At 38.2% G+C, this 72,089-nt stretch overlaps 1 protein-coding gene across 1 annotated transcript; it reads right to left on the bottom strand.

Moving 5' to 3' along the window:
* Positions 1–24,747: 24,747 nt before the first annotated feature.
* LOC123530350 (fibrillin-2-like) lies at positions 24,748–67,810 on the bottom strand. The gene is made up of 27 exons (XM_053520875.1): positions 67,616–67,810; positions 65,896–66,022; positions 59,537–59,653; positions 58,362–58,490; positions 56,767–56,889; positions 56,178–56,306; positions 54,517–54,639; positions 53,401–53,529; positions 52,185–52,307; positions 50,870–50,998; positions 48,194–48,322; positions 46,601–46,723; positions 45,557–45,685; positions 43,859–43,981; positions 42,684–42,812; positions 41,468–41,590; positions 37,790–37,918; positions 36,477–36,599; positions 35,431–35,559; positions 33,590–33,712; positions 33,229–33,357; positions 31,732–31,854; positions 30,508–30,636; positions 29,051–29,173; positions 27,112–27,240; positions 25,527–25,649; positions 24,748–24,803 (listed from the first exon to the last, which is right to left on the bottom strand). The coding sequence occupies exons 1-27, from the start codon at positions 67,808–67,810 to the stop codon at positions 24,748–24,750; spliced, it is 3,396 nt and encodes a 1,131-aa protein (XP_053376850.1).
* Between the last annotated feature and the right edge of the window lie 4,279 nt (positions 67,811–72,089).

Genomic DNA, 72,089 nt, shown 5'->3' with positions numbered 1-72,089 from the left:
TCTTTCGAATAGACGAGCGCACCTGTCACAGGCGGGTCGTGGGTTTGCTATGTAAGTTTTTTTGTTTTCAAAAGAAACATTTATGGGATAGTTTGAAACCACTTTATTGTGAACACAATTCAACCCTTTTATCCAGTTCTGCAAAGTACAATCATGGATTGTCTGTTATGCACTTTAACTTTAACTCTGGTAAACAGACAGTCATATTTGACATTTTTATATGGTTAACTTGCATGTTATAATTACTCATCTGTAGGCAAGCGTTATACTCTTCAATACAAATATGGTGACTTTGAATTCAGTAGTTTTACTACGTCCCTAATGTCTATTTATTTCAAATGAGTTGAAACTTTGGAACTGTACCCAAGAGGACTACTCATAACTAGATTTTTTCAAATTATGGCCTTTTGTTTTGAATTTTTCTTTCGAGTGTCCCTTTAAATATATGCCATATTTGGTTTTAAACTTTGGGACGTTTCTTTCATCAATATTAATTGTATAATGAATTTTCTGCAAACATTTTGAACAATGGCCATCACTTTTAAATTTTCTCAACTTGAGCTAGAGGAAATATCATAAATTATACAAAACGGCACGTAAAAGTTGTTTAAAATGCAACACAGTGCAAAACAAGGTCAACTTTAAGGATATACAGAGCGAATGCCATTTTTTAAACATTTCTATTAGGTATCTAATACTTTAATATGACATTTTTGGTAATGATATATTTTTACAACAGCATGATTAACACTAAATAGCTTTATTACACATTGTACTTATCTGCAGGAGTGACTTTATAAATAAATATTGATACTTAATAGAGCTCGCTTTAATATCAATTTACACTTACATTGTAGTAACAAACAAGCGCGAAATTATATTCTATATATCGACAAAGAAATGTCCATTTAGCAATATAATGGCGGTAATTTTAGGAAGACAACTCTAACTAAGTACTGTTGTATATGTTGTTCTCATTATACACTAATTACCTCCCTCTGTAAGGTCACTCGAACAAAGTAAATAAAAAAAAATACATAAAGAAGAAAAAAAATGTATTAAAAAAAACTGGAGCAATTCGAGTACATGTTTAAGTTAAGAGGTATGCGTTTGCTTCAGTGTTAAATTAAAATACATTTATCTCTCAGCGAGTGAACGTCAGATGTAATATTTTAACCTGAAGTGGCGTAGCCACGAGTGGAGAATATCAGACAAGGTGTTTACGAGTGAAACATATTTTCATTCACATGTAAAACAAACACATTTTTGTTATTTCATGTTTTTATCTAAATTTTACCCATTTGTGGTTTCTAGCAACTGCAAAATACGTGTTTATTTGATATTCTTCACTACGGAACCATTAGATATATTACACTCTAATATTCTAATAATTTACTAAAACATGTAATAAAAGACTGTTCTCGCATCGGATCAACAAAGCCGTCAACAAAATGTTCTAGCAATACAGTCATTGACTCTTGAAGCATTTTATACTACATTCAATAGAACAGGACATTTACTCAGGAGTCAAATACTTGTTTTAGAATATCAGAAACTTACGTAAGATTTTTGCAAGGTATTCTTATAAGGTAAAAAACCGTTACAAAACTTTTGAAATAATGCAGAACATTTACATTCTTCTTGAATTGTAGCAATATATAACTTTTATTTCCACCCACTTTATTATTATTCAGTGTGATATATACATTATATGCCAAACTTGGTGGAAATGAAAATGTTGAAAAAAAATCACCTAAACTGTGGACGAGTAGCTTCAAATGCTCCAGTCATAACACAATAAAGAACCCTCAGAAGTAAATAAACCGATAAAACCAAAGCATTCAAACACTCTCGCATAAATTCAACATATAACAATAATAGAAAAATTAAAGAACGATAATCAATCCATCGAGATAACCGTAAGTATAAATTCATCCAAATTCCTTACCATTAAAGTTTTATACATGTATATAGTTTACACACAATGCTCCAAAGCACCTTTAAGGTTAGTCACAAGAAATATGCCGAGGATTGCAAGTTACAATAAACGTCACCCCTAAAAAAGAGGCTGAAAAGTTTCAGAAAATAAAAAAAAAATGTTAGTTTTCATTAAAGATAAATAACTTCTGACTATTCTCAAGGAAAATTTTGAGACATGTTTTTTTTTTTTACTAATACTGATATTGCATAAGTATCAAATATGGATACTTATGTGTTCGAAATGGTCTATAAATTTCATTCCTTAAAGGTCACATTATGCCATTGAATTAAATGTTTATATATACTGTTTAAGAATCAATACTAAGATTTCTGAAAATATTTGGACTCGTAATGACAATCGGCAATTTCCGTGTGATTACGCTTCATCCGTATACGATTTCGGCATCCTTCGGCCATATTCGAAAATGATTTTTTATAAGAACCGAAGAATGCAGGATTCGCATACGCAGAATAATACGTAAACGCAAGGAAATTGTCGATTGTCATTACGGGTCCACTACCTTAAATAATGTTTCTTTTCAAAATGATTGATATATAAAATTCTAAGCATTATAGAAAAAAAACTCTTAAGTAAATATGGAAAAAACAAGTTAAGGTTTCAATCATTCTCGCACATATTCAATATGTTACCAAAAAAAAAAAAACCCAAAAAAACCCCACAAAAATGAAAGAAATACGAGTAAATACTTGAAAAGAAGTAAAAAGAAACCAGTAATAAGTTATTTCATCCGATTCAATTAAAGTTTGATATATATTTACAACACGGTTCTCCCAAGGATCTGAAAGGTTAGTAAAAACATAGGTATGAAGGATTGCTAAGTATAGGTTAGTGTTTATTAGTAAGCATTTATCAAATTAAGTTGGTCTCTGAACAATTGAAGAAGTATTTTCTAAATGACAGATTTTATAATATTCTATGAATCATATACATAAACCGCTTTGCCCTAGGAGAAGTCTTTTTCAGTTTTCAACACATATATATGATCAAACAGTTTTTGTGCACTTTTGCTCGCAGTTGTCAATATCAAGAGTGCATTCATCGATATCTGAAATATAAAAATGAAATTGAATCAAACTCTCATTTGCTGTTGAAATGATCTCTACAAAAAGAAAAAGACATTGCAAAACGCGGAACATACCTTTGTTGTACGACACTGTTATTACTTCTAACTTGGTGTACTTCCACATGTTGTTTGAGATAGCAGTTCATATCCTGAGCCACAGGAACAGTAGAAACTCCCAAGTGTATTTGCACAAGAAGCGTTAAGACCAGTGCAAGGGTTACTTGAACACTCGTCTATATCTGAACATAGCAGTAAAGCAAATGTAATAACAGATGCAAGAGACAATAACGCAAAACGAAGCAAAACATTCCAAATAAAATTAAATCATTAATTTATATATGTATAAACAGATTTCATGCACACACATTTAGTAAGCTACAAGAGCACCAATGGCGTAAGAAACGGCATAACATTTGTCTAAATATTAGTTTATTTCTATATAAGAGACCATACAAATTTCAACAAGAGCTCGTAGAATGTGCCCCCTTGATGCATTCAGTAACTGCACAAGGAAAAGAAATTATTTTGTCACTGTACACTGGACGTTTGACCTCAAATCAATAACTCTTTTCCGGGTCACTGTAACCTTGACCTTTGACATACTGATTGCAAAATCAATATGGGTCATTCACTGGTCATGACCAATTTACCTATCAATTTTCATGATCCTTGGCTTACGCGTTTTCAAGTTATCACCCGGAAACCGATTGGTCTACGGACCAACCGAGCGACAGTCTGACCGACCGAACGAACGACTGACGTTAGCAAAACAATATACCCCTTCGTCAACCTCCCTTTTAAGTTTTGTGATCCTAGGCCCATTCGTTCTCAAGTTGTCGACCTGAAACAGTTTAACTGTTCCGGGTCACTGCGACCTTTACCTTTGATCTTATGATCTCAAAATTAGTAGGGTCATCGGCTAGTCAAGATCAACCTTCTTAAGTTTCATGATCCTGGGCCTAAGCGTTATCAAGTTATCGTCCGGAAACCTTTTAAGTGTTCCGGGTCACTGTGACCTTGACTTTTGACCTTTTGATCTCAAAATCAGTAGAAGTCATTTGATGGTCATGTCTGACCGTCCAATTTATCGTTTATGATCCTAGGCCCAAGCGTTCTTGAGCTATCATCCGGAAACCGATTGGTCTACGGACTGACCGACAGACATCAGCAAAACAATATACCCCTCCTTCGAATGGGGACATAATAATACATATGTAATTTAAATCTTAATTGATAAAGAGCTGATCTGAACAACGACTCCATACATCAACACATTTTTACATGTAGACAAAAAGTACATTCATTGTACAACTGAAAATTAAATGTATGATATGAGGTAGTAAGTCTGATGTAAAAGAGTTGGCGCGAACTACATTCACAAATAACAATGGATGAAACTTCATACATATGATTCTCATTTTGTGTACATATGAGTTATTTATTTTCTATGGTGGGCAAAGTAAGGGGTACCAATTACCTCCCCCCACTTCCTTTAAGATGTCCTCCATTTTTTTTTAAATTTCATACATATGGTCACTAGAGAGGAAGTGTGCGAGAAAAACTCATTCTGGAATAGACAAAGTTGGGAGTGGAGGTACCCATGTGCCCATTAGCCATCAAGTTTGGTTTCAAAATATTTCCACTGTTTTAAAAGCACTCCAGTAAAACCTAACTCATGATTGCAGACCTGCATGACGTCTGTTTGTATTTGTGGGGGGGGGGGGGGGGGGGAAGAGTTGCTGGCGGGCAGAGGTGAGGGAAATATACCCCCGCCCCCAATCTCAGTCAAGTTTGTTGTGAACTCTATTTCTATAGTTTTCAATTAATTCCATCGGAAGGGAACTTTTTGCATATATTCACCGAGAAATGTAAACATTAATGACATAATTTTCTAGGTAGGGCTAATCTTCCGCCAAACAAAAATAATGTCTACTACCTTCACACCATATATTCAGACGAATGAGTGATATATATTGTATACATTGAACCAAGTGATTACTTCAAACTGATTTTCTTAAACAAATATCAGTTTCAAACCAAGTCAAAGTGTTTTAAACTAATGTGTGTTCAACTAAATGCACCATCCTAAGTATTGTTGCAAACCCTGTTAAACAACCAAACAACATGCGTTCTTTATTCACAGGTTTAAATACAACAGTAATCAAAGATCTGTCTTGGTTGGTGAGTTCATTGACAGCATAATTAGCCATATTGGTCGTACGAATATGTTACATGCAATTTGCGTTTTTTTCAGGACAGCTGAGAATAACTGGACGATAATAGTCCTTAGACCTTCAGCAGTTATGAACCTGTATTACATACAGGTTATTACATACAGGTTATTACATGAGTGTCTTTTTATACTGTATTTATTAAACGAGTTGAATAAAATAATAACATGCGAGGCTTTTTATTCAACGAAACATAAAAAAATCTTCTTTCTTTACCTTTTATAGACAGTGTAAAATCGACAAACGTCTTTCTATACTTAAAACAAATTCAACATCAAAGCTTTATTACACGAGTGTATTGTAATGTTTATGTAATGGCTTTATTTCTTTCCCACGACGTCAAACATTTAAACGCACATGTACACAAATTTAGATATCAAAGAGTTACACTAAACATTTATAAACTTTAAAGCTGCCTTTAAATGGAAAATATGTTTTTATGTCTGGGCATCTTACACCATGTGTAAAACATTTATGACGAACTTTCATGCTTTTTATAACACAGCAATGGATAACAATACGCTGGTGTATAACCTACCGACACAATTGTCATTGTCCACCTGCCAGCCAGAGAAACAAGTGCATGAATAAGACCCCTCAGTGTTCACACAACCTGCCGTTGGGCCTGTGCAATTGGACGTTGGACAACATTCATCAATATCTGAAATGTAACAATGAGGCATGAGGAACTGACTATGTTAAATGAGTCAACAGTATTTCAGTCATGTAACGGCGGGCAGTTAACCTAACCGGTGTTCCTGGATTCTGTGCCAGTACAAAACTTTTCTCCGCAAGTAACTGCCAACTTCCCCACATGAATTTTCAAAGGTGGAGGACGAATGATTTCAGACACAATGTCTTTTATCAAATCGGCACGGAGAACCGCGATCCGTAGACCAACGCTCTCCCTATTGAGCTAAGCTGGCGGGCTTTAGAAAAAGCCAATGGAGCACGAGGTGTTGACTAGGTTAAATGAGTCAAGACAAGTTGTCCTCGAGCATATAGGCATGAGACGGCCGCAATAAAAAAATAAATTACTTACAAAATGCTCCCAGAACATCAAAACTAACAACAAAGGCACCGTTAATGCAGATACACTTAAACAGTACTTACAAAGTCTCCACACACTTAAACATATTACCAGCTCAGAAACGGTCGTAATAAAGGAAATATACTTATCTGTGCATCTGTTTCTAAACTGTATAAGACTGGTTGGATAATGGTTAATCCATTTTGTTAACGTTATCATAATATCATCATGAAACTATTATTACTTCTAATTCAGTGTACCTCCACATGTTGTCCAAGTTTTCAGTTCATATCCTAATCCACAGGAACAGACGAAACTCCCAAAGGTATTTGCACACGAAAAGTTAGAAGCGGTAGGACCAGTGCAAGGGTTTCCTGAGCACTCGTCTATATCTGAACATAGAAATAAAGCAAATTCAATAACGCATACGAGAGGTGATAACGCAGAACGAAGCAAAACATTCAAAATGCAATCAAAACATTAATTTATATATGTATACATAGATTTCACACACATTTAGTAAGTCACAAAAGCACTAATGACGTAAGAAACGGCATAACATTTGTCTACACATTTGTTTATGTCTATATAATAAGACCATACCAATTTCAACAAGAGCTCGTAGAACACGAAAGGCACCTCTTGAAGCATTCAGTAAGTGCACAAGGAACAGAAATCATTTGGTCACTGTGCACTGGACGTTTGACGTACTGACCTCAAACCATTTCTGTTCTGGGTCATGGTGACCTTGACCTTTGACCTACTAATCTAAAAAATTATACGGGTTATTTGCTGGTCATGATCAATATCCCTGTCAACATTCATGGTAGAAAGCTCAAGCGTTTCTGAGTTATCATCTAGAAACCGATTGGTCTATGAACCGACCAGCCGACATACCGACCGACCGACCGACATCAGCAAAATTATATAATGTCTTCATCAACCTTCCTTTTCAGTTTCGAAATCCAGGTCAAAGCGTTCTCAAGTTATCGTCCGGCATATCATCTGCCAACCAAAAATAATGTCTTATTGGCTATTGTTTCAAGCTACTAGCTTAAACCATATACGCAGATAAATGCCTGATATAAACTAAATACATTAAACAAAGTGATTATTTCAAACTAATTTTCTTAAACAAATGTCAGTTTAAAACGACGTCATAGTGACTTAAACTTATGTCTGTTCAACTAAATGCATCATCCTATGTGTTGTTGCAAACCCTGACTTTTAGAGTCAGGCAAAAATTTTCAACCTAAAGATTGTTTTGACTTTATAAAACAAAACAAGTTAAAATAATTTTCTTCATGCTTAAAAACAAATAATTTTATAAATCCTTCGAAATGTATGAAATAAATTGATGTTTAATTAATGTCTTGAACTGTATTATTTGTTTTAATCAGATTGATTAGCCTGTAGTTACCTCAATCATATCAAAGTTCGTGTCATACACCTCTCTGCTGCCAAGTGTAAATTGTAATCATTGTAAGCAAGGATACTTCATGTCGCTACCCAGTCTGAGGCAATTAAATACTACCTGGCCTATGTGGGACCAGCGGCCCGCACGACACTTTGGTTTCAGAGAGAGAACCCCTAAACAGCATAGACAGCTTTTCTGGAGGATCTCCTAGTGCTAAATAAATATTCAAAGTCCCGGGTGTTTTCATTAAAACCTATGCTTAAGTAACTTAGTTTATTACTATTCCAGTCTCCCGCAGATGTTGACTAACTGCCGAACATCATGAGGGGTTAAGGCAGAATCAATAGCCCCAAGCAGACTTAATATTAAATGCACCCTGACAAAAAGTTAAAGTGGTAAAATAGGTCCTGGAGAGTTGGCATTTGTCATTGAGATTTTAGAATTCGAGTCTTTTTAAGTTTTTCTTAAGGGTTTTCCCTATCAATGTTCGTTGAGAAAATGATTGATTTCAGTATTTGACGATTACTCTATCCAAACTTCAAAGATGAACTGTGACATATTTCCCAACAAGGCAAACTCATACTAAAACAAATTTACATACACAATAAATCCAGAGTCAATACTCTGTATTACATGTACACACATAAACTAAGTTGTGAAAAAGAAAATTCACTTACCAAATGCTTTAGAACCTCCACGGACTTTTACAATTATCCAACCCAGGAACAGTTGTAATGCAGCAAAATTACTTTTAAAGTGCTTCCAAAACCTCAACGAACCACTACATATTACAAAGTAAGAGTCGGCCGCAATAACACAAATTTTCTAACAAAATGCTTCCAGAACATCAACACTAACAAGACATGTGCAGGCACAGTTAATGCAGATACACTTAAACAGTACTTACAAAGTCTACACACACCACTACATATTACCAAATCGTGTACGGTCGAAACAAAGGAAATATACTTATCTGTGTATCTGTTTCTTTGTATAAGATTGGTTGGATAATGGTACATCCATTTTGTTACTGTTATCATAATATCATCATGAAACTATTATTACTTCTAATTCAGTGTACCTCCACATGTTGTCGGCGATTTTAGTTCAAATCCTGAGCCACAGTAACAGAAGAAACTCCCGAGAGTATTTGCACAAATGGCGGCAGGACCTGTGCAAGGGATTCCTGAGCACTCGTCTATATCTGAACATAGAAATAAAACAAATTTTATAACGAATACGAGAGGCAATAACGCAAAATGAAGCAAAACATTCCAAATAAAATTTATTCATTAATTCATATATGTATAAACAGATTTCACACACATTTATTAAGTAACAAGAACACCAATGGCGTGGTTTATGTCTATATAATGAGACCATACCAATGTAAACAAGAGCTCGTAAAACATGAAATGCCCCCGTCCCTATTCAGTTACTGCTCAAGAAACAGAAATTATTTGGTCACTGTGCACTGGACGTTTGACGTACTGACCTCTAATCAATTATTTTGTTCCGGGTCAATGTGACCTTGACATTTGACATTTGACCTACTGGTCTCAATATCAATAAGGGTCATCTGCTGGTCATGGCCAACCTCCCTATCTATTTCCATGATCCTAGCCTCAAGCGTTCTTGAGTTATTTTCCTGAAACCGATTGGTCTACGGACCAACCGTCCGACTGATACCAGCAAAAGAATATACCCCCTTCATTTATCTCCCTTTTAAGTGTCGTGATTCTAAGCCCAAGCGTTCTCGAGTTATCGTCCGGCATATCCTCTGTCAACCAAAAAAATAATGTCTTATTGGCAGTTGTTTCGAAAGTTATTAGTTTCAAACCCATATTCTCAGACGAATGCCTGATAAAAACTAAATACATTAAACAAAGTGAGTACACGAAACTGATTTTCTTAAACAAATATTAGTTTCAAATCAAGTCATAGTGTCTTAAACTAATGTCTGTTCAACTAAATGCATCATCAGAATATTGTTGCAAACCCAGAATAAAATCTATCTAGAGATTGTTTTGGATTTATAAAACAGGCCCGCCCGCTTAGCTCAGTAGGAGCGTTGGTCTATGGATCGCGGGGTCGTGAGTTCGATCTTCGGGCGGGGCGTATGTTCTCCGTGAAGATTTGATAAACGACATTGTGTCTGTAATCATTAGTCCTCCATCTCTGATTCATGTGGGGAAGTTGACAGTTAATTGCAGAGAACAGGTTTGTACAGGTACAGAATCCAGGAACATTGGTTAGGTTAACTGCCCGCCTTTACATGACTGAAATATTGTTGAAAAATGGCGTAAACCGAAAACAAACAAACAAATATAAAACAAAACAAGATAATATAAATTTCCACAAGCTCCTTAGCTTATGATTAAGAACAAATGATATTATACATGATTTGAAATAAAAGGATGTTTAATTAATGTTTATTTAGTCAGATTTATTTGCCTGTCTTAACCTTTATCTTATTCAAGTTCGTCTTATATTTCTCTCTCCCGCCAAGTGTATACTTTTATCATAATAAGCAAGTATCAACCTGACATGTATGGAACAAGGGATCCACACGGCACTTTGATTTCAGAGAGAGAACCCCTTTATAAACTTACAGGATACGCCGCTTTTCTGGGGGATCTCCTAATATCTCCTAATGCTAAATAAAATATTCAAAGTCCAAGGTATTTCCATTTAGTTAATATAGTTAATGACGAATTGGCGAACAACATATAGAGTCATTTCTTTGCAACTCTTTACTTAGGACCGAATGTATTCAATTTCATCATTTTGTGTTACTATTTCTTGAACAATACGCTCTGTCAATTTCATGAATAATGTAAAATCTATTGAATGAATCATAACTACTTAAATTGCGTCCATGTTTTATTCGAATTTGATTTTAAATGCTTCTTGCGAACTTGGCTGTTCGATTTGTCCCGAGGATATGATTTCATCTAACTCGACAGCGTTCAAAGTCTCTTGACGAGCTAAAACTGTTAAGTATTTCTAGAAATGTTGAATCTGTTTAACAACTCCTGGCGAGCTGACATTGTTAAATTCCCTATAAACGGCGGACTCCGCCCAATGAGTTAACAAGAGTTGACTCTGTGCAATGTGTCAACAAGAGATGACTCTATGCAATAAGTAAAAAGGAGTTGGCACTATGCAATGCCTAAACAAAGGTTGACACTGTGCAATGAGTCACAGGGAGGTGATTATGACTTGAGGTTGATGCTTTCTTGATATGTGCTTGTTAGTGTTTGATCTTCTTCATTGTTCATGTGGAGTTAATCGGTACAATAGAAACTGGGAGATGATTCTGTTGAAACTTTGACTCGCTAAATTTCTAAGATGGACTAGTATATTTTTCAATTTAAGCAGTACCATTTATTATTCGGAGATGTTTTCACTGAAAATTTACTGCCTGAATAGCGAACAGTGCATCCCAAGATCAGCTTGAATTGACATGCGGGCAACTCTTGGTCTGTACTGGTGGCAAAGACAGAATCACTTTCCCTCAGTAGCCTAAAGATTAAATGCAGACTGACGAGAAGAGTTGTCTTTCATTGAGACCTTAAACTTCGATTATTTCTAGGTTATCCTGACGAGTTCATTATGATCAATGTTCCTTGAGAAAATGATTAATTTCAATCTTTGACAATTATTCTTTTCAAACTTCCAAGATGAACTGTGACATATTTCCCAACGAGGCACTCTCATACTAAATTTACATACCAAATGCTTTAGGGCCTCCGCGGAATTCTGCAATATATCCAACGCAGGAACAGTTAAAATGCAGCAAATTCACTTTTAAAATGTTTCCAGGATCTCAACGGACCACAACATATATCAAGATTAGAGATGGACGCAATAAAACAAATTTACTTATAAAACGCTTCTTGTGCAATGAGTCACAAACAGTTGAAAATGTTAAATCATGAGAAGTTTTCTCTGTGCAATGAGGCACGAGGAGAAGACAATGTTCAATGAGTCACGAGAAGTTTCTCCGTGCCACAAGGCACGAAGAGTTGAATCTGTTCGACTTGTCACGAGCAGCTGACTATGTTCAAAGAGTCAAGAGAAGCTGACTATGTTTAATGAGTAACGAAATGTTTTCTATGTGCAATGATGCATGAGGCGTTAAGTTAACAATGTTTAATGAATGAAGACGACTTGTTTCAATACAATGCTGCTCCAGGAGTTGTCTCTTTGCAATGAGGCACGAGGAGATGTCTATTTTCAATGAAAGACGGGGAGTTGGTTGAAGGGGGCTATTATGTTGGAACATAAATTCTTCTGTTTGATCTTTTTTTTCATATTAAGTGGACAGTTGTCCGGTACAACAGAGGAATGCAATGATTTTGTTAAAAGCGTCATCAAAGACTACCTTGGTTCAACAGGTTCTTAAGCAATATTTCATTCAGACTTGAGAATGCGGCGCTCTCCAAAGTTTCCAGGCGATATTGTTCTGTTTTATGTACATTGAACAGGTCATTCATTTCATCCTTAGAAGGCGACTGCTGATACTGTACTTTTCGTCCTGAGGTCCTGTCTTTATTCTAAGCGGTATGGGGCTTTAAATAGTTATAGAGGTATAACGTCTTCACTAAATTTCAAGATTAATCAGTAATATATTAGTTAGGTTATCAAAAAGAGAACGAAATAATTTTATTATCCAGTTAAAAAATGTCATTTCAGGTTTTATCCAAGTTACCTATGCATTTTGTTTTATTATAATTTAGTTCGTAACCAAGATCAGTACAGTCGCAAGTAAAGTTCCCAGGTGGAAGGTCAACACAAGTGGATGACGGGCCTTGACAAGCATCTGGGCAATCTACGACATCTGAAATAAAAGTAATGAATAAATGCTTTGGAGTTTACATGGACCACTACAATATATTAAACCCAGGAACAGTTGTAAAGCAGCAAATACACTTTCAACATGCTCTGAGAACATAAAAGGACCTCACCAATACTTATTACAAGGTTAGAGATGGCCGAAATAAATCAAATTTACTTACAAATTGCTTCCAGACAACTAAAACTAACAAAACAAGCACATTTAATGTAGATACACTTTAACTGTACTTACAACGTCTACACACACCACTACATATTACCAACTCAGACATGGTCGTAATAAAGGGAATAAACTTATCTGTTGGATAATGGTACATGTATATCCATTTTGTTACTGTTATCATAATGTCATCATGAAACTATTATTACTTCCTATTCAGTGTACCTCCACATGTTGTCGGCGATTTTAGTTCAAATCCTAAGCCGCAGAAACAGTAGAAACTCCCAGGGGTATTTGCACAAGAAGAGGTAGGACCTGTGCAAGGGTTTTCTGAGCACTCGTCTATATCTGAACATAGAAATAAAACAAATTTAATAACAAATACGAGAGGCAATAACGCAAAATGAAGCAAAATATTCCAAAAAATTTATTCATTAATTTATATACAAATACGTATAAACAGATTTCACGCATATTTAGTAAGCCACAAAAGCACCAATCACATAAGAAATGGCATAACATTTGTCTACACATTTGTTTATTTCTATATGAAGATATACCAATTTTAACAAGAGAATTCATAGAACACGAAATGCCTCTCTTGATGTATTCAGTAACTGCACAAATTATTTGGTCACTGTGCACTGGACGTTTGACGTACTGACCTTAAAGCAATAATTCTGTTCCTAGTTACTATAACCTTGACATTTGACCTGCTGGTCTCAAAATCAATAGTGTAATTTCCTGGTCATGACCAACCTCCCTATTAACATTCATGATCCTAGCCTCAAGCGTGTTGAGTTATCATCCGGAAACCGATTGGTCCACGGACTAACCTACCTACCGATCGACAGACCAACATACAGACCGACTGACATCAGCAAAAGATCAAATGATTGTGTAATTGATTCGAAATGGATGAAATAAATTGATGTTTAATCAGTTTCGAACTGTATTATTTGTTTGAGCCGCCAGATTGATTTGCCTGTCTTAACTTCAATCATATTCAAGTTCGTGTCATACACCTCTCTGCTGCCAAGTATGTATTTTTATCATTGTAAGCATGGCCACTTCATGTCGGTGCCCAGTATGAGAAAATTAAGTATCTACCTCGCCTGTGTGGAATCAGCGACACGCACGACACTTTGGTGCCAGAGAGAGAACCCCTCAACTTACAGCATACACAGCTTTTTCTTGTGGATCTCCTAGTGCAAAATACATATTCAAAGTCCCAGGTGTTTTCATTAAAACCTATGCTTAGATAATTTAGTTTATGACTATTCCAGTCTCCCATCTCCTGCAGCTGTTGACGAACTGCCGAACATCATGTTGGGTAATGTCATGGTACATTTAGAACCGAATGTATTCAATTTCATCATTTTGTGTTGCCTATTTAATCAATTAAAATTAATGATTGAATATCTTTTGAACAATTCACTCTGTCCATTTCCTGAAGAATGAAAAATCTTTTAGATCAATCCTAACTAATTTTATTCCGTTTAATCTGTCCCTAGGAGATGGTTTTATCTTATTTGACAGCGTTCAATGACTTTTGATGAGCTAAAAAGATAACTGCTTAACACGTCCTGACGAGCTGACATTTTTAATTCCCTTCCAAACGGCTGATTCTGTCCAATGAGTCAACAAGAAATGAATCTATGCAATAAGTAAATAAGAGATGACACTATGCAATTAGTAAACAAGAGCTGACTCTGTGCAGTGAGTCATGGGAAGTTGACTGTGACTTGAGGGTGCTGCTGTGTTGTAGTGTATTTGTTAGTGTTTGATCTTCTTTTTTTATTTCATTGGAGTTGACCGGTACAATAGACACTTAGGGATGATTCTGTTAAAACATTTACCCTGCTTAATTTCTAAAATGGACTGGTCTACCATTCAATTTGAGCAGTACCATTTATTATTCGGAGGTGTTTTCATTGAACATTTACTGCCTGAAATAGGAACAGTGCAGACCAAGATCAGCTTGCATGGACGTGCTGACTAATCTTGGTCTGCACTGGTGGCAAAGGCATAATCAGTTGTCCCCAGCAGGCTAAAGGTTAAATGCATTCTGACAAAAAGTTAACGCTGTAAAATAGGTGCTGAAAAGTTGGCCTTTTTTCATTGAGATCTTAGAATTCAGTTCTTTCTAAGTTTTCCTTACGAGTTTATTCTTATCAATGTTCATTGAAAAATGAATGATTTCAACATTTGACGATTGCTCTTTCCAAACTTTAAAGATTAAATGTGACATATTTCCCAACAATGCACTCTCATACGGAAGCAAATTAACTTACAGAATATATCCAGAGCATGTACTCATCACTACATATACAAACTGTGATAAAATATTCACTTACCAAATGCTTTGGAGCCTTCACGGACTTCTACAATATATCCAACCGAGGAACAGTCGTAAAGCAGCATATTCACTTAAAAATGCTTCCAAAACCTCAACGGACAACTACATATTACAATGTAAGAGACGGCCGCAATAACACAAATTTACTTATAAAATGCTTCCGGAACATCAATACAAACAGCACAGGCGCAGTTAATGCAGATACACTTAAACAGTACTTACAAAGTCTCCACATACTTCTACATATTACCAACTCAGGCACGGTCGTAACAAAGGAAATATTCTTATCTCTGATTCTGTTTCTAAATTGCATAAGATTGGTTGGATAATGGTACATCCATTTAGTTACTGTTGTCATAATATCATTATGAAACTATTATTACTTCTAATTCAGTGTACCTCCACATGTTATCGGAGATATTAGTTCATATCCTAAGCCGCAGAAACAGTTGAAACTCCCAAGAGTATTTGCACAAAAAGCAGTAGGACCTGTGCAAGGGTTTTCTGAGCACTCGTCTACATCTGAAAATAGATATACTCGTAAAACAAATTTAATATCGAATACGACAGGCAATGACGCAAAATGAGGCAAAACTTTCCAAATAAAATTCATTCATTAATTCATACATATATAAACAGATTTCACATACATTTAATAAGTCACAAGAGCACCAGTGACGTAAGAAACGGCATAACGTTTGTCTACACATTTGATTATTTCTATATAAGAGACCATACCAATGTCAACAAGAGCTCGCAGAACATGAAATGCCCCCACCCCCCTAATGCATTCAGTTACTGCACAAGGAACAGAAATTATTTGGTCACTGTGCACTGTAATGACCTCAAATCAAAATAATTCTGTTTCGAGTCAATGTGACCATGACCTTTGACCTACTGATCTCACAATCAACAGGAGTCATCTGCTGATCATGACCAACCTCCCTATCAATTTTCATGATCCTAGTCTGAAGCGTTCTTGAGTTATCATCCTGAAACCGATTGGTCTACGGACGGACCAACCAAACGACCTACCGACCGACAGACCGACAAACATCAGCAAAAGAATATACTCCCTTCATCAAACTCCCTTTTAAGTTTCGTGATTATAGGTCCAAGCGTTCTCAAGTAATCGTCCGGCATATCCTCTGTCAACCCAAAAATAATGTCTTATTGGCATTTTTTCGAAAGTTATTAGCTTCAAACCATATTCTCAGACAAATGCCTGATATAGACTAACTCAGTAACAGAGTGAGTACATTAAACTGATTTTCTTAACAAATATACGTTTCAAACCAAGTCATAGTGTGTTAAACTAGTGTCTAAAGTCTATTAAACTAAATGCATCATCCTAAATATTGTTGCAAACCCTGACTGTTTAAAGTCTGAGGAAAAAGAAATTCAACGTAGAGATTGTTTTGGATTTTATAAAACAAAACAAGATAATATAACTTTCTTCAAGCTTCTTAGCTTATGATTAAGAACAAAAGATTGTATACATGATTTGAAATGGATGAAATAAATTGATGTTTGATTAATGTTTCAAACTGTATTATTTGATTTAGTCAGATTGATTTGCCTGTCTTAACCTCAGTCCTATTTAAGTTCAGCTCATATTTCTCTCTCCCGCCAAGTGTATACTTTTATCATTGTAAGCATGGTCACTTCATGTCCCTGCCCAGTCTGAGAAAATTAAGTATCTATCTGACATGTTTGGAACAAGGGACCCGCACGGCACTTTAGTTTCAGAGAGAAACTTACAGCATACGTCTCTTTTCTGGGAGATCTCCTAATGCTAAATAAAATATTGAAAGTCCAAGATGTTTCCGTTAAAGTAATTTAGTAAATGACTTTTCTAGTCTCCTATCTCTTGCAGCTGTTGACGGACTTGCGAACATCATGTGGAGTAATTTCTTTGCAACTCTTTATTTAGGATCGAATGAATTCAATTTCATCATTTTGTGTTGACTATCTCTTGAACAATACACTCTGCCCATTTTATCAAGAATGTAATATCTATTGAATGAATCCTAACGACTTAAATTGCGTTTAATCTTTTATATGAATTTGACTTTTAATGCTTCTTGCAAACTTGGCTGTTCGATGTGTCCTGAGGATATGATATTAACTTGACAGCGTTCAAAGTCTCTTGAAGAGCTAAAACTGTACAGTGTTTCTAGAAATGTTGAACCTGTACAACACGTCCTGACGAGCTGACATTGTTAAATTCCCCCCAAACGTCTGCCTCTGTTCAATGAGTTAATAAGAGTTGACTCTGTGCAATGTGTCAACAAGGGATGACCTATGCAATAAGTAAACAAGAGTTGGCACTATACAATGCGTAAACAATGGTTGACACGTTGCAATGAGTAAACAAGAGCTAACTCTGTGCAATTCGTAAACAAGAGCTGTCTCTGTGCCTTGAGTCAAACCTCAGCGGACCACAACATATTACAAGATTAAAAAATGACCGCAATAACACAATTTTACTTACAAAATGCTTCACAAGCCGTTGAAATTGTTAAATGAGTCATGAGAAGTTTTTCTGTGCAGTGAAGCACGAGGAGTAAACAATGTTCAATGAGTCACGAGAAGTTTCTCTGTGCAAAGAGGCACGACGAGTTGTCTCTGTGCAACGAGTAGTCGACTATGCTTAGTGAGTCAAGAGAAGCTATGTTTAATGAGTCACGGAATGTTTTCTATGTACAATGATGCACAAGGAGTTGACAATGTTTAATGAGTGAAGATAAGTTGTTTCTATGAATGCTGCTCTAGGAGTTGTCTATTTTCAAATAGTGACGAGGAGTTGGTTTGAGGAGGCTGAAATGTTGGAACGTAAATGCTTCTGTTTGATCTTTCTTCCATGTTAAGTGAACAGTTGTCCGGTACAACAGAGGAATGCAATGATTTTGTTAAAAGCGTCATCAAAGGCTATCTTGGTTCAATAGATCCTTAAGCAAAATTTCATTCAGACTTGAGAATGCGGCGCTCACCAAAGTTCCCAGGTGAGATTGTTCTGTTCTATGTGCCTTGAGCAAGTGATTCATTTTATTTATAGAAGGCGACTGCGGATACTGTAATTTTCTTCAGGAGGCCCTGTTTTTTTTATTCTAAGCGGTATGGGGCTTTAAATAAATAAACAGGTATAACGTCTTCACTAAATTTCAAGATTAATCAGTAATAGATTAGTTAGGTTATCAAAACGAGAACGAAATAATTTCATTATCCAGTTAAAAAAAATGTCATTTCAGGTTTTATCCAAGTTACCTATGCATTTTGTTTTATTATAATTTAGCTCGTAACCAAGATCAGTGCAGTCGCAAGTAAAGTTCCCAGGTGGAAGGTCAACACAAGTGGATGACGGGCCTTGACAAGCATCTGGGCAATCTACGACATCTGAAATAAAAGTACTGAATAAGTGCTTTGGAACAGTTGTAAAGCAAGAAATGCACTTTTAACATGCTTTGAAAACCTAAACGGACCACACCACTACTTATTACATCATTAGAGACGGCCGCAATAACACAACTTTACTTACAAAAAGCTTCCAGAGCACCAAAACTAACAACACAGGCACATTTAATGCAGATACAATTTAATAGTACTTACAAAGTCTCCACACACTACTACATATTACCAAGGCACGGTCGTAACTTTCTGTGTATCTGTTTCTTTGTATAAGTTTGGTTGGATAATGGTACATCCATTTTGTTACTGTTATCATAATATCATCATAAAACATTATTACTTCTAATTCAGTGTACCTCCACATGTTGTCGGAGATTTTAGTTCAAATCCTAAGCCACAGAAACAGTAGAAACTCCCAAGGGTATTTGCACAAGAAGAGGTAAGACCTGTGCAAGGGTTTCCTGAGCACTCGTCTATATCTGAAAATAGAAATAAAACAAATTTAATAACGAATAAGAGAAGCAGTAAAGCAAAACATTCCAAATAAAATTTATTCATTAATTCATATATGTATAAACAGATTTCACACACATTTAGTAAGTCACCAGAGCACCAATCACGTAAGAAACAGCATAACATTTGTCTACACATTTGTTTATTTCTATATAAAGAGATCATACCTATTTTAACAAGAGCTCGTAGAACACGAAATCTCTCTCTTGATGTACTCAGTAACTGCACAAGGAACAAAAATTATTTGGTCATTGTGCACTGGACGTTTGACGTAATGACCTCAAAGCAATAATTCTGTTCCTGGTCTCTGTGACCTTGACTTTTGACCTACTGATGTCAAAATGAAAAGGGTCATTTCCTGGTCATGACCAACCTCCCTATTAACTTTCATGATCCTAGGCTCAAGCGTTATTGTGTTATCACCCGGAAAGTGATTGGTCTACGGACCAATCGGCCGACCGACCGACATACAGACCGACCGACGATCAGCAAAACAATACAGCCCCTTCATCAACCTCCCTTTTAAGTTTCGTGATCCTTGGCCCAAATGTGCTCAAGTTATCGTCCGTCATATCCTCTGCCAACCAAAACATATTGTTTTATTGGCTATTGTTTCGAAAGGTATTAGCTTCAAACCATATTCTCAGACGAATGCCAGATATAAACTAAATGCATTAAACCAAGTGACTACTTCAAACTGAATTTTTTAAACAAATATCAGTTTCAAACCTAGTCATAGTGTCTTAGATTAATGTCTGTTCAACTAAATGCATCATCCTAAGTATTGCTGCAAACCCTATCTGTTTAAAGTTGTAAACACATAGAAATTAACCTAGAGGTAGTCTTAGCCTTTATAAAACCAAACTAGCATTCAGTACTTTTATGTCAGATGTCGTGGATTGCCCAAATGCTTGTCAAGGCCCGTCATCTGCTTGTGTTGACCTTTCTTTAAGCTTCTTAGCTTATGATTAAGAGAAAAAGATTGTAAACATGATCTGAAATCATAGACTAAATAACTTCATGTTTAATTAATGTTTCGATCTGTATTATTTGTTATAGTCCTATTGATTTGCCTTTTTAGCCTCTATCCTATTCAAGTTCGTCTCATACTACTCTCTAGTGGACATTTCCGAATTAAGTCGAAGACGAACACGGAGGTCGAAGACAGGTGATAACGAGGGGTCGTTTCAAAATCATTTGTATTTGTAAATATATAACAACAGTGGCGTATCAGTAGTTAATAATTAATTAGTTAATAATTTTGCGTCGACAAACAAGCCCAGCACAGATACCGGAACAACCCGTGGTTATACTGACCTTCGCTGACACTGCCTTACAACACTTCATTTCAGCGATAGCCTGCTCGACAATACCCTATACTGTTTTATAGAACGATTTAGTTTCTGACACTTTCACCGCTGACGTACTCGTTTACGTCTTAGTTGTGTGCTGAAATAAGGCGTCATGACAAGATGCTCGTTTGGATATATCTTATCCCCCCACCCCCTCTAAGAGAAAACATTGCTCGGGAAATGGCAAGTCAAATCCGATTTGATGCATTAACCGGAATTGTTGTGCGTCATTCTGGTGACCTATAACCTACATTCAGTGTACCTAATTAATACAGAGGTATCAACGATGGCTTGGGAATGAATCACGTGGTATTGTCTATGACCTGGAAAGTACTGCTCCTGTGGTTCTACAGATGGTTTGTACATTTCATGAGAAGTACCATCTATTGCACCTACTAAGCGGAGCGGACTTGTTAAACAAAGGCCAGATAATATTCAAGACCTTGAAATAAGTTATGTGCTTTTTGTATTTCTCTATGTCTATGCATACGCCCGTCCGTCCGTCGCGTCCTTCAATACTGTTCCCGCATCCAGCAATTATTCCGTATATCTGTCTGCTTATCAATTTTCTCACTTAATTCACAAATAAGCGATTAGTAATTTACTCTTTTTATTCTCTTTAAATTTTAACAAATAATCTGTGTTCCCTTAACATATTATGTTATACATCTTTGCATAAATAAAATACAATGTAATTGTATATTGGAATAGTTCTTGTCTTTTTCAGAAATGCAGTAGGCAAAATCAGACAACTGTAGCGACGATTAATCTCTCAAAATGACTGTCAGGATGCACCAAGACCTGGGCCTTTGGCAGCCGATGTCAGAAATGATGCTGGTCTAGACGAGATGCTGCAGCTAGCCAACTATCGAGCGTTTCTGATCACGATGAAGTAGATGCACCACTGCCAGCACGATAGCAATTAGCAGTACAACTACCGGCAAGGTAGTGGCATCTCAGCTAGCAGCACCACAGCAAGCGGCAAGGCAGCCAGTGGTACCGCAGACAGCAGTACCGCAGCAAGTTGCAATGCAGCCAATGGTACCGCAACCAGTAGTACCACATCAAACTGCAAAGAAGCCAGTGACATCGCAACCAGTAGCACCGCAGTAAGCTGTACCACAACCAACGCTACTGAAACATTCAACGACGAAGTGGCCATGATAATTCGTGAAAATGAAATGGATTTTCGATGTTTCATCCGAAATGAAATTCCAAAGCTTCTTCGGGAGTAAGGTGTTCCAAACTCGGACTCAAATGCGATATGTATTACATAAAGATATTAAAACTGAAGGTGTTTATCTTTTAAATGAGTTTCCAGCATTCAGTAAAAAAAATAAAGATACACATACTGTGAATAAAAATACATTGAGACGCCCCCCAATTTGTCATGTTCTCCGACCTCTGTATTCGTCTTCGTCTTAATTCGGAAATGTCCAGTGCCAAGTGTATACTTTAATCACTGTATGCATGGTCACTTCATGTCGAAGCCCATTCAGAGACAATTAAGTATCTACCTGGCCTGTATGAAACCAGCAACCCGTTTGACACTTTAGTTTTAGAGAGTACCCTCCACTTACAGCATACTCAGCTTGGCTGGGGGGTGGGGGGGGGGAGCGAATCTCCTAATGCTAAATAAAATATTCAAAGTCCCAGGTGTTTGCTTTAAAACCTATGCTTAAGTACTTAAGTTAATGACTATTCCGGTCTCCCATTTTCTGCAGCTGTTGACGAACTGGCGAACACCATGTGGAATAATTTCTTTGCAACTGTTTACATAGAGCCAAATGTATTCAATTTCATCATTTCATCACGCGAATAGACAATGTTTAATGAGGTACGAATAATTGACTATGTTCAATGAGTCACGAAAAGTTGTCCCTGTGCAATGAGTCACAAGCAGATGACAATATTGAATGAATCATGATAAGTTTTCTCTGTGCAATAAGGCAAGAGGAGGAGACAATCTTCAATGAGTCACGAGAAGTTTCTCTGTGCAACGAGCCTCGATTTGTTGACTATGTGAGTCACGAAGAGCTGACTATGTTCAAAAAGTGAGGAGGAGTTGAGTGAAGGGGGCTGCTATGTTGGCTCGTATCTGTTTCGGTTTGATCTTTTTCCATGTTTAGTGAACAGTTGACCGGTGCAACAGAGGAGTGCAAGGATTTGGTTAAAAGCTTCATTAAAGGCTGTCTTGGTTCAATAGATCCTAAAGCAATGTTTCATTCAGACATACGAATGCGACGCTCTCCTTTGTTTCGAAGTGAGATTGTTCATTTGTCCCTCTGCAATGAGTCTCAAGGAGTTGACTATGTGTAAAAAGTCAAGCGAAGTTTTCTCTGTGCACTGAGGCACCAGGAGCAGACCATGTTCCATGAATAACGAGATGTCTTCCCTGTGCAACGAGGCAAGAGGGGTTTGTAGGTTAACTATGGTAAATTAGTCACGAGAAGTTGTCTTTCTGCATAAACGTACGAGGAGTGGACAACGTCGAATGAGTCACGAAACGTTGTCCCTGTGCAATTAGTCACAAGGCGTTGACGATGTTTAAGGAGTCACGATAAGCTTTCCCTGTGCAATGAGGCACTAGGAGTAGGCAATATTCAATGAATCACGAGGTGTTTTTATGAGGAGTTGTCTCTGTGCAACGGGTTACGAGTGGCTGACTATGTTATATGAGTCACGACAAGTTATCTCTGTGGAATAAAGCACAAGGAGTTGACAATTTTAACAAATCACGAGAAAAGTGGACATCTTACACCATGTGTAAAACATATATGACAAACATTTATGCTTTTCATGACACAGCAATGTATATGATAAGCTGAAGTATAACCTACCGACACATTCGTCACTGTTCAATTGGAAACCGGAGGCACAATTGCATAAGTAAGACCCTTCAGAGTTCACACATTCAGCCGTTGGACCTGTGCATGGGGATGTCGCTAAACATTCATTAATATCTGAAATGTAACATAAAAATACATGTTTTGTCAAACAGTCTTTGAACAACCAAACAGACGTCTTTATATACATGTGGTCTTCAAACACAAGCTAAAATACAAGAGCTGTTTCTGTCCAATGAATCATAAGGGAATGATTCTGTTCAATGATGCACGAGTTGTCTCTGTTCTATGTGTCATAAGGGATGAGATGTATTAAATGCGTTACGTGAAGTTGTCTCTGAGAAATGAGTCTCGAGGATTTGACTATGAGTCACGACTATAATAAGGAGTCACGAGAATTTTCCTTTGTGCAATGAGGCACTAGGATTAGACAATGTTCAATGAGTCACGACGCACAAGGAGTTGTCACTGTGCAACGGGTCATAAGTGGTATGATATCATCAATAAGCAAGGTTATATCTGTGCAATGAAGGACAAGGAGTTGACAGCATTAATGAGTCACGAGAAGTTGCCCTTGTGCAATGAGGCACGAGGAGCGTACAATGTTCACTGGGTCAATGAAGATTTTTCTGTGCAATGAGGCACGAGAAGTAGACAATGTTCAATCAGTCACGAGAAATTTCTCTGTCCGTTTAATGAGTCAAGGAAAGCTTTCTTTGTCGAATGATGCACAAGTAGTTGCCAATGTTTATGAGTGATGACGAGTTGTTTCGATGCAATGAGGCTCTAGGAATTGTCTCTGAGCAATGAGGCACGATGAGTTGATCAGGTTAAATGAGTGATGAGAAGTTAGATGAAAGGGGATGCTATGTCGGAACGTAGCTGCTTTTGTTTGATCTCTTTCCATGTAAGTGAATAGTGGACAGTTACAACAGAGGAATGCAATAATTGTATAAAAATCGTCATCAAAGGCTGTCTTGGTTCAATAGGACTTTAAGCAATATTTCATTCAGACTCATAAGTTTCCAAGCGAGATTGTCCTGATATATGTACATTGAACAGATGATTCATTTCATTCCTAGAAGGTTTCTGTTTTTAAACCGTACTGTAATGCTGATACTTTACTTTTCATCATAAGGTCCTGTCTTTATTCTAGGTGGATTACTGCTTTAAATAGATATACAGTAATAATGTCTTCACTAAATTTCAAGATGAATCAGTAGCAGTTTAGCAGCTATCAAATAATCTCATTATCCAGTTAAAAATGTCATTTAAATTTTTTTCCAAGATACCTATGCATACTGTTTCATTATAAGCTAGCTCGTAACCATTATCAGAACAGTTGCAAGTAAAACTCCCAGGTGGAAGGTCAACACAAGTAGATGACGGACCTTGACAAGCATCTGGGCAATCCACGGCATCTGAAATAAAAGGAATAAATCAAAAATGGTTGACGTGAAGCAAGTGTAAGCACCTTGAAAATCGGTTACACCTGAAATTATAGTATTAGATCAATATAGATGGGTTGCAATCTGTTTTAGCACCTTGGCTCTCGATGATACCTGAAAAGGACGCAAAAAAGTTAAGACATGTGAAAATTAGCTTGTACAAGCATAAGAACAATTGAGAAAACCTTAAACGAAGAAATAGGTTAACTCTGTACAAACACCTGGATAATTCCTAAGCGAATGGTTAATAAAATCATTTAGATATTCAACTGAAAGTACTGAATAAACCGAAGCAAAAATAAAACAGACTATGTCTTACATACACATGATAAAAAATGCAACTTGTCACGAGTAGCTGATTATATCAAATATTTCACGAGAACTTATCTCCGTATAATGAGGCACGAAAAGTTGACTATATTAAACGAATCTCAAGAAGTTGTGCATATAAGCACGAGGAGTTGACAACGTTGAATGAGTAACGAAACGTTGTCCCTGTGCAATGATTCACAAGAATACGACTATGTCTACATGAGTCATGAATAATTTTCTCTGTGCAATGAGGCACGAGGAATAGGTAACGTTGAATGAGTCGTGAGTAATTTTCTCTGTGCAATGAGGCACGAGGAGTAGGCAGTGTTTAATGAGGTACAAGTAGTTAACTATATTCAACGAATCACAAAAATAGGCTCTGTGCATTGAAGCATGAGGAGCTGTCAATGTTGAATGAATCATGAGAAGTTTTGACATCTTACACAATGTTTGAAATATTTATGACGAGCATTAACGCTTTTTATAACACAGCAAAGCATAACGATAAGCTTGAGTATAACCTACCGACACATGTGTCATTGTTCACCTGCCAGCCGGAGTCACAAGTGCATGAGTAAGACCCTTCAGCGTTCACACAATCTGCTGTTGGACCTGTGCATGGAGACGTCGTTAAACATTCATTTATATCTGAAATGTAACACAAAAATACATGTTAAATAATCTTTGAACAACAAAAAATATTTTTATATACATACGGTCTTCATACACAAGCTTAAATACCTGAACTGTTTCCGTCCAGTGAGTCATAAGAAAATGATTCTGTTCAAATAGTTACGATCTGACACTGTTCGTTGTGTCAAAAGGGGTTAATTGTGTTTAATGCGTCATGAGATGTTGTATTTGAGGAAGGAGTTCACTATGAGTGACGAAAAGTGGACTTTGTGCATATAGGCACGAGAAGGTAACCAACGTTGAATGCGACACGAGAGGTTTTCCCTGTGTAATGAGGAACAAGGCGTCGACTACGTTTAAGGCGTTACAAGATGTTTTCTATGTGGAATGAGGTAAGAGGATTAGACAATTTTCAATGAGTCGCGAGATGTTATCTCTGTGCAACAAGTCATAAGTAGCTGACTATCTTCAATGAGTAACGAAAAGTAATATCTGCATGTTCAATGAGTCACAAAACGTGGACACTGTACAATGAGGAACGAGAGGTCGACAATGTTTATTGAATCACGAGAACTCTACTCTGTGCAATGACGGACGAGGAGAAGACAATTTTCAATGAGGAACGAGAATTATTTTTCTGTGCAGTGAGGCATTAGGAGCAGACAATGCTCAATGAGGTACGAGTTGTTGACTTTTTGGAATAAGTCAGAACATGTCCCTGTGAAACGAGTCATAAGCAGACAATGTTAAATGAGTCATGAGAAGTTGTATTTGCCGCCCGAGGAGAAGACAATGTTCATTGAGTCACGAAAAGTTTCTCTGTGCAACGAGGCATGAGGAGTTGTTTCAGTGCAGCGAGTCACGAGTAGTTGACCTTTATCTCTTCTGTGGGTCAAGAGAAGCTGACTGTTTATTGAGTCAAAAAAAGTTGTCTTTTTGCAATGATGCACGAGAAGTTGAAAGTATTTAATGAGTGAAGAGGAGCTTTGTGTATGCAATGAGGAGTTGTCTTTTTTACAAGTAGGTGATTGAAGGGGCTGCTCTGCTTGAACACGGCTGTTTCAGTTTGACAATTTTCCGTGTTAACTGAACAGTTGACAGGTACAACAGAGGAGTGCAATGATTTTGTTAAAAGCGTCATCAAAGCTGTCTTGGTTTTATAGGTCGTAAAGTAATGTTTCATTCAGACTTGAGAATGATATTGTTCTGTTAATGTACCTTGAGCAGATGATTCATTTCATTCATAGAATGTGACTGCTTTCAACGCGTACTGAGCTGCTGATACTCTACTTTTGTCCCGAGGTTCTGTCTTTACTCTTAGTGGTATACTGCTTTAAATATATAATTATACAGGTATAATGTTTTCAATAATTTTCAAGATGAATCAGTAATAGATTTTTCAGGTAATCAAAACGAGATGGAAATAGTTTCATTATCTAGTTACCAATAATGTCATTAAAAGTTTTATCAAAGATACCTATGCATGTTGTTTCATTATAATCTAGCTCGTAACCAGGATCAGAACAGTTGCAAGTAAAACTCCCAGGTGGAAAGTCAACACAAGTGGATGACGGACCTTGACAAGCATCTGGGCAATCCTCTACATCTGAAGTAAAAGAAATAAATTTAATAAAATAAAGGTTGACGTGAAGCAAGTGCAAGCACCTTGAAAATCGATAACACCTAAAATTATAGTATTATGTCAATATAGATGGGTTGCAATCTGTATAAGCACCTTGGCTCTTGACGATACCTGGAAAGGAAGCAAAGGTTAATGAACAATCATCAGAACGATTGACAATACCTGACACGGAAGGAATAGATTAACTCACGTTGTTTGCGGGCCTGTAAAAGCAGCTGGATAATACATAAGCGATAGGTTAATAAAATCATTAAGATAATCAATTGAAAGTGCAGAACACAAAGAAGCAAAATGATATAGACACTGTTTAATTAGGTCTGTTCATGGAAGGTACAGGAAATTTGCACACCCTTACGGTCACTAGCACCGGCTTAAGTGTAACTCTGCTGTTCATAAACGTTCACCAATATTTGGAATCGTATATAAAATACATGTTACATTAAACTAGTCTTCTAACAACAAAAATAGTCTTTATATACACGTGGTGAACGGCACAACTTTTCACAAGTAGCTGACAATATCTAATTTGTCACGAAAAATGTCTCTGTGAAATGATGCACGAAGGGTCGACTTTTTTGAATTAGTCACGAGAAGTTGTCTTTGGACGAGGACTTGACAACCTCAAATGAGACATGAAACGTTATCCCTGTGAAATGAGTGATTAGGAGTTGACCATGGTTAACTAGTCTACGGGCATATAGGCATGAGGAGTTGACAACGTCCAATGAGTTGTGAAACGTTGTGGTCACAATAGCCTAAATAGTTTTCCCTATATATTCTATATAAAACTGACCTTTTTCAAAGAGCTACCAAACATAGCTAGACCCATTTCAGAGAACAAATCCTTACCTCATTTTAAAGAGTTATGATAAAACTGATATAAAATGAAGAGAAAAGTAGGGGTCATGTATCTTCTAAGAGAGATTTCTCTGGTCACATTTACTTACTGTAAACTGACATCAAAATCACACTGCTGTGACCTGGAAGTACTACTCATACTAAAATTGAGCTTGACTTCACCAAATACAACCTGCTCTCCCATTTTTCCTACCAAAATGTAAACAATACATCCACAATGAAATTTAAACAAAAACTAGCCTCAATTTAGACCTCTGTTGCCATGCCAAGTGAAAAATTAGTGTTCAAATACCTGGCAGCCATTACGCGACTAGACCAGATGGCTCCCACGCTGGTTCCTTTAGTTTAGTTAGACCTTGTCTAAGTGCAACGAGAATGTTTCTCTGTGCAATGATAAACTAGGGGCAAATAAAGTTCAATGAATCACGAGATGTTTTCCCTGTGCAACGAGGCAGGAGGAGTTGTCTCTGTGAAACGGGTCACGAGTGGCTGACTACAGTTTATTTTCTGAGTCCCGAGAAATTATCTTTGTGCAATGAAGCACTATGAGCTGACAATGTTTAATGGGTCATGAACAGTTTTCTCTAAGAAATGAAGCACGAGGAGTAGACAATTTTCAATGTGTAACAAGCAATTTTCTCCGTGCATTGAAATTATCTTTATGTATATAGGCACGAGGAGTTGACAACGTGCATTGAGGCCCGAGGAGTAGGCAATGTTCACTAAGGTATATGTAGATGACGATGTTCAATGAATTAAGAGAAGTAATCTTTGTTCATTAAAGCATGATGCGTTGTCAATGTTGAATGAATAACGAGACGTTTGGGCAACTTACACAATGTGTAAAATATCTATGACGAACATTCATGCTTCCTTAACATAGCAATACATAGAGATAAGCTGGAATATTACCTACCGACACATGTGTCATTGTTCACTTGCCAGCCGGAGGTACAAGTGCAAGAGTAAGACCCTTCAGAGTTCACACAACCTGCCGTTGGACCTGTGCATGGGGACGTCATTAAACATTCATCAATATCTGAAATGTAACATCAAAATACATGCTCAGTCAAACAGACTTTGAAAAACAAAAACACACCTCATATGCAAGCGGCCTTCATACACAAGCTTAAATACCTGCGCAGTTTCTGTCCAACGAGTTATACGAAAGTGTTTCTGTTCAATGAGTCACGTGTGCACTCTGTTCGTTGTGTCATAATGGGTGAACTGTGATTGATGCGTCACGTGAAGTCGTCTCTGTGCAATGTGTTCATAAATCCAAGGTCTCGAGAAATTGTCTTTGTGTATATACTACAGTGTATTTTCTTAGTCCCGAGAATTTACCATTGTGCAATGAAGCGCAATGAGTTGACAATGTTTAATGGGTCACGAGAAGTTTTCTCTGTGCAATGAAGCACGAGGAGTAGGCAAATTTCAATGAGTAACGAGCAATTTTCTCCGTGCATGGAAGTTGTCTTTGTGTATATAGGCACTAGGATGTGTATATAGGCACTGGGAGTTGACAACGTCGAATGAGTCACGGAAATTAGTCCCTGTGCATTGATGCACCAGGAGTTGATTTGTTTAAGGAATCACATGAAGTTTTCATTGTGTAATGAGGCACTAGAAAATGGTCAATAACTCAAGAGACGTTTTCTCTGCGCAACGACGCAACAAGTCCCTGTGCAACGAGTCACGAGTAGTTGACTATTTTCACTGATAGGAGAAAAGGTATTTTTGTGCAATGAAGGACAAGGAGCTGATAATGTTCATTGAGTTTTAAGTTGATATGATAATAAGTTGACTACATTCAAATAGGTACGGGGAGAACACAATGTTTATTGCGTCTCGAGAAGTTTACTCTGAAATGAGGTACAAGAATGAGACCATGTTCAATGAGTAACGAAGAGTTTGTTAAAGGGGGCTGGTATATTGGAACGTAGGTGTTTGTGTTTTTTCAATGTTTATTGAAGAGTTGACCGGTACAATCGAGAAGTGCAATGATTTTGTTAAAAGCTCCACCAAAGGCTGTCTTGGTTCAGTGGGTCCCAACGCAATGTTTCGTTTAGAACTTAGAATGCGGAGCTCTTCAAATTTTCCAATTGAGATTGTTCTATATAACTTGAGCAGATGATTCATTCTGTTCATAGAAAGTGATTGGTTCCAAGGTGTACTGAGATGCTGATACTGTATTTGTAGTCCTGAGGTCCTGTCTTTATTCTAGGTGGTACACTGCTTTAAATAGATATACAGGTATAATGTCTTCAATATATTTCAAGGAGAATGAGTAATAAGTAACCCATGTAATTAAAACGAGAGCAAAATAGATTCATTATTCAGTAAAAATTTCTTTAAAGGTTTCATCCAAAATACCTATGCATATTGTTGCATTATCAGCTAGCTTGTAACCAGGACCTGAACAGTTGCAAGTAAAACTCCCCAGTGGAATGTCAACACAAGTGGATGTCGGGCCTTGACAAGAATCTGGGCAATCCACGATATCTGAAATAAAAGTAAAAAATAAATAAAAGCTGATGTTGAAGAAATCGCAAGATCCTTAAATCTCTATGACACCTGGCCAGATAGTATTAGGTCAACATAAACAGATTGCAATCTGTACAAGCATCTAGACTCTCAACGATACCTGTAAAGGAAGCAAAATGTTAACACACGTGACGATAACCCTTTAAAAGTACCAGAACAATTGACGATTCTGAAACGAAAGCAAAAGGTTATCGCATGTGGGTTGCGAGCCTGTTTTTGCACATGGATAGTACGTAAGAGATAGGTTAATAGAATCATTAGGATCCTCAACTGAAAGTGCAGAACACAAACAAGTAAAAAAATATAGACTTGGTTTAATTGGGCCTGTCCATTGGAGGTACTGAAAAGTGCCACACCCTAGCGATCAATGGCATCGGCCTATGATAAACTCTATTGTTCCTAAACATTCATCAATATCTGAAAGTTTATATAAATATATATTAAATCATTCTAGTCTTGGAACAACAAACAAGAAGTCTTGATATACACGCGGTCAACGGCGCAACTTGTCACAAGTAGTTGACAATGCCAAATGTGTCACGAGGAGTTTTCCCTTTGTAATGATGCACGAGAAGTTGACTATGTTTTACTAGTCACGAGGAGCTGACAACGTCGAACGAGTCCTCAACCGTTGTCGCTGCGCCGTGAGCCATTCGTTGTAGACGGAGTCACGTAAAGCTTTCTCTGTGCAATGAGGCAATAGGAGCAGACAACGATCAATAAATCACGTGATGTTATATCTGAGCAACGTGTCACAAAACGTTTTCTTTGTGCAATAAAGCACAAGGTGTAAACAATGTATAACGAGTCGAGAGCTGTTTTCTCAGGACAATGAGACACAAGAAGAAGACAATTTTCAATGAGTCACGGTAGTTAAATATGTTCAGTGAGTCACGAGAAGTAGTCTTTTCTCATTAAGGCATGATGAGTTGTCAATATTGAATGAATCACGAGAAGTTTGTGCAACTTACACAATGTGTAAATCATTTACAATGAACATTTATGCTTTTTATAACACAGTAAGGCATAACAATAATCTGGAGTATAACATACCGACACATTCGTCATTGTTCAACTGCCAGCCGGAGGCACAAGTGCATGCATAAGACCCTTCAGAGTTCACACAACCTGCCGTTGGACCTGTGCATGGGGACGTCGTTAAACATTCATCAATATCTGAAATGTAACACAAAAATACATGTTCAGTTATATAATTTTTGAACAACAACTACAAAAAAAACACGTCTTAATAAACATGCGGTCTTCATACACAAACTTAAGTACCTGCGCAGTTTCTGTCCACTGCGTTATAAGAAAATGATTTTGTTCTATGAGTCACGAGTTGACTCTGTACAATATGTCAGAATGTGTGAACTGTGTTTAATGCATTACGCGAACTTGTCTCTGTGCAATGAGTCTCGAGAAGTTGTCTTTGTGCATATTGACACGAGGAGTTGACAATGGCGAATAAGTCACGAGAAGTTTGGACAAGGTGTTGACTATGTTTAAGAAGTCCCGAGATGTTTTCCCTGTGCAACGAGGCACGAGAAATTATATCTGTGCAATGACATGAGTGGTTGACAATCTTCAATTAGTAATGAAACATTATCTTTGTGCAATGAAGTTCAAGGAGTTGACAGTGTTCAATGAGTCAGGAGAAGATGACTCTATACAATGAGGCACAGGGAGTAGACAATGTTAATTTAATTACGGGACATTTTCTATGTGCAATGAGGTACGAGGAGTAGACAATGTTCAATTAGTCACAGAAGTTTGTTTCTGAGTAAGGAAGTACGAGGAGTAGAAAATGTTTAAGTAGTCACGAGAAGTTTCTCTGAGGAAGAAGGCACGAGGAGTTGGCTCTGTGCAACGAGACACGAGTAGTTTACTCTGTTCACTGAGTCAAAAGAAGCTGACTATTTGTAATGAGTCACGAAAAGCTTTTTTTGTGCAATGATGCACGAGGAGTCGACAATGCTAAATGAACAAAGAGGAGTTGCTTCTACGCAATGAAGCTCTAGGAATTGTCTCTGTGTAATGAGGCATGAGGAGTTGATTATGATCAATAGTGGCGAGAAGTTACTTGAAAAGGACTGGTATGTTGGAATGAAGGTGCTTCCGTTTGATTTTTTTGCCATGTTAAGTGAGCAGTTGACCGCTATAACAGAGGAGTGCGACGATTCATTAAAAGCGTCATCAAAGACTGTCTTAGTTCAACATTTCCTAAAGCAATATTTCATTCACACTTGAGAATTCGGCGCTCTCCAATATTAAAAAGCGAGACTGTTCTGTTTATGTAACTTGAGCAAATGATTCATTTCATTGAAAGAAATTTACTGCTTAAAATCCGTACTGAGATGCTGATACTGTACTTTTCGTCCAGAGGTCCTGTCATTATTTTAAGAAGAATACTGCTTTAAGTAGATATACATATATAATGTCTTCCCTAAATTTCAAGATGTATCAGCAATTATCAGGTAATTTAAACGAGAACGAAATCATTTATTATGCAGTTAGAAAATATGTTATTTAAGATTTTATCCAAGTTACCTATGCATGTTGTTTTATTTCTACCTAGCTCGAAACCAGCATCAGAACAGTTGCAGGTAAAATTCCCAGGTGGAAAGTCAACACAAGTGGATGATGGGCCTTGACAAGCATAAGGGCAATCTACGACATCTGAAAAAAAGGTAATTAATGAAAACAGGTTAATGTGAAGCAAGTGCAATCAACTTCAAAATCGATGACACACTAAATGGAAGCGAGAGGATAACACATGTGACGATTATCCTGGGCAATCCACGACATCTGAAATAAAAGTAATAAATAAAAAAAAGAAAAAGAAGAACAAGTGCAAGTACCTTAAAAATCACTTCAGCAATACATAACGATAAGCTTGAGTATAACCTACCGACACATGTGTCATTGTTCACCTGCCAGCCGGAGGCACAAGTGCATGAGTAAGACCCTTCAGAGTTCACACAACCTGCCGTTGGACCTGTGCATGGGGACGTTGTTAAACATTCATCAATATCTGAAATGTAACATCAAAATACAATTAATGTTCAGTCAAACAGACTTTGAACAACAAAAAGAAAGACGTCTTTATATGCATGCGGTCTTCATACACAAGCATAAATACATGAGCTGTTTCTGTCCAATGAGTCATAAAAAATGTTTCGATTCAATGAGTCAAGAGTTCTGTTCAATGTATCAGAAAGGGTGGCTGTGTTTAATTCGTCAACTGAAGTTGTTTCAGTGCAATGAGACACGAGGAGTTGATTTCAAGTCTCCAGAAGTTGTCTCTATGTAGACAGAAACGAGGAGAGGACAACGTCGAATCAGTAAGGAGAATTTGTCCCTATGCATTGAGGCACAAGGAGTTGATAATGTTTAAGGAGTCACGAGAAGTTTTCTCTGTGCAATGAGCCCCTAGAATTAGAAAATGTTCAATTAGGCACGAGAAGTTTTCTCTGCGCAAAGACGCACGGGGAATTTGTCTATGGGCAATGAGTCGAGACACGGGTAGTTGACTCTGTACAATGAGGCACGGGGAAAAGACAGTGTTTATTGAGTAATGAGTAATTTATTCTGAAATGAGGTATGAGAAGACAATGTTCAATGGGTAGCGAGGAGTTAGTTAAAAGGGGCTGCTATCTTTGAACGTAACTGTTCTTGTTTGATATTTTTCAACGTTTAGTGAAGTGTTAACCGGCGCAACAAAGGAGTGCATTGATTTGGTAAAAGTGTCATCAAAGGCTGTCATGATTCAAAAGGTTCTAAAGTAATGTTAAACCCAGACTTGAGATTGCGGCGCCCTCCAAAGTTTACAAGTGAAATTGTTCTGTTCTACGTACATGGAGCAGATGATTCATTTCATCCTTAGAAACTGAGAGTTTCCAATGCGTACTGAGATGCTTAAACTGTACTTTTCCGGTTGGGGCTCTGTCATTATTCTAGTCGGTATAGTGATTTAAATAGATATACAGGTAAAATGTCTTCACTTAATGTGAATATGAATCAGTTATAATTTAGCCAGGTAATCAAATCAGCACGAAGAAGTTTCATTCTTCAGTTAAAAATGTCATTCAAGGTTCTATCCAAGATACCTATGCATGTCGTTTCATTATTGGCTGGCTCGTAACCAGGATTAGAACAATAGGAAGTAAAACGTCCATGTGAAATGCGGCACGAGGTGTAAAAATGAGTCACGAGAAGTATATCCTTTGCAATTAGGTACGAGGAATAGACAATGTTCAAGAAGTCACGAGAAGGTTTTTCTGTGCAATGACGAACGAGTAGTAGACGATGATCAATTAGGTACGAGTTGTTGACTATGCTGAATGAGCCACGAGAAGTTGTCCTTGTGAAATAAGTCACAAGCAGTTGACAGTGTTAGATGAGTCATGAGAAGTGTCTCTGTGCAATGAGGCACATTAAGTTGTCTATGCTCAGTGTTTCAAGAGAAGCTGAGTATGTTTAATGTGTCAAGGAATGTTTCCGTTGTACAATAATGCACAAGGAGTTGACAATGTTTTATAACTGAAGAGGAGTTGTTTCTGTGCACTGAGGCACGAGGAGTCAACTATGTTCACTGAGTGGCAAGGAGTTGGTTAAAATGGGCTGCTTTTTTGGAACGAAGTTAATTTCAAGATAAATCATCAATAGTTTAATCAGGTAATCGAAAAGAAAACAAGATAATTTCACTATCAAGTTTAAGAATGTTATAATTAAAGTGTTTATCCAAGATACCTATGCATGATGTTTCATTATCAGCTAGGTCGTAACCAGTATCAGAACAGTTGCAAGTAAAACTCCCAGGCGGAAAATCAAGACAAGTGGATGTCGGACCATGACAAGCATCTGGGCAATCCACGGCATCTGAAATAAAAGTAATATATCTAACAATGTTGGTGTGAAGCAAGTGCAAGCACCTTGAAAATCGAATACACTTTATGACAATATTAGGTCAATATAGATTGATTGCAATCTTTACAAGCTCCTGGACTCTCGATGATACATGAAAAGGAAGCAAAAGGTAAACACATTTGACGATTAGCCTGTGCAAGCATCAGAACAATTGACGATACCTGAAACGGAGGCAACAGGTTAATTCATTGTGGTGGAAAACGTTTACAAGCACCATGATAATACGCAAGTGGTAGGTTAATAAAATCATTACGTTCACAATTAAAAGTACAGAACACAACCAAGCGAAATTAATACGACTCGGGTAAATTAAGTCCTTTCATGGGAAGTACTTGAAAGTGTCACATCATTACGTTCCCTAGCACCGGCCTAAGTGAAACTGTATTGCACATAACCATTCACTTACACAAAATACTTGTTCAGTCAAAGTAGCCTTTGAACAAAAATAAAAAAAAGGTTTTTATTTACACTTGGTCAACGGAGCAACTTGTTACGAGTAGTTTACCATATCTAATGAGTAATAAGCGTCGAATGACTCAGAAAACGTTGTTCATGGGTTGACAGTGTTTCAGAAGATTTCTCTGTACAGTAAAGCACGAGAAGTAGACAATGTTCAAGGAATCACGAGCTGCTTTCCTTCTGCAACGAGGCAAAAGGAGATGTCTCTGTGCATTCTGTCACGAGTGGCGGCTGACTATGTTCAATAAGTGACGAGAAGTAATTTTTGTTCATTGAGGCATGGTGAGTTGCCAATGTTGAATGAATAACGAGAAGTTTTGGCAACTTACACCACGTGTAAACTATTTATGATAAACGTTCATGCGTTTTGTAACACAGCAATGTATAACGATAAGCTGGGTATAACCTACCGACACATTCGTCATTGTTTAGCTGCCAGCCGGAACCACAAGTGCATGAGTAAGACCCTTCAGAGTTCACACATTCTGCCGTTGGACCTGTGCATGGGGACGTCGCTAAACACTCATCAATATCTGAAATGTAACACAAAAATAAATAATCAGTCAAATAGTCTTTTAACAACAAAAGCGATGTGGACTTCATACCAAAGCTTAGATACAGGAGCTGTTTCTGTCAGATGAGTAATAAGAAAGTGATTTACTTCTATGAGACAGGAGTTGACTCTCGACGTGTCAAAAGAGTTGAACTGTGTTAGATATGTCACATGAAGTTGTCTCTGCGCACTGAGTCACGAGGAGTTGAATATCAGTCTAGAGTAGTTGTCTTTGTACACATAAGCACGAAAAGTTGAACGAGCCACGAGAAGTTTTTTTTTCTGTGCACTGAGGCACGAGGTGTAGAAATATTTAATGAGTCATGATAACTTTACTCTGTAAAATGCGGTACGAGGAGTAGACAATATTCAATGAGTCACGAGCAGGTTTTTCTGTGCAATGAGGCACAAGTAGACAATGTACGAGTAGTTGACTTTGTTGAATAAGTCATGAGAAGTTTTCTTTGTGCAATGAGGCCATAGGAGTAGACAATGTTCAATGAGTCAAGTGAAGTGTCTCTGTGCACTGAGGCACGAGGAGATGTCTCAGTGAGTAAAGAAAAGCTGACTATATTTAATGAGTCACGGAAAGTTTACTTTGTGCAATGATGCAGGATGCCTTGACAAGGATTAATGAGTGGAGGAGTTTTTTTATTTCCGTGCAATGAGGCATAAGGAGTTGACTATATTCAATGAGTGACGAGTAGTTAGTTCAAGGGGTCTGCTATACTGGAACATAAATGTTTCTGTTTGAGTTTTCTCGATGTTTAATGAAGATTTGACTGGTACAACAGAGGACTGGAATGACTTTGTTAAAAGTGTCATCAAAGCCTGTATCGGTTAAATAGGTTCTAAAGCAATGTTTTATTCAGAGCTGAGAATGCGGCGCTCTCCAAAGTTTCCAAGCGATTTTTGTTCTGTTCTCTGAACCTTGAGCGGATGATTCATTTAACTCATGGTAGGCGACTTGTTCCGAGTCGTATTGAGATGCTGATACTGTACTTTTCGTCATGAGGTAATTGGTTTACTGTTTAAATAGATATGCAGGTATAATGTTGTCACTGAATTTCAAGATAAATCAGTAATAGATTAGTTAAGTTATCAAAACAAGTACCAAATATTTTCATTATTCAGTTAAAAATATGTCATTTAATGTTTTATCCAAATTACCTATGCATACTGTTTCATTTTCAGTTAGTTCGTAACCAGGATCAGAACAGTTGCAAGTAAAACTCCCAAACGGAAAGTCAACACAAGTGGATGAAGGGCCTTGACAAGCATCTGGGCAATCCACGACATCTGAAATAATAGTCATAAATAAAAAAACTTTGAAGTGAACCAAGTGCAAGCACTCTGAATATATATGACACCAGAAATGATAGTAGAGATATTAGGTCAATATAGATGAATTACAATTTGTACAAGCACACGGACTCTCTACGATACCTGAAAAGCATCAGAACAATAGACGGTATTTGAAACGAAGCAATAGATTAACTCATGTTGGTTGCGAGCCTGTACAAGCATCTTGAATATACATAAGCGATTACTTAATGAAATTATCATCAATTGAAAGTTCAGAGCACAACCAAGCAAAACTAATATAGACTCGGTATATTTGGGTTTGTTCTTAGGAGGCACTGGAAAATGTCTTACCATTACGGTCCAGCCTAAGCGAAATCTTTTGTTTATAAACATTTCATTATATAAAATAAATTTACAGTCAAACTAGTCTTTGAACAACAAATACATAGTCTATATACATGTGGTTAACGTCGCAAACAGTCAAAAGCAGTTGACTATGTCTAATGTGTCAAGAGAAATTGTCTCTGTGCCATTAGGCAGGAGGAGTTGACTATGTTATATTAAGCACGTAAAGTTGTCTTCGTGCATATAGGCAGGAAAGGTTGACAACTTAGATTAGTCAGGAAACGTTGAACCTGTGTAATGAATCACGAGGAGATGACTATGTTTCAGGACTAAGGAGCAATTTCTCTGTGCAATGAGTCACCAGGATTAGACAATGTTCAATGAGCCAAGACATGTTTACTCCCCTCAACGACGCACGGGGAGTTTTCTCTGTGCAACGAGTCACGAGTAGTTGACTATCTTCTATGAGTAACGAAAAGTTATATTTGTGTAATGAAACGGAAAGTGTTGACAATGTTCAGTGCGTCCGGAGGTGTTAACTCCGTTCAGTGAGACACAAGAAGAAAATGCTTATTTAGTCATGAGACGTTTACTCTATGAAATTAGGTACGTACGAGGAGTAGACAGTGTTCAATGAGTAACTATAAGTATCTTTCTGTGCAAAGAGTTACGAAGAGTAGACATTTGAAATGAGTGATGAGAAGTTTACTCTTTGCAATGTGGTCCGAGGAGTAAAAATGATCACCATGTCAGAATTTCTTCTGTAGAATGAAGCACGAGGAGCGGGCCAATAAGTTACGAGGAGTAGATTGTGTTGGATGAGTCATGAGAAGTTTTCCCTGGGCAATCAGTCATAAGCACTTGACAATGTTAATGAGTCTTAAAAAGCTCTTTTCTGTGCAATGAGTCACGAGGAATAGACAATGTTCAATGAGTCATGAGAAGTTTCTCAAGTCAACGAGGCACGAGCAGTTGTCTCCGTATAATGAGTCACGAGAAGTTGACTATGATCGTTGAGTCAAAAGAATCTGACTATGTTTAATGAGTCACAAGAAGTTTTCTTCATGCAATGATGTATAAGGAGTTGAAAATGATAAATGAATGACGAGAAGTTTTCTATGCATTTAGGCTTTAGGAGTTGTCTCTGTGCTATTTGACACGAGGAGTTGACTATGTTCAATGAGTGATTAGGAGTTTGGTAAAGGGGTCTGATATACTCGAATGTAACCGTTTCTGTTTGATATTTTTCCATGTTTAGTGAACATTTGACTGGTACAGCAGAGAAGTGCTATGACTTTGTTAAACGCGCCACCAAAGGCTGTCGTCTAGATTCAATAGGTCCTAAAACAACGTTTCGTTCAGACTTGAGAATGCGGTGCCTCCGAAGTTTCCAAGCGAGATTGTCCTGTTTTATATACCTAGAGATGATGATTCAATTCACTCATAGAATGCGACTATTTACAACGCGTACTAAGATGATGATACTGTACTTTTCGCTTTGAGTTCCTATCTTTATTCTAGGTGGTACACTGCTTAAAATAGATATACATGTATAATGTCTTCACAATTACAAAATGAATCATTCATAGTTTGGTCAGGTACTTTAAATGAGAACGAAATAATTTCACCATCTAATTTAAAATATGGCATCTAAGGTTTTATCCAAGTTACCTATGCATGTTGTTTCATTTTCATCTAGCTCGAACCCAGGATCAGAACAGTTGCAAGTAAAACTCCCGAGTGGAAGGTCAGCACAAGTGGATGACGGGCCTTGACAAGATTCTGGGCAATCCACGACATCTGAAATAAATGTAATATATGAAAAGAGGTTGATATGAAGCCAGTACAAGCACCTTGTTAATCAATGACACGTGAAAAGGAAGCAAAAGTTTAACACAGGTGACGATTAGCCGTGCCAAACCTTCGACCAACTGACAATATCTGAAACAAAAGCAACAGGTAAACTCATATCATTTATAAGCCTGCAAAAGCACCTGTATAATACGTATACGACAGGTTAATAGAATCACCAAGATCATCCATTGAAAGTACAGAAAACAATCAAACAACAACAAACAATCAAGAACGAAAAAAACACAAAACAAAAACAAAACAACAACAATAGACTCGGTTTAATTAGGTCTGTTCATGGGAGGTTCTGGAAAGTGTCACACCCTTACTGTAACTATCACCGGCTAAAGTGAAACTTAATTGCTCTAATTCATTCATCAACACCAGTAATCATATATAAAATACATGTTTAATCAAACTAGTCCTTGAACAACAAAAAAATACACCTTACATACACAGGGTCAACGGTGCAACGAGTCACGAGTAGTTGACTATGTATTATGTGTGACAGTTGGTTATGTTAAATGAGTCATGAGAAGTTGTCTTCGTGCATATAGGCAGGAGCAGTTGACAACCTCAAATGGGTCAAAAAAAAGCTGTCCTTGCGCATTGAATCAAAAGGCGTTTACTGTGTTTAAGGTGTTACGAGAAGTTTTCACTGTGCAATGTGGCACTAGGAGTAGACAATATCCAATGAATTACAAGAAGCTTTCAGTGTGCAACGAGGCATGAAGAGACGTCTCTGTAAAACCTGTCGCGAGTGGCTGACAATGTTCTATGAGTCACGAGAAGTTATCTCTTTGCAATGAAACACAAGGAGCTGCCAATATTTAATATGTCATGAGAAGTTTTCTCTGTGCAATGAGGCACGATGAGTAAACAATTTTCAATAAGCAACGAGTAATTTTCTCTTTACAATGAGGCACAAGACGAAGGCAATATTTAATGAAGTACTAGTAGTTGACTATGTTCAATGAATCACGAGAAGTACTGTGAAATCATTTTTATTCGCGTAGGACGGATTTTCGCGTATTTCGCGCTAGGACCGATACGCGAATTTAAGACCGCGCTATTGTTATTTTTTATTATATTTTCCCTTTCTAAAATTGAAAATGTGCGAATTTAAGCCCGCGCGAAACAGTCCTTCTTCACGTTTGCGCGAAATTTCATGCCAGCGAATTTAAATGATCTCACAGTAGTTTTTGTTCATTGAGGCATGGTGAGTTGTCAATATTGATAAAATAACGAAAAATTTAGGCATCTTACACCATGCTAAAACATTCATGATGAACGTTCATTCTTTTTATGACACGGCAATATATAAAGATAAGCTGGAGTATAACCTACCGACACATTCGTCATTGTTCGGCTGCCAGCCGGAACCACAAGTGCATGAGTAAGACCCTTCAGAGTTCACACAACCTGCCGTTGGACCTGTGCATGGGGACGTCCCTAAACATTCATCAATATCTGAAATGTAACACAAAAATAAATATACAGTCAAACAATCTTTGAACTAAGAACAGGTCGTCTTCATATACACGCGCTCTTTATACACAAGCTTCAATACATGAGCTGTATAATGAGTCATAAGAAAATGATTTCATCCAGTGAGACACGAGTTGACTCTGATCGACATGTCATAAGGCATGAACTATGTTAGATGTGTCACGTGAATGTCTCTTCATGCAATGAGTCACGAGAAGTTTAATAAGAATCTCGAAAACTTTTCTGTATGCATATAAGCAAGAGAAGTATCCTATATCCAGCGAGTCGCTAGAAATAGACAATGTTTAACGAGTCACTAGATATTTTCTCTTTGCAACGACGCACGGGGAGTTGACTCTGTGCAACGAGTCACGAGTAGTGTACTATCTTCAATGTTCTGCGATATATGACCTTCTTTGTTAGTTTGCCGTAAAACCCAACTCACTCACTCTCTGAATCTTTAACGTGTAAGGAAAAGTCTTCCCTGTGCAATGAAGCTCAACGAGTTGACAATGTTCAATGAGTGACAACAAGTGTTTTCTGTGCAAGTCGGCATGAGCTCTAAAATATACTTAATGAGTCACGAGAAGTCTATCCTGTGCAATGGGGTATGAGGAGTAGACAATGTTTAATCAGTCACGAGAAGGTTTTTCTGTGCAATGAGGAACGAGTAGTAGACGATGTTCAGTAAGGTACAAGTAGTTAACTATGTTGAATGAGCCACGAGAAGTTGTCCTTGTGCAATGAGGCACAAACTGTTGACAATGTTAAATGAGTCATGAGAAGTGTCTCTGTGCAACAAGGCACATTAAGTTGACTATGCTCAGTGTTTTAAGAGAAGCTGAGTATGTTTAATGAGTCACGGAATGTTTTCTTTGCGCAATGATGCACGAGGAGTTGACAATGTTTTATGACTGAAGAGGAGTTGTTTCTGTGCAATGAGGCACGAGGGGTTGACTTTGTTCACCGAGTGGCGAGGATTGGGTTGAAATGGGATGATATATTAGAACGTAGCTAATTTTCAAAATAAATCATTAATAGTTTAGTCAGGTAATCAAAACGAGAAGATAGATACCTATGCATGTTGTTTTATTATCAGCTAGCTCGTAACCAGTATCAGAACAGTTGCAAGTAAAACTCCCAGGCGGAAAATCAACACAAGTTGATGACGGGCCTTGACAAGCATCGGGGCAATCCACAACATCTGAAACAAAACATTGCTGCAGTAAAGCAAGTGCAAGCACCTTGAAAATTGATGACATCTGAAATGACAGTATTACTTCAATATAGATGAGTTACAAGGTGTACACGCTTCTGCACTCTCAACGATACCTGAAAAGGAATCAAAAGATTAGCACACGTGACGATATTCCTGTACAAGCATCATAACAATCGACGACACCTGAAACGGAAGGTTGACTCATTTTGGTTGCGATCCTGTACAAGCAACTGGAATACATGTAAGTAATAGTTTAATAAAAAACATTAAGATCATCGATTGAAAGTACAGAACACAATTATGTAAAATGATATTGACTCGGTTTAATTAGGTCTGTTTATAGGAGGCACTGGGTCACACCCTTACGGTGCCCCCATCCCCCTAGCACCGACCTAAGTGAAACTATTGTTCATAGACATTCGTCATTATAATATATCTTCTATAAAATACATGTCCAGTCAAACAAGTCTTGGAACCATGTTAAATGAGTTACAAGAAGTTGTCTTCGTGCATATAGGCACAAGGAATTGACAACGTCGAATGAGTCATAAAACGTTGTCCCTGTGCAATGATTCACAAAGAGTTGACTATGTTTAAGGAGTAACAAGAAGTTTTCTCTGTGCCATGAGATACTAGGAGAAGACAATGTTCATGTTCCATGAATCACGAGATGTTTTCCCTGTGCACCGAGGCACGAGGAGTTGTCTCTGTGCAACATGTCACCAGTGATTTACTATTTTCTATGAGTCAAGAAAAAATATCTCTGTGCAATGAAACACAAGGAGTTGACAATTTTTAATGAGTCACAAATAATTTTCTCTGTGTACTGAGGCAAAAGATAAGCAATATTCAAAGATGTACACGTAGTTGACTATGTTCAGTTAGTCACGAAAAGTAGTTTTTTTGTCATAGTGAGTTGTCAATGTTGAACAAGTTTTGTCATCTTACACCATATGCAAAAACATTTATTACGAACAGTCATGCTTTTTATAACACAGCAATGCATTACGATAAGCTGGAGTATAACCTACCGGCACATTCATCACTGTTCACTTGCCAGCCGGAGGCACAGGTGCATGAGTAAGACCCTTCAGAGTTCACACAGCCTGCCGTTGGACCTGTGCATGGGAACGTCGTTAAACATTCATCAATATCTGAAAAGTAACATTAAAACACATGTTCATTCAACAAGTCTCTGAAAAACAAACAAAAGACGTTTTGATATACAAGCGGTCTTCATACACAAGCTTAAATACATGAGCTGTTTCTGTCGATGAGTCGTAAGAAAATAATTGTGTTCAATGATTCACGACTTGACTCTGTTCGATGTGCGATGTGTCATAATGGATGAACACGTAGTCTTCATACACACGCTTAAATACATGAGCTGTAAATGAATCATAAGAAAATGATTTCGTTCAGTGAGACACGAGTTGACTCTGATCGACGTGTCATAAGGGATGAACTGTGTAAGATGTGTCCCGTGAAGTTGTCTCCGTGCAATGAGTCAGGAGGTGGTGAATATGAGTCTATAAAAGTTGCCTGTGTGCATATATGATAAAGTAGTTGACTAGTTTCACTGATTAAAGAAAAGTTATTATTGTCCAATGAAGCACAAGGTGTTGACAATGTTTAATGAGTCACGAGAATATGACTCTGTAAAAAGAGGCTGTAGAAGTTTACTCTGTGATATTTAGTACGAGACGAGGAAAGACAATGTTCAATGAGTCAAGAGAAGATTATTTTTTTTGTGCAATGTGGCACGAAAAGTAGAAAATGAAGTTTACTCAGTGCAGTTGGGTACGAGAATTACACAATGTTTAATGAGTCAAAAAATGCTTTTCTGTGCAATAAGGGACGATGTGTAAACAGTTTTCAAGAGGTACGAATAGCTGACTATGTTGAACGAGTCACGAAATATTGTCCCAGTGCAATGAGTCCCAAGAAGTTGACAATGTTAAATGAGTCATGAGAAATTTTATTTGTGTAATGAGGCACGAGGAGTAGACAATGTTCAGTGAGCCAGGAGAAGATTTTCTGTGCTACGAGGCAAGAGGAGTTGTCTAGGTGCAACGACTCACGAGTGCTTGACTATGTTCAGTGAGTCAAGAGAAGCTTACTGTTCTTAATGAGTCACGGAACGTTTTCTTTGTGCAATGTTGTACCAAGAGTTGACAATGTTTAATGATTGGAGAGTAGTTATTTCTATGGAATGAGGCCTTAGTAGCTGTATCTGTGCAATGAGGCACTAGGAGTTGTCTATGTTCAGTGAAGGACGAGGAGTTGGTAGAAGAGGGATGCTATACGTGATCGTAGTTGTTTCTGTTTGATCTTTTTTCATGTTTAGTGACCGGTACAACAGATGAGTGCAACGATTTTGTTAAAAGCATCCTCAAAGGCTACCATGGGTCAATAGGCCCTAAAGAAACATTTCATTCAGACTTGAGAATGCAGCGCTCTCAAAAAATTTCCAAGTGATATTGTTCTTTTGAGCAGATGATTCATTTCATCCATGTAAGTTTACTCCAATATGCATTTCGTTGATTTTCGTTGGGCCTGAGGTCCTGTCTTTATTCTAGGTGGTATAGTGTTTTAAACAAATAAACAAGTATTATGTTTTCACTTAATTTCTAGATGGATCAGTAATAGTTTAGTCAGGTTAACAAAACGAAAATGAAATGATTTCATTATTATGTTACGAATGTCATTGAAGGTTTTATCCAAGATACCTATGCATGCTGTTTCATTATCAGCTAGCTTGTAACCAGGATCAGAACAGTTGCAAGTAAAACTCCCAAGTGGAAGGTCAACACAAGTGGACGACGGGCCTTGACATGCGTCTGGGCAATCCACGACATCTGAAATAAAAGTAATATATCTAACAATGTTGGTATGAAGCAAGTGCAAGCACCTTGAAAATCGAATACACTTTATGACAATATTAGGTCAATATAGATTGATTGCAATCTGTACAAGCACCTGGACTCTCAATGCTACATGAAAAGGAAGCAAAAGGTAAACACATTTGACGATTAGCCTGTGCAAGCATCAGAACAATTGACGATACCTCAAACGGAGGCAATAGGTTAATTCATTATGGTGGAAAACGTTTACAAGCACCATGATAATACGCAAGTGGTAGGTTAATAAAATCATTACGTTCACAATTAAAAGTACAGAACACAACCAAGCGAAATTAATACGACTCGGGTAAATTAAGTCCTTTCATGGGATGTATTTGAAAGTGTCACACCATTACGTTCCCTAGCACCGGCCTAAGTGAAACTGTATTGCACATAACCATTCACTTACACAAAATACTTGTTCAGTCAAAGTAGCCTTTGAACAAAAATAAAAAAAAGGTTTTTATTTACACTTGGTCAACGGGGCAACTTGTTACGAGTAGTTTACTATGTCTAATGAGTAATAAGCGTCGAATGACTCAGAAAAAGTGACAATGAGTTGACAGTTAAGAAGATTATCACTGTACAGTAAAGCACGAGAAGTAGACAATGTTCAAGGAATGACGAGCTGCTTTCCCTCTGCAACGAGGCAAAAGGAGATGTCTCTGTGCATTCTGTCACGAGTGGCGGCTGACTATGTTCAATAAGTGACGAGAAGTAATTTTTGTTCATTGAGGCATGGTGAGTTGCCAATGCTGAATGAATAACGAGAAGTTTTTGGCAACTTACACCACGTGTAAACTATTTATGATAAACGTTCATGTGTTTTGTAACACAGCAATGTATAACGATAAGCTGGGTATAACGTACCGACACATTCGTCACTGTTCAGCTGCCAGCCGGAACCACAAGTGCATGAGTAAGACCCTTCAGAGTTCACACATTCTGCTGTTGGACCTGTGCATGGGGACGTCGCTAAACACTCATCAATATCTGAAATGTAACACAAAAATAAATGTTCAGTCAAATAGTCTTTTAACAACAAAAGCGATGTCTTCATTACACGTGGACTTCATACCAAAGCTTAGATACAGGAGCTGTTTCTGTCAGATGAGTAATAAGAAAATGATTTACTTCTATGAGACAGGAGTTGACTCTTTTGACGTGTCAAAAGAGTTGAACTGTGTTAGATATGTCACATGAAGTTGTCTCTGCGCACTGAGTCACGAGGAGTTGAATATCAGTCTAGAGTAGTTGTCTTTGTACACATAAGCACGGGCGGGGCATATGTTCTCCGTGACTATTTGATAAACGACATTGTGTCTGATATCATTAGTCCTCCACCTCTGATTCATGTGGGGAAGTTGGCAGTTACTTGCGGAGAACAGGTTTGTACTGGTACAGAATCCAGGAACACTGGTTAGGTTAACTGCCCGCCGTTACATGACTGAAATACCGTTGAAAAACGGCGTTAAACCCAAAACAAACAAAAAACAAACACATAAGCACGAAAGGTTGAACGAGCCACGAGAAGTTTTTTTTTCTGTGCATTGAGGCACGAGGTGTAGAAATATTTAATGAGTCATGAGAACTTTACTCTGTAAAATGAGGTACGAGGAGTAGACAATATTCAATGAGTCACGAGCAGGTGTTTCTGTGCAATGAGGCACAAGTAGACTATGTACGAGTAGTTGACTTTGTTGAATAAGTCATGAGAAGTTTTCTCTGTGCAATGAGGCCATAGGAGTAGACAATGTTCAACGAGTCAAGTGAAGTGTCTCTGTGCACCGAGGCACGAGGAGATGTCTCGTGAGTAAAGAAAAGCTGACTATATTTAATGAGTCACGGAAAGTTTACTTTGTGCAATGATGCAGGATGCCTTGACAAGGATTAATGAGTGGAGGAGTTTTTTTTATTTCCGTGCAATGAGGAATGAGGAGTTGACTATATTCAATGAGTGACGAGTAGTTAGTTCAAGGGGTCTGCTATACTGGAACATAAATGTTTCTGTTTGAGTTTTCTCGATGTTTAATGAAGATTTAACTGGTTCAACAGAGGACTGGAATGACTTTGTTAAAAGTGTCATCAAAGCCTGTCTCGGTTAAATAGGTTCGAAAGCAATGTTTTATTCAGAGCTGAGAATTTCGAAAGCAATGTTTTATTCAGAGCTGAGAATGCGGCGCTCTCCAAAGTTTCCATGCGAGATTGTTCTGTTCTCTGAACCTTGAGCAGATGATTCATTTAACTCATGGTAGACGACTTGTTCCGAGTCGTATTGAGATGCTGATACTGTACTTTTTGTCCTGAGGTAATTGGTTTACTGTTTAAATAGATATACAGGTATAATGTTGTCACTAAATTTCAAGATAAAGCAGTAATAGTTTAGTTAAGTTATCAAAACAAGTACAAAATATTTTCATTATTCAGTTAAAAATATGTCATTTAATGTTTTATCCAAGTTACCTATGCATACTGTTTCATTTTCAGTAAGCTCGTAACCAGGATCAGAACAGTTGCAAGTAAAACTCCCAAACGGAAAGTCAACACAAGTGGATGAAGGGCCTTGACAAGCATCTGGGCAATCCACGACATCTGAAATAATAGTCATAAATAAAAAAAACTTTGAAGTGAACCAAGTGCAAGCACTCTGAATATATATGACACCAGAAATGATAGTAGAGATATTAGGTCAATATAGATGAATTACAATTTGTACAAGCACACGGACTCTCTACGATACCTGAAAAGCATCAGAACAATAGACGGTATTTGAAACGAAGCAATAGATTAACTCATGTTGGTTGTGAGCCTGTACAAGCACCTTGAATATACATAAACGATTGCTTAATGAAATTATCATCAATTGAAAGTTCAGAGCACAACCAAGCAAAACTAATATAGACTCGGTATATTTGGGTTTGTTCTTAGGAGGCACTGGAAAATGTCTCACCATTACGGTCCAGTACGGTGCCCCTAAAGTGACATGTTACGCACTTTTTTTTCCACTTAGGTAATGTGAGACTTTTTTATTTCGTTTAAACGAAATCATTTCGTTTAAACGAAATAACTACTTCGTTTAAACGAAATCATTTCGTTTTAACGAAATAAGTATTTCGTTTAAACGAAATCATTTCGTTTTAACGAATTAGTTATTTCGTTTAAACGAAATAACTAATTCGTTTAAACGAAATAACTAATTCGTTTAAACGAAATGATTTCGTTTTTACGAAATGTTATTTTGTTTAAACGAAATGATTTCGTTTAAACGAATTAGTTATTTCGTTTAAACGAATTAGTTATTTCGTTTAAACGAAATAGTTATTTCTTTTAAACGAAATTATTTCGTTTAAACGAAATTATTTCGTTTAAACGAAATAGTTATTTCGTTAAAAAGAAATAATTTCGTTTAAACGAAATAAAAAAGTCTCACATTACCTAAGTGGAAAAAAAGTGCGTAACATGTCACTTTAGAGGCACCGTAGTCCAGCCTAAGCGAAATCTTTTGTATATAAACATTTCATTATATAAAATAAATTTACAGTCAAACTAGTCTTTGAACAACAAATACATAGTCTATATACATGTGGTTAACGTCGCAAACAGTCACAAGCAGTTGACTACGTCTAATGTGTCACGAGAAATTGTCTCTGTGCCATTAGGCAGGAGGAGTTGACTATGTTTAATTAAGCACGTAAAGCTGTCTTTGTGCATATAGGCAGGAAAGGTTGGTTGACAACTTAGATTAGTCAGGAAACGTTGAACCTGTGCAATGAATCACGGGGAGGTGACTATGTTTCAGGACTAACGAGAAATTTCTCTGTGCAATGAGTCACCAGGATTAGACAATGTTCAATGAGCCAAGACATGTTTACTCCCCTCAACGACGCACGGGGAGTTTTCTCTGTGCAACGAGTCACGAGTAGTTGACTATCTTCTATAAGTAACGAGAAGTTATATTTGTGTAATGAAACGGAAGGTGTTGATAATGTTCAGTGCGTCAGGAGGTGTTAACTCCGTTCAGTTGAGGCACGAGAAGAAAATGCTTATTGAGTCATGAGACGTTTACTCTATGAAATTAGGTACGTACGAGGAGTAAACAGTGTTCAATGAGTAACTATAAGTATCTTTCTGTGCAATGAGTTACGAAGAGTAGACATTTGTAATGAGTCATGAGAAGTTTACTCTTTGCAATGTGGTCCGAGGAGTAAATATGATCACCATGTCAAAATTTCTTCTGTAGAATGAAGCACGAGGAGCGGGCCAGTAAGTTACGAGGAGTAGACTGTGTTGGATGAGTCACGAGACGTTTTCCCTGGGCAATCAGTCATAAGCACTTGACAATGTTAATGAGTCTTAAAAAGCTCTTTTCTGTGCAATGAGTCACGAGGAATAGACAATGTTCAATGAGTCATGAGAAGTTTCTCAAGTCAACGAGGCACGAGCAGTTGTCTCTGTACAATGAGTCACGAGAAGTTGACTATGATCGTTGAGTCAAAAGAATCTGACTATATTTAATGAGTCACAAGAAGTTTTCTTGATGCAATGATGTATTAGGAATTGAAAATGATAAATGAATGACGAGAAGTTGTTTCTATGCATTTAGGCTTTAGAAGTTGTCTCTGCTATTTGACACGAGGAGTTGACTATGTTCAATGAGTGATGAGAAGTTTGGTAAAGGGGTCTGATATATTCGAATGTAACCGTTTCGATATTTTTCCATCTTTAGTGAACACTTGACTTGTACAACAGAGAAGTGCAATGACTTTGCTAAACGCGCCACCAAAGGCTGTCGTCTAGATTCAATAGGTCCTAAAACAACGTTTCGTTAAGACTTGAGAATGCGGTGCCTCCGAAGTTTCCAAGCGAGATTGTCCTGTTTTATATACCTAGAGATGATGATTCATTTCACTCATAGAATGCGACTATTTACAACGCGTACTAAGATGATGATACTGTACTTTTCGCTTTGAGTTCCTATCTTTATTCTAGGTGGTATACTGCTTAAAATAGATATACATGTATAATGTCTTCACAATTACAAAATGAATCATTCATAGTTTGATCAGGTACTTCAAATAAGAACGAAGTAATTTCACCATCTAGTTTAAAATATGCTATCTAAGGTTTTATCCAAGTTACCTATGCATGTTGTTTCATTTTCATCTAGCTCGAACCCAGGATCAGAACAGTTGCAAGTAAAACTCCCGAGTGGAAGGTCAGCACAAGTGGATGACGGGCCTTGACAAGATTCTGGGCAATCCACGACATCTGAAATAAATGTAATATATGAAAAGAGGTTGATATAAAGCCAGTACAAGCACCTTGTTAATCAATGACACGTGAAAAGGAAGCAAAAGGTTAACACAGGTGACGATTAGCCGTGCCAAACCTTAGACCAACTGACAATATCTGAAACAAAAGCAATAGGTAAACTCTTATCATTTATAAGCCTGCAAAAGCACCTGTATAATACGTATACGATAGGTTAATAGGATTAATAAGATCATCCATTGAAAGTACAGAAAACAATCAAACAACAACAAAAATCAACGACGAAAAACACAAAACAAAAACAAAACAACAACAATAGACTCGGTTTAATTAGGTCTGTTCATGGGAGGTTCTGGAAAGTGTCACACCCTTACTGTAACTATCACCGGCTAAGGTGAAACTTAATTGTTCTAAATCATTCATCAAAACCAGTTATCTTATATAAAATACATGCTTAATCACACTAGTCCTTGAACAACAAAAAATACACCTTACATACACAGGGTCAACGGTGCAACGAGTCATGAGTAGTTGACTATGTATTATGTGTGACAGTTGGTTATGTTAAATGAGTCATGAGAAGTTGTCTTCGTGCATATAGGCAGGAGCAGTTGACAACCTCAAATGGGTCACAAAAAGCTGTCCTTGCGCATTGAATCAAAAGGCGTTTACTGTGTTTAAGGTGTTACGAGAAGTTTTCACTGTGCAATATGGCACTAGGAGTAGACAATATCCAATGAATTAAAAGTAGCTTTCAATGTACAACGAGTCATGAAGAGACGTCTCTGAACAACCTGTCGCGAGTGGCTGACAATGTTCTATGAGTCACGAGAAGTTATCTCTTTGCAATGAAACACAAGGAGTTGCCAATATTTAATATGTCATGAGAAGTTTTCTCTGTGCAATGAGGCACGATGAGTAAACAATTTTCAATAAGCAACGAGTAATTTTCTGTTTACAATCAGGCACAAGACGAAGGCAATATTTAATGAAGTACTAGTAGTTGACTATGTTCAATGAATCACGAGAAGTCGTTTTTGTTCATTGAGGCATGGTGAGTTGTCAATATTGATAAAATAACGAAAAATTTAGGCATCTTACACCATGCGAAAAACATTCATGATGAACGTTCATTCTTTTTATGACACGGCAATATATAATGATAAGCTGGAGTATAACCTACCGACACATTCGTCAATGTTCAGCTGCCAGCCGGAACCACAAGTGCATGAGTAAGACCCTTCAGAGTTCACACAACCTGCCGTTGGACCTGTGCATGGGGACGTCCCTAAACATTCATCAATATCTGAAATGTAACACAAAAATAAATGTTCAGTCAAACAGTCTTTGAACTACGAACAGGTCGTCTTCATAAACACGCGCTCTTTATACACAAGCTTCAATACATGAGCTGTATAATGAGTCATAAGAAAATGATTTCATCCAGTGAGACACGAGTTGACTCTGATCGACATGTCATAAGGCATGAACTATGTTAGATGTGTCACGTGAAGTTGTCTTCATGCAATGAGTCACGAGAAGTTTAATAAGAATCTCGAAAACTTGTATGTGTGCATATAAGCAAGAGAAGTATCCTATGTCCAGTGAGTCGCTAGAAATAGACAATGTTTAACGAGTCACTAGATATTTTCTCTTTGCAACGACGCACGGGGAGTTGACCCTGTGCAACGAGTCACGAGTAGTGTACTATCTTCAATGTTCTGCGATATATGACCTTCTTTGTTAATTTGCCGTAAAACCCAACTCACTTACTCACTGAATCTTTAATGTGTAAGGAAAAGTCTTCCCTGTGCAATGAAGCTCAAGGAGTTGACAATGTTCAATGAGTCACAACAAGTATTTTCTGTGCAAGTCGGCATGAACTCTAAAATATGCTTAATGAGTCACGAGAAGTCTATCCTGTGCAATGGGGTATGAGGAGTAGACAATGTTTAATCAGTCACGAGAAGGTTTTTCTGTGCAATGAAGAACGAGTAGTAGACGATGTTCAGTGAGGTACAAGTAGTTAACTATGTTGAATGAGCCACGAGAAGTTGTCCTTGTGCAATGAGGCACAAACTGTTGACAATGTTAAATGAGTCATGAGAAGTGTCTCTGTGCAACAATGCACATTAAGTTGACTATGCTCAGTGTTTTAAGAGAAGCTGAGTATGTTTAATGAGTCACGGAATGTTTTCTTTGCGCAATGATGCACGAGGAGTTGACAATGTTTTATGACTGAAGAGGAATTGTTTCTGTGCAATGAGGCACGAGGGGTTGACTTTGTTCACCGAGTGGCGAGGATTGGGTTGAAATGGGCTGATATATTAGAACGTAGCTAATTTACAAGATAAATCATTAATAGTTTAGTCAGGTAATCAAAACGAGAAGATAGATACCTATGCATGTTGTTTTATTATCAGCTAGCTCGTAACCAGTATCAGAACAGTTGCAAGTAAAACTCCCAGGTGGAAAATCAACACAAGTTGATGACTGGCCTTGACAAGCATCTGGGCAATCCACAACATCTGAAACAAAACATTGCTGCAGTAAAGCAAGTGCAAGCACCTTGAAAATTGATGACACCTGAAATGACAGTATTTCTTCAATATAGATGAGTTACAAGGTGTACACGCTTCTGCACTCTCAACGATACCTGAAAAGGAATCAAAAGGTTAGCACACGTGACGATATTCCTGTACAGGCATCATAACAATCGACGACACCTGAAACGGAAGGTTGACTCATTTTGGTTGCGATCCTGTACAAGCAACTGGAATACATGTAAGTAATAGTTTAATAAAAACATTAAGATCATCGATTGGAAGTACAGAACACAACTATGTAAAATGATAATGACTCGGTTTAATTAGGTTTGCTTATAGGAGGCACTGGGTCACACCCTTACGGTGCCCCCTTCCCCCTAGCACCGACCTAAGTGAAACTATTGTTCATAGACATTCGTCATTATAATATATCTTCTATAAAATACATGTCCAGTCAAACAAGTCTTGGAACCATGTTAAATGAGTTACAAGAAGTTGTCTTCGTGCATATAGGCACAAGGAATTGACAACGTCGAATGAGTCATAAAACGTTGTCCCTGTGCAATGATTCACAAAGAGTTGACTATGTTTAAGGAGTAACAAGAAGTTTTCTCTGTGCCATGAGATACTAGGAGAAGACAATGTTCATGTTCCATGAATCACGAGATGTTTTCCCTGTGCACCGAGGCACGAGCAGTTGTCTCTGTGCAACATGCCACCAGTGGTTCACTATTTTCTATGAGTCAAGAAAAAATATCTCTGTGCAATGAAACACAAGGAGTTGACAATTTTTAATGAGTCACCAAAAAAAAATGTTCAGTTAGTCACAAAAAGTAGTTTCTGGTCATAGTGAGTCGTCAATGTTGAACAAGTTTTGTTATCTTACACCATGTGTAAAAACATTTATTACGAACAGTCATGCTTTTTATAACACAGCAATGCATTACGATAAGCTGGAGTATAACCTACCGACACATTCATTACTGTTCAATTGCCAGCCGGAGGCACAGGTGCATGAGTAAGACCCTTCAGAGTTCACACAGCCTGCCGTTGGACCTGTGCATGGGAACGTCGTTAAACATTCATCAATATCTGAAAAGTAACATTAAAATACATGTTCATTCAACAAGTCTCTGAAAAACAAACAAAAGACGTTTTGATATACAAGCGGTCTTTATACACAAGCTTAAATGAGCTGTTCCTGTCCAATGAGTCGTAAGAAAATAATTGTGTTCAATGATTCACGACTTGACTCGATGTGTCATTATGGATGAACACGTAGTCTTCATACACAAGCTTAAATACATGAGCTGTAAATGAATCATAAGAAAATGATTTCGTTCAGTGAGACACGAGTTGACTCTGATCGAAGATGTGTAAGATGTGTCACGTGAAGTTGTCTCCGTGCAATGAGTCAGGAGGTGGTGAATATGAGTCTATAAAAGTTGCCTTTGTGCATATATGATAAAGTAGTTGACATTTTTCACTGATTAAAGGAAAGTTATAATTGTTCAACGAAGCACAAGGTGTTGACAATCTTCAATGAGTCACGAGAATTTGACTCTGTAAAACGAGGCCGTAGAAGTTTACTCTGTGATATTTAGTAAGAGGAAAGACAATGTTCAATGAGTCAAGAGAAGCTTATGTTTTTGTGCAATGAGGCACGAAAAGTTGAAAATGAAGTTTACTCAGTGCAATGGGGTACGAGAATTACACAATGATTAATGAGTCACGAAATGCTTTTCTGTGCAATGCAGGACGATGAGTAAACAGTTTTCAAGAGGTACGAATAGCTGACTATGTTGAATGAGTCACGAACTATTGTCCCGGTGCAATGAGTCCCAAGCAGTTGACAATGTTAAATGAGTCATGAGAAGTTTTCTCTGTGTAATGAGGCACGAGGAGTAGACAATGTTCAATGAGCCAGGAGAAGTTTCTCTGTGCCACGAGGCAAGAGGAGGTGTCTAGGAGCAACGACTCATGAGTGCTTGACTATGTTCAGTGAGTCAAGAGAAGCTTACTATTCTTAATGAGTCACGGAACGTTTTCTTTGTGCGATGGTGTACCAAGAGTTGACAATGTTTAATGATCGGAGAGTAGTTATTTCTATGGAATGAGGCCTTAGTAGCTGTATCTGTGCAATGAGGCACTAGGAGTTGTCTATGTTCAGTGAAGGACGAGGAGTTGGTAGAAGAGGGATGCTATACGTGATCGTAGTTGTTTCTGTTTGATCTTTTTTCATGTTTAGTGACCGGCACAACAGATGAGTTCAACGATTTTGTTAAAAGCATCCTCAAAGGCTACCTTGGTTCAATAGGCCCTAAAGAAACGTTTCATTCAGACTTGAGAATGCAGCGCTCTCCAAAAATTTCCAAGTGAGATCGTTCTTTTGAGCAGATGATTCATTTCATCCATGTAAGTTTACTCCAAGATGCATTTCGTTGATTTTCGTTCGGCCTGAGGTCCTGTCTTTCTTCAAGGTGGTATAGTGTTTTAAATAAATAAACAAGTATTATGTTTTCACTTAATTTCTAGATGGATCAGTAATAGTTTAGTCAGGTTAACAAAACGAAAATGAAATGATTTCATTATTAAGTTACGAATGTCATTGAAGGTTTTATCCAAGATACCTATGCATGTTGTTTCATTATCAGCTAGCTTGTAACCAGGATCAGAACAGTTGCAAGTAAAACTCCCAAGTGGAAGGTCAACACAAGTGGATGACGGGCCTTGACAAGCATCTGGGCAATCCACTTCATCTGAAATAAAGAAACAAATTAAAAAGGACTGATGTGAAGCAAGTGCAAGCACCTTGAAAATCTTTTACAACTGAAATGATAGTATTATGTCAATAAAAATGGGGTGCAATCTGTACAAGCACCTGGAATCTCGACTATACTTGTAATGGAAGCAAAAGGTTGACATATGTGACGATTAGCCTGTACCACAGCATCAAAACTATTGACATTACCCGAGTCACGAGAAGTTATCACTGTGCATTGAAGTACAAGAATTACAGAATTTTCAATGCGTCACGAGTAATTTTCTCTTTGCTATCAGGCATGAGAGGTAGTCAATATTTAATGAGGTACAAGTAGTTGACTATGTTCAACGAATCACGGAAAGTTTTGGCATCTTATACTACGTGTAAAACATTTATGACGAACGTTCATGCTTTTCATCACATAGCAGTGCATATAGATAAGCGACTCAACCTACCGATACATTCATCATTGTTCACCTGCCAGCCAGAGGCACAAGTGCACGAGTAAGACCCTTCAGAGTTCACACAACCTGCCGTTGGACCTATACATGGAGACGTCACTAAACATTCATCAATATCTGAAAAGAAACACGTAATACATGTTCTGTCAATCAGTCTTTGAACAACAAAAATGACATCTTTATCTATATGCGGTCCTCATACACAAACTTAAATACATGGGCTGTTTCTGTCAAATGAATCATAAGAATTTTTTTCAGTTCATTGCGTCACGAGTAGATTCTGTTCAATGTGTCATAATGGGGGTACTGTGTTTAATGCATCAGGTGTAGTTGTGTCTGTGCAATGAGACACGAAATGTTGGAAATGAGTCACGAGAAGGCGTCTCTGTGCATAAAGGCACGAGCAGATAAAAAACGTCGAATGAGTCACGAGAGGTTGCCCCTGTGCATTGAGGCACAAGGACATGATTATGTGTCAGGATTCACGAGCATGTTTCTCTGTGTAATGAGGCAATTTGATTATACAATATTCAATGAGTTACTACACGTATTCTCTGCACAATGAGGCACTGCCAGTTGTCTCTGTGCAACGAGTCACGAGAAGTTGACTACCTTTATTGAGGATCAAACAGTTATGTCTGTGAAAAAAATTGCAAGAAATGACAATGTTCGATGACTCAGGGAAAAACTTTTTTGCGCAATGAGACACAATGAGTAGTCAATGTTCAACGAAGTACGAGAAGTTGACTATGATGAATGAATCACAGGAAGTAGTCCATGGGAAATAAGTCAGAAGCAGTTTTTAATCTTAACTGAATGAGAAGTTTTCTCTGTGCAATTAGGCACGGGGAGTAGACTATGTTGAATGAGCCAGGAGAAGTTTCCCTTTGCAACGAGGCACGGGGAGTTGTCTCTTAGCAACGACCCACGAGTAGTTGACTATTTTCCGTCAGTCAAGATAAGCTGATTATGTTTAATGAGTCACGAAACGTTTTCTATTTGCAATAATGCATGAGTAGTGGACAATGTTTAATGAATGAAGAGGAGATTTTCTATGCAATGCGACTATAGGAATTTCTATACAATGTAGCTCGATGTTTTGACTATGTTCCTAAGTGACGAGGAGTTGGCTGAAGGGGGCTGCTTTACTGGAACCTAGCTGTTTCTATTTGATGTTTCCCCGTGTTAAGCGAACAATTGTCTGGTATAACAGAGGAATGCAATGATTTCGTTAAAAGCGTCATTAAAGGCTATCTTGGTTCAATAGGTCTTTAAGCAATGTTTCATTCAGACTTGAGAATGCTGTGCTCTCCAAAGTTTCCAAGTGAGACTGTTCTTTTTTAGTGTACATTGAGCAGCTGATTCATTTTATTCATAAATCGTTTATGTTTCAAACGCGTACCGAGATGTTGATAATATAGTTCTAGTCCTGAGGTCATGTGTTTATTCTAAGTGGCATAGTGTTTTAGATAGATATACAAATATACAGTCTTCACTTAATTTCAAGATATATAAGTAAAGAATTAGTCAGGTAATCAAAACGAGAACTTAATAATCTATCAATTTAAAAAAGGTTTTATCCGCGATACCTATACATGTTGTTTTATTTTCAGCTAGCTCGTAACCAGGATCTGAACAGTTGCAAGTAAAACTCCCAAGCGGAAAGTCAACACAAGTGGAAGACGGGCCTTGACAAGCATCTGGGCAATCAATGACATCTGAAATAAAAGAATAAATCAAGAAACGTTTTTGTGAAGAAAGTGCAAGCACTTTGAATACTGATAATACCTGAAATGATAGTATTCGGTCAATATAAATAGGATGCAATCTGTGCAAGCTTCTGCACTCTTGATGATACATGAAAAGGAAGAAAGATTAAAACATGTGTCGATTCGCCTGTACAAGTAACAGACCAAATGATGTTTCTAGCACCGGCCTAAATGTAACTCTATTTTTCATAAACATTCATCAATATCATAAAATTTATATATAATACCTGTTCATTCAAACTAGTTTTTGATCAACAAAAAGTTAGTCTTTATATACACGCTGTCAACGGCGCAAATTGTCACGAGTAGTTGACTATGTCTAATTTGTCATGAGAAGATGCCACTGTGCATTGAGGCGCGAGGAGTTGCCTAAATTAGATGAGTCACAAAAAGTTGTCTCTGTTCATTGAGGCACGAGGAGTTGGCTATGCTAGTTGAGTCATCAGAAGTTTTTTTTCTGCATATAGGCATGAGGTTGACAACGTTGAATGAGTCACAAAACGTTGTCCCTTGCAACGCTTCAAAAGGATATGAGTATGTTTAAGGAGTCTCGAGCAGTTTCTCTGAACAATGAGGCACTAGGAGTAGACAATGTTCCATGAATTACAAGATGTTTTTCCTGTGCATCGAGGCACGAGAAAATTGTCTCTCTGCAAACTGTCACAAGTGTCACAGGCTTACCATGATTTATGAGTCACAAGAAGCTTTCTCTTTTGAATAAGGCACGAGGAGTAGATCATTTTACAATGTATCACGAATAATTTTCTCTGTGCAATAAGGCACGAGAGGTAGGCAATATTCAATGCGGAACAAGTAGTAGGCTATGTTTTATGAGTCACGGGAAGTAATCTTTGTTCATTAAGACATGATGAGTTGTCAATGATGAATGGATCAAGGGACGTTTGTAAATCTGACACAATGTGTAAAATATTTATGACGAAATTCATGCTTAATAAAAACAGCAATGCATAACGATAAGCAGGAGTATTACTTACCGACACATACGTTCGTCTGCCAGCCGGAGGCACAGGTGCATGAGTAAGACCCTTCAAAGTTCACACAACCTGCCGTTGGACCTGAGCATGGGGACGTTGCTAAACATTCATCAATATCTGAAATGTAACATAAAAATATTGGTTCAGTCAATTAGTCTTTCAGCAATAAAACAGACGTTTTAATACATGTGGGGTTTTATACACAAACTAAGATGAGCTGTTTCTTTCGAATGAGTCACGACAAGTTGTCCCTGTGCAACAAAGCACAAGGAGTGGACTATGTTTTAGGAGTCACGATAAGTTGTCTCTGTACAATGAGGCACTAGGATTAGCATATATTCAATGAGTCAAGAGATATTTTCTGTACGCAACGACGCACACGGAGTTGTCTCTGTACAACGAGACACAAGGAATTGACTGTTTTGAACTAGTAACTAAAAGAGTTATCTTTGTGCAATAAACACAAGGAGTTGACAATGTTCAATGAGACAGGAGAATTTGACTCTGTACAATCAGACATGAGGAGTAGACAATATTTATTGGGTCATGAGAAGTTTACTTTGTGGAATGCGGTACGAGAGTAGAGAATGTTCAATAAGTTACAAGAAGTTTTCTCTGTACAATGAGGTACAAGGAGTAGACATTGTTCAACTAGTCACGAGAATGTTTTTCTAGGCAATGAGGCACGAGGAGTAGTTAATGTTCAATGAGGTAGGAGTAGTTAACTATGATAAATGAGTCACGAGAAGTCGTCCCTGTGAAATGAGTAAGAAGCAGTTTACTTTGTTAAATGAGTCATGACAAGTGTTCTCTGTGAAATGAGGCACGAGGGAGGAGTAGACAATATTCAATGAGAGTGTATCTGTGCATCCAGGGACTAGCAGTTGTCTATGCGCAATGAGGCACGAGTAATTGATTATGTTCAGTGAGTCATGAGAAGCTGACTGTTAAATGGGTCACGAAAAGTTTTCTTTGTGCAATGATGCATGAGAAGTTGACGATGTTTAATGAATGAAGAGTTGTTTCTTTGCAACGAGGCTTTAGAAGTTGTCTCTGTGCAATAAGGCACGAGGAGTCAACTACATGTATGTTCAATGAGTGACGAGAAGTCGGTTGAAAGGGACTGCTATGTTGGAGCGTAGCTATTTCTGTTTGATCATTGTCCATGTTTAGTAAACAAATGACCGGTACAACAGAGGAGTGCAATACTGTTGTTATAAGCGTCATTATGAGCGTGGACCATATTGCAAATTGGTTGAAAACTAAACATGTTATCCACGTAAAATAATCAATAATAATTTCCTTATTATTAGTAGTTTTATTCTTATTGTTATCAAAGGCTGTCTTGGTTCTATAGGTCCCAAAGCAATGTTTCGTTCAGACTTGAAAACGCGACATACTCCAAAGTTACAACTTGGGATTGTTCTGTTCTATGTACCTTGAGCAGATGATTTATTTAATTCATAGAATTCATAGACTGTTTTCAACACATACTGAGATGCAGATATTGCTGTGCAATGAAGCTATGTTCAATAAGTGACGAGGAGTTGGTGGAAGGGGGTGCTATTTTGGCAACGTAGCTGTTTCTTTTTAATGTTTTTCCATGTTTAGTGAACTGTTGACAGGTACAACAGAGAAGTGCAATGATTTTTTTAAAAGTGTCATCAAGGGATCTCTTAGTTCAATAGGTCCTAAAGCAATGTTTCGTTCAGACTTGAGAATGCAGAGCGCTCTTAAACGTTTCCAAGCGAGATTGTCCTGTTGCGTGTTCCTTGAGCAGATGATTCATTTCATTCTCATAGAAGGTGACTCTTTCCAACACGTACTGAGTTGCTGTTACTGTACATTTCTTTACTTTAAGTGGTATACTGCTTTTAACAGATATACAGGTATAATGTCTTCACTTAATGTCAAGTTGAATTAGTAATAATTTAGTTAGTTAATCAAACCGAGAACAATATAATTTCATTATGAATCAGGATTAGTACAGCTGCAAGTAAAAAAAGTAGAAGGTCAACATAAGTGGATTAATGCTGACGACAGGCCTTTACAAGCATTTGCCAATGGGCAATCCACAATATCTGAAATATTAGTAATTATATATCAACACAGATTGATGCGAAGCACAAGCAAGCAACTTGAAAATCGATGATATCTAAAATAATAGCATTAGGTCAATATAGATGGTTTGCGCACCTGAATAAGCACCTAGACTGTCGACAATATCCGAAACGGAACCAATAAGTTTTTGCATGTAGTTATAAGACTATATACTTAAAACGGAAGCTAAGGTTAATGAATGTGGTTTGCAATTCTATGCAAGCACCTTGACATTAAGGAAGCAAGAGGTTAACAAAATCTATAAGAAGAAATTTTGGAAGCATAGAACACAACCAAGCAAAGATAATATGAGCCGCGCCATGAGAAAACCAGCATAGTGGCTTTGCGACCAGCATGGATCCAGACCAGACTGTGCATCCTCGCAGTCTGGTCAAGATCCATACTGTTCGCTTTCAAAGCCTATTGCAATTAGAGAACCCGTTAGCGAAAAGCATGGATCCTGACCAGACTGCGCGGATGCGCAGGCTGGTCTGGATCCATGCCGGTCGCAAATCCACTATGTTGGTTTTCTCATGGCGCGGCTCAATTATCAGCGTTGGTGTAACTGAGTTTCTTCATGGGAGATACTAAAATGTGCAACACGCATTACGCCCTGTAGCAACGGTTTGATCTTAGCTCTGTTATTCTTAGACATTCATCAGCATCGAAAATGCGATATGAAAATACATGATCAGTCAACCCAGTCTTTGAACAACAAACAAGTAGTCCTTATAAACATGCGGTTGGAATTTACGATAACTGAAACCGAAGCAGCAGACTAACTAACTTCGATTACAGGTCTATAGAAGCATTTTGGGGATATATAAAGTTTACCAAGGATAACAAAAAGTAGTGAATGTAAGGACGTTTTCTTTATTTGGCTTAGAGATGACTTGACGTAATTTTGGTTGAATGGCGACTATTCAAGTCTGTCATGCTAAAGGAAGACCGGGTGCCTATCCTAGGTGGCAAAACATACAATGCAATTTATATTGTTACGTTTCATTGTAAACTGAAAACATTTTTGAGATATCTTTTTATGCAACGTTCATGCCACCGTACCTGGACGCCTATAAAGGAATGTAATTTGGATTTTGTAAAAATCAGAAAGAAATTATGACAACAATAGCAAAACAACTGTTTTTATTGATCAAATGATCCAATATGTCTTTATTTTTGGTAGGTTTTAAGTAAGCATCGATACAATTTAGGTCATTTGACTACTTTAACAGCTTCCGGGCATGGGTACCTGGATAGAAAAACCGAGCTTCCGTAAGCCGGCTTCCGCACATGAGGAATTTTATACCCAAAGCAAGGTTTGAACCCATAGCGGCAAAGGGCAGGTGACCGTAATCACTTTGCCACAGAGGCCCTTTGAATTTAATAGAATAAAATAATCCTACCTTCATCACAGTTTGCCCCTGTCCAACCAGGGTAACAAACGCAGGATAAAATGGATGGGTCATTGCGCATCCTCGGTCTATAAGGAGGAGAGGTGTTGATCAGGCAATCACCATTAACACATTTACCTAAAAGAATAAATGAGCCGCGCCATGAGAAAACCAACATAGTGGCTTTGCAAAGCCTATTGCAGTTAGAAAAACTGTTAGCGAACAGCATGAATCCTAACCAGACTGCGCGGAAGCGCAGGCTGGTCTGGATCCATGCTGGTCGCAAAGCCACTATGTTGGTTTTCTCATGGCACGGCACAAATGTAATATATGAAGGTACCGACTATTTCATAGGTTGTTATGAACATTTGTCTTATATTAGCATAATACTATATTGTCAATACATGCAAAACGAAGAGTAAACAGTTAAAACATAAGTACATTCCATTAGATGTTGATTCTGTGGTGAGTTGGTTCATCTGCATTAAAAAGCTAAATATGATTCTAACACGCACATATATTATCGCTTTTATTACTTTATGTCAAAACTGAATCTGAGAGGAGCGTAAATTGACATTTCTGTGTATCTTGATTCTAGTTGTTTTTTTTTTTTGATTTGGCCTAGCATAATCTTACCTTGAAAAAGTCTTGGATTTTCAAACATTTAAATTCCTACTTTGAATTCTAAAATATATAATGGATATATAACATCGTAAATACATTTAATTTGATAAGTGCGTTTAGCGTCTTTTTCAAACATTGTTCGGTCATAAGAACGACAGTGTCTTCTTGTAGCAGAAAGTACATTGCCTAACTTAACAGTGCTAACTCAATGAAATATCACATGATATTATACCCCACTTATCACATTATACAGACAGCGAGCTGACCAGTTATAGAACTATCCTCCTTTTAATGCTGAGCGCCGAGTGAGAAAACTACTAGTACAATTTGTGAAGCCTTTGGTATGACGAGACCAGGGAGAAAACACATCAGCTCCCGCACTCCAAGCGGTAGCTAAAACAATTCAGTCCAAAGATGTTTAAATGCAGACACGGATCTTGGTACTGAAATGGGTCCCGTATTGAAACCTAGCCAGTAATCATGACAGACTTCTGGTTATAATTTCCTCAAATAAAATGCCATTGACTTAACTTTTACTTTTAAATATTACTAATCCATTCTTCTTTGATAAGAACTATGGAAAAAAGTAATACTTACATGGGAAGCATCTGTGAAAACAAAACGTTGGCACTACACAATTGGCTGTGGTTGCGCATATTTCATTCGGCGGACAGCGCTGGGTGAATGTAAAAAAAAAAATATAAATGCAGTAAGCTGCATTACATCTCACTATCATTAATCAAAATAAGCGCCATCTAATGTGTGCGTATTACTGAAAGCTTGTTGTCCAATTTTTTTTTTATAATTTCTGCTATTTGTTTCTTTACTGACATCATCGCTGCCTGTAATTGTTCTGTCTGATGGAAAATTGAAAAATCCATGTACTCAGGAAAAGAAATTATTATCTTGTTTGCTATTCCAAAACACACCTATAAGGGGTTTTCGTTATTCAGTGGAAAGGTCGCTGATTTTGAATCACCGATGTAACTCATTGCAGAGTTGGAGCGGTCTTCTGCGCATGCCCGGAAATGATTATCAATTGTAGCGCACGGCAAAAATATGCATATTTTTGCATGTCCGCACGCATTTAGTGTATAATATGCATAATATACTGACTAAAGGCTATTAGGGTTAGTATCACCATGGTTACAAAATATATACATTTAAGATATTTTTCGTTCAAATTTAGTTAATCCGGTATATACCAGAGTCTGTAATTTATACCGGCGCTCCAAGTCTGATTTGAGTCACAGTCTTGAATCACTTGCTCCTCACCGGTGTGGATCCGAAACCTCGCTTCAGGTGTAGATCTCTTTCAAGCCATCATGCTGACTAATGGAAGATCTGTGATTCTACCGAGGTGCCAGTCTATGCCTGAAATTAGGCCTAGTTTTGGGCGACCTTGGGTCTTTCTCAACCATAAAAACCTGGCATGTCGCAAGATGTGTCGATGTGATGTTAAACCAAACGAACAATCAAACATGTATACTTTCGTTATGCTCATCGTATATTGAAATTTGGAAATCAGCAACTGAATAATCAATTTCCTGTGGAATCCTTACGGACATTAACCTTTCCAGTATGCCAAGCAGAATAATAGCAGACTCGGTTTGATTGAGTCTGTTCATGTGAGGTTATGAAATGTGCAACACCTCTCACGCACACTAGCACCGGCTTAAGCGAAACTCTATTACAAAAATATTGAATGGACACCATGGTCCCAAAGGACAAGAAAATATAAAAACACTGAATCAAAGTACGGGGGGACTTTTACAGCCGTTACAGGGCACTTAAATATTGCTGTTTTGACATTTTATAAAATATGTCAAAACTCAGAAAGTCATAGTTAAAAAAGGGGCACAATTTTAACAGAATAAAAGATATTGTCATATTACTTGTCAAACGAGACCTCATGATGCATAATATATGTGTGAAGTTCATCAGGTATTTGAGAAACTGGTCACTTGCATTTTCTTTTGTGACAAGGACACCGTCTTCGACACTGACAAAAGGGTGACAATAATAAGTCTACCACTGAATAAAATCAAAAGGCTGTATTACAAATCGACCGGTCTATCCACGGATGCATCGTATTTTCTACATGAGGATTTGACAATGTCGTCTTCCACCTTTTAATCTTTGAGATACATGAAGAAATCACTGTGAATCAAGACTACGTTTGGCCGTTGCATAACAGATAGAAAGTGACGTTAAACCAATTAAGCAAAACACACAAAATGATACCTACTCTATCAAGTCCCTTGCAGTTTTTATTGTATGTCTTTGAGTTTGATGTCTTTGAGTTTGGTGTCTTTGACTTTGAACCTTTTGATCTTTTAGCATCGGCATATGATGTGGCAAGGAGTATAAACTGAAAGATCAAATCAAATGTGTAACAATTGCAATAGAAATTATTATTTCCATTTCTTAGAACTACTGTCGCCTATAAATTGTTATAAGAAAACACGAAAACTCAACAAATAATGCATTTGTCGTGTTTTCCCGTTGGTGGGCCAAAATCAGGAAAACTCGACAAATAAGTGTTTTTTTTTGTCCCGACGACACCAAAACCAAAATATCATTTTATTTGTCGTGTTTTCGTGTTGGCGTCTTCAGTTAGACGTGCACACAACAACAAGAACTGTCCGTAAGACAGAGCGTTCCACTATTCGGCGATATGACAGTGAAATGAATTTACATCTCAATAAGAGACCTCTACTTTAAAAGGAACAAATACTAAGATATAAAAAGGACCTACTACTCAGAAAGGTTAAAGGTCAAGTATTGAAGGGGTAATGATGATGATAGTAAAGATATATTTTGAGTTTCAAGTCATTTTCTTATATAGAACCAAAGTTATGTCCAGAAAACAAGGTTTACAATAAAAATTAAGTATGAAAGGGGGATAATTTGGTCAAAAATACAAATTAGAGTTATAGGGATTGTTACCACACATGCAAATGATGATGATAAAAAAAAACATTTTAGGTGTCATGTCATTATCTTATATTGTTCTATCCTGAAAAGCAAAGATTGCCAAAACACTTCAAATATGAAAGGGCATAATTCTTTCAAAAATACAATTAGAGTTATAGGGATTGTAACCACACATGCAGATGATGATTATAAATAAATATCTTTAATTTCATTATATTTTAAATACCAAAGATATGTCTATAAATAAAGCTTTCAAAAAATTAACATGAAAATAATTCTAAGCAAAACACCTCGATGACCTTGACACTGGGTATAATGGGCCCAGCCCCTACACATACTTTCTATCCTGGACAATGTTTATATGAAGTTACAGTAAGATATAAGCAATAATAACAAAAATATTACAGAAAAGCAAAGGTTGCCGAAAAACTTCAACCTTAGAAATATTTTAAGAATAACACCTTGGTGTCCTTGACCTTGGCCATTTTTTGAAAATTTTCACTTTTTACAATTTTTGCACCCCAAGCACCTTCACCGAACCTTGAACTTTGGATCGGACCAGATGGCCGTTGTATAAGGGGTTGTCTCCCAACCGGCCCGGATGGTCGCCATTCTGGAAAAACTCTTGTTTGGGAGGACCCTGGTGTAAAGTGTGAGGCGGGGGTGGACTAAAACTCTTACAGTAGTTGATTTGAGGACCCTCCTGGACCTGACTTTAGAACGAGACTGGGTGGCCGTTGAAGAGGATGATGGTGAATGGGGAGCCTGCATGGCGGCTACTCAAGTAAAACTTTTGTTAACTCATGAGCGAGTGTCAATATTGGTCGAAGACAGTTTTTGAAAATTTTAACTTTTGGACTTTTGGATTGGACCGAGTGGCCGTTCTAGACAGGGTTGATGCATATCCGGCGCGGTTAGCCGCAATTTCGGGGTATCTCTTGTTTGTGAAGAGCTCAGGTTGATGTGTGAGGCAAATGTGGCCTAAAAGTTTTACAGCAGTTAACAGGAGGTAATATGGGACCCTGACTTTTGGACGAAACTGGGTGGCTGTTGTTTTGTTTGTTGGGACCAGCATGTCCGCTACTCCGGCCAAAACGCCTGTTTCCTCGTGAACAGGTCTCAAAATTGGTCTGAGTCCGTTTTTCTTAAACTTGACTTCTGGATTGAACCGGGTGGCCGTTGTAGAAAGGGTTGTTCCCCTCTCGGCTTGGCTGACTGCCATTCCTGGAAAACTTTTATATGGGAGGAACCTTGGGTGAGGTCTGAGTCGAGTGTGGACTCACATTCTTACATCAGTTGATAGGAGAACTCTACGGGACCCTGATTTTTGGAAGAGACCAAGTTGTCGTTGTAGAGGGTGCATAGGGGGCCAACATGGCGGCTACTCCGGGAAATATCTTGTTTACTCGTGAGCGGATCTCAAATTTGGTCCGAGGCCTTTAATTTTCATTTTTTAAATTTTAGATCGGATCAGGTGGCCGTTGTAGATAGGGGTATTCCCTACACGGCATGTGTGGCCGTCATTCGGGAAAATCTCTTGTAATGGAGGAACCCGGGGTCCAAAATTGGTCAGAGGTCATTTTTGCAAAATTTCACTTTTTTCAGATCGGGCACTCCCAGCCCCGCCGCAAACCTTGACTTTTAAGATCTGAGCGGGCTGCCAATGTAGAGAGGGTTGTCCCACACCAGAACTGGTGGCCGCTATTACAGGTAAACCCTTGTTTGGGAGGACCCCGGGGTAAGGTGTGAGGCTGGGGTGGCCTTAAATTCTTACAGCAGTTTATATGAAGACACTGCTGGACCTAAGTTTGGGCCTGTACCGAGTGGTTATTGTAGAGGGTGACGGTCTATGTGGAACCAGCATGGCGGCTCCTCCGGGAAACACTCGCACTCTTGTTAACTCGTGGGCGTCTCAAATTTGGTGTGAGGCCATTTTTGGAAATTTTCACTGTTTTCAGTTTGAGCACACCTAGCTTCAAGCCAGACCTTGACTTTTGGATATGACAGGATAGAGAGTAGCTGTTGCAGAGAGAGTTGTTCCCCTCCTGCCATTGGTGGCCGTCATTCCGGGAAAACTCCTGTTTATGTGGAACCCGGGTTGAGTTGCGAGAAGTGGGAGGCCTAAAATTCTTACAGCAGTTAATAGGAGTTCCATACGGGACCCTGAATTTGGCACTGGACAGGGTGGCCATTGTAAAGGTCGACGGTCTACGTGGGGCCAGCATGGCGACTACTCCGAGACCAGTCTTGTTAATTCGTGAGCGGGTTTCAATTTTGGTCCCTGGCCATTTTTGGATAATTTCACTTTTAACAGTTTGGGCATCCAAAAATCCGCCCAAGACCTTGACTTTTGGGTCGGTCAAGATGGCCTTTGTAGAAAGAATTGTCTCATTGACCATTCCGGGAAAACTCCTTTTTAGGCGATACCCAGGGTGAGGTGTGAGGAAGGTATGAGCTATATTTCTAACAGCACTTGATAGGAGACCCTATGGGACCCTGATTTTGGGACTGTACCAGGAGGCCGTTGCAGAAGGTGGAGGTCTTGGGCGGGCCAGCATGGTGCTACTCCGGAAAATCTCTTTTCTATTCGTGAGCGGGTCTAAAAGTTGGTTTGAGGCAGTTTTTGGAAAATTTCACTATTTTCAGTTTGTGTATCACCACCGCCAACCCAGACCTTGACTTTTGGATCGAACTGAGTGGCAATTGTAGAGAAGGTTGCCCCACCCACCCGGAACGTTTGACCTTCATTTCGGGAGAACTTTTATTTGGGAGGAACTAGGGTTGATGTATGAGTCGTCAGAGGTCCGAAACCATTTATTTTCACATTTTTATTTTCGGCAACCAAAGCTCCGCCCTACACCTTGAATTTTGGATCGGACCAGGTGGCTGTTGTAGAATGGGTAGTACCCTACACGGCACGAATGGCCGCCATTCCACAAAATATCTTGTTTTGGAGGAACTCGGGGTGAGGTACGAGGTGAGGGTTAACTTGAATTCTTTCAGCATTTGACAGGAGGACCCTACGGTATTCTGGCTTTGGGTTTAGATCAGGTTGTCCACGTAGAGAGTGACGGTGTATGTGGGGCCAGCATGGCGGCTATTTAGGGGAAATTCTTGTTTACTCGTGAGCGGATCTAAAAATTACTCGGAGGTCGTTTGTGGAAAAATTCACGTTTTTTCCAGTTTGGGCAAGCAAAGCCCCATCCTTGACTAGGAGTGAGTTACAGTTGTAGAGAGGGTTGTTCATCTACCGGCACAGGTGCACGCCATTCCAGAAACACTCTTGGTTTAGGAGAACTCAGAGTGAGGTGTGAGACGTTATTTATTTTATTTTGTTGGGTTAAACTTCTAATTTCTAGGCGACTTTCAAGATTTGCTGCTGAAGGAAGAGGGTTGTCGCCCAATCGGCATGGCTTGCCGCCATTCCTTGAAAAATCTTGTTTATGTGGAACCTCGGATGAGTCGTGGATGGACTAACATTCTTACAGCAGTTGAAAGGAGGGCCCTACGGGACCCTGATTTTGGTATGTGGACCAGGTTGTCGTTTTAGAGGGTGACGGTGTATGGTGGGGGGGGGGGGGGGGGGGGGGGTACAGCATGGCGGCTGCTCCAGGAAAACTCTTGTTTACATCTGAGCTGGTCTCAAAAATGGTCCGAGGTCCAATTCTGAAAAAAATTCACCTTTTTTCAGTATTGGCACACCCAACTCCGTTTAGACATTTAACAAGGACTCTACGAGAACCTTATTTTTGGACTAGGCGGTCTAGGAAGGTTACTCCGGAAAAAACTGGCGGTCTAGGAAGGTTACTCCGGAAAAAAATTGGGCACCATCACCGTCGCACTGGACCATGACCTTTGGACCGGACTGAGTGGCAATGGTAGAGATGGTTGCTTCACCCACCCATCCGGCATGTTTGACTGCCATTTCAGGAAAACTCTTATTTGGGAGGAACTATGGTAGAGGTGTCAGGCGTGGGTGGCCTTAAATTCTTACAGCAGTAGCTAGGAAGATCATATGGGACCCTGACCCTGACTTTGGGACCGGCCAATTGTCCATTGAAGAGTGTCAGGGTCAATGGGGAGGCAGCATGGCGGCTACTCCGGGTAAACTCTTGTTTTCTCCTGAGCGCATCTTAATTTTTTTCATAGGCCTTTTTTTTGGAAATTTCACTGTTTTCAGTTTGGAAACCTTCACCTCCGTACCAGACCATGGCCTTTTGATCTGACAGAAAGGCAATTCAAGAGAGAGTTGTCCCCCTTTCGTGAGTAGGGGTCAAAATTGCTCTGCAGCCGTTTTATTTTTGTTGACATTTTCACTTTTATTACAATTGCACCAACAGCTCCGCCGCAGTTCTTGACTTTAAAATCGGACTGGGTTGCCGTTGTATAAAGGGTTGTCCCAAACTTCGTACGGTTGGCAGCTATTCCGGGAAAACTCTTGTTTGGGAGGAACCTTGGGTGATGTGTGGGCGTTGGTGGACTAAAATACTTAAAGCAGTTGATAGAAGTACCCTACAGGACGCTGACTTTGGGACGGGACCTGGTGGCCGTATTAGAGGGTGACGGTTTATTAGGAGCCAGCATGGCTTTTACTCCGGGAAAACTCTCGTTTACATATGAGCGTGTCTCAAAAGTGTTCTAAGGCCTTTTTTTTTTCACCCAAAGCTCCGCCATACACCTTGACTTTTAAACCAGAGTGAGTAGCAGTTGTAGAGAGGCTTGTTCCCCATCAGGCATGGGTGCCAGCCATTCCAGAAAATCTCTTGTTAGGAAGGAACCCGGTGAAAGGTGTGAGACGAGGGTGGCCTATAATTCCTAAAGCAGTTGATAGGATGACCCTAGGCGAACCCGACTTTGGGACCGGACCAGGTGGCCGTTGTAGAGGTTGACCGTCTATGGGGGGGGGGGGGGGGGGGGGGGCAGCATGGCGGCTCCTCAGGGAAAACTCGTGTTTACTCATAAGCGGAAAATGGTACGAGAAACTTTTTGAAAATTGTCACCTTTTCAGTTTGGGCACCTCAAGCCACCTGACCGGACCGAGTGGCCGTTGGAGAAAGTGATGTCCCAAACACGCACGTGTGGTCTCCATTCCGGGAAAATTGTTCTTTGGAAGGAGCCCGGGTTGAGGTGCGAGGCGACGGTGTCCTAAAATTCTTACAGCAGTTGATAGATGGACCCTGGATCGGGTTGTCGTTGTAGAGGGTGACTGTATATAGGGTATCAGCATGGCGGCTACTCCAGGAAAAATTATTTTTTGTCATGACCTGGTCTCATAATTGGTCTAAGGCCATTTTTGAATATTTTCACTTTTTCAGTATAGACACCCCAAGCTTCGTCCCAGACCTTGATATTTGGATCGGACCAGGTGGCCGTTGTAGAGAGGATTGTCCCCCATCTAGCATGGGTGGCCGCCATTATGTGAAAATTCTTGTTTGGGAGGAACCCGGAGTGAAGCTTGAGGCGAAGGTGACCTAAATTTCTTAAAGCAGTTGATAGGAGGA

Source organism: Mercenaria mercenaria, chromosome 13 (genome assembly GCF_021730395.1).
Source record: "Mercenaria mercenaria strain notata chromosome 13, MADL_Memer_1, whole genome shotgun sequence".
In the NCBI taxonomy this organism is placed as follows: Eukaryota; Metazoa; Mollusca; class Bivalvia; order Venerida; family Veneridae; genus Mercenaria; species Mercenaria mercenaria.
Note: the sequence above shows the minus strand (reverse complement) of the source record. Positions and strands in the feature narration are given on the sequence as shown.

Bases quoted from the DNA above. Each gene is read 5' to 3' on its own strand.
- LOC123530350 (XM_053520875.1), bottom strand. From the start codon at position 67,810: ATGGCAGTCAGCCAAGCCGAGAGGGGAACAACCCTTTCTACAACGGCC. The intron at 48,323-50,869 runs GTAACTTGGATA...CTATTATTTCAG, and splicing joins AAATGAAACAACATGCATAG to ATGTCGTGGATTGCCCAGAT. The intron at 41,591-42,683 runs GTATCTATCTTC...GTTACATTTCAG, and splicing joins TAATAAAACAACATGCATAG to ATATTGATGAATGTTTAGGG.